This window comes from Strongylocentrotus purpuratus, unplaced genomic scaffold (genome assembly GCF_000002235.5).
Source record: "Strongylocentrotus purpuratus isolate Spur 01 unplaced genomic scaffold, Spur_5.0 spur5_scaffold_11, whole genome shotgun sequence".
Taxonomy (NCBI): Eukaryota; Metazoa; Echinodermata; class Echinoidea; order Camarodonta; family Strongylocentrotidae; genus Strongylocentrotus; species Strongylocentrotus purpuratus.
Window position 1 is genome coordinate 2447419 of NW_022145596.1, and position 72089 is coordinate 2519507.

Here is a 72089-nt window from a genome sequence, read left to right on the forward strand (position 1 = left end):
TCGAGAACGGTACAACGAATCGTCTTCTTTCTCTAATGATTTAATGAAACGTAAAAGCTTCCGCGCTTCGCGCGGGAGGGGGGGGGGGGGGGGGACTGAAATCAGACGAGGATTAAGAGTCGAGAACGGTTCAACGAATCGTCTTCTTTCTCTAATGATTTAATGAAATGTAAAAGCTTCCGCGCTTCGCGCGGGAGGGGGGGGGGAGTGAATTCAAACGAGGATTAAGAGTCGAGAACGGTACAACGAATCGTCTCCTTTCTCTAATGATTTAATGAAATGTAAAAGCTTCCGCGCTTTGCGCGGGAGGGGGGGGGGGGGGGACTGAATTCAGACCAGGATTATTTTCGAGAACAGTACAACGAATCGTCTTCTTTCTCTAATAATTTAATGAAACTTCAAAGCTTCGGCGATTTGCGGAGGAGGGAGGGGGAAATCGCCCCTCCCTGCCCCCTCCCCCCCCCCATTACGCCAATGCTGATCACCATTAAGTACCAATATTTGGCTCGCATAATTTCAAATTTGGGTCCCCCCCCCTAAGAAATCCTGGATCTGCGCCTGTCCTAGGCTTTCCAGAAAGGATTGTCTATTTGGTCATAGATAAATGTTTTTTTTAAAGTTAATTCTCCATTAAGAGAAACTAAGGAATATGACTTACAATGCGCTTCCTCCCCCAATGACACATTTGTGTTGATGTTCCTCTGGTAGTACCATTATACATCATATTCTAAGTGATGGGACTCAAAATAAAGAGTTCGCGTCCGGGAAATAAGCCTCCGAAGCGGGAAATATGCCAACCCTGTCTTATAAACTGTTCCATGACACATGCTCCGCCGACATTTACTCCGCAAAACGCGACAATTGCTCCGCGACATTTGCTCCGCGACAGTTGCTCTGCCGACAGTTGCTCCGCCGACATTTGCTCCGCCGACATTTGCTCCGCCGACAATTGCTCCGCCGACATTTTGCTCCGCCGACAATTGCTCCGCCGACAATTGCTCCGGTGACAAATGCTCCTCGAACGACAGTTGCTCCGCCGACAATTGCTCCGCCGACAATTGCTCCGCAACACGCGACAATTGCTCCGCCGACATTTGCTCCGCTAAAAAAGTGCCCCGTAAAATACAAAGGCTACTACGACAATAATTGTTGCTCCTCCCCAAAAGTACCCCGCAAAAGACAATGCTCCGCCGACAATTAAATTGCTCTCTGATCCAAAAGTGCGGCCTCGTGGAAGACATGAATGCTCCTCTGGCAATTAGTGTAATAAATGCTCAACCGTTTTTTGCTATTCCCCATAATGTTTGATTTAAAAAAACCATAAGTTTTAGCTCCTTATGCAAGTTCTCCGGCGAAAGATAATTACTCCGCTCACAATCTGTTTCATTTATTACTCATTAGCCGATCCAAAGCTCAAGGCTATCTCTCTCTCTCTCTCTCTCTCTTGCTCTTCCTTTTCCTTTTTATACCCTTTTCTTGTCTTCTTAGCTCTTTTCTTTCCTCTCGTGCTTTTAGTCTTCTTTCATTTTCATCACTTCTTCTTTTCTTCCCCTCTCGAGTTCTATTTCTCTCGTGAAATTGTAACGTAATGTAGTACATGTAGTACATTCTTGTTTAGAATAGTATTTTCAATAATATCCAGTCCGTTTTCTATAGGTTTCTTTCCTTCAGTTAAGTGTATGTAGCTTTACATTATATATATATATATATATATATATATATATATATATATATATATATATATATATATATATATTAGTGTGTAAAACACCCCGTCTCATTCGAGTACTTTGTTTTCACTGACTTTAAGGGACTCACGGAACCACCGGAAGAAGAACAATTGGCTTATCGTGAAGAACTGACATCAAACTGCAACAAAATGATTTGTATAAATGGGAATAAGCAGAAAGGCTGCTATCTAATTTTCCCGTCTGAAAGGGTTCTCTTCTTTACGTATAAGTGCCCTTCAAAGCTTATTTTGATCCCTCCCCTGTTGCATTCTAGAACTTCCACGATGACCTAATACATTGTATCAGGGGCGTCGCTAGACCTTTTTCAGTGGTGGGGGGGGGGGGTGGTGTAGAGGCCAACGATTACCGACAAAATTAAGTGTCTCTATATCTACAAATAACCCTATAAACCCGGGGCCGAAGGCTAAATTGTTTTTCCTATTGACTATCTATAGTACTTGCGTATGTGCAAATGATCAATTTCCTCGACGACATAAATATACCAATTATTTTGTCAACTTAGTCAACATCATAGCTATATATTTTAATGCAGGCGCGGAGCTAGGATCTTATTTTAGGGAGGGGCGGTAGTGAGCAAGCGAAGCGCGCTCGTTAGGGGGTGTCGGTGTTAGGCCTCCCGCGCGAAGCGCGGAAGCTTAGACGTTTCCCTAAATTATTAGGAAAAGAAGACGATTTATTGTACCGTTCTCGACCCGTCTAAATGAAGTCTTCCCCTCCCGCGCGAAGCGCGGAAATTTTGGCGTTTCATCAAAATATAAAGAAAGGAAGACAATTCGTCGTATCGTTGTTGACTCTTAATCCTTGTTTGAATTTAGTTTCCCTGAAAATGTTAAATCTCTGATTTCTTTAGCTGGAATTATAGGAAAGTGAATACTTCGAGAAAATACAAGTATTGTAGTTGTAGTCACTCTCGAAGTCGTCACAGCGGATACAAAGTCACAGTTCGTAGGGGAAAAAAAATTGTCGGCCGACCGACAATATACATCTCACCGACTTCAAACTTCTGCATTGATATAGTACACGAGGATCGAGCAAAAATACAGCTGACCCGACACAGCAATATATTTACCCGTGTCTTTTTTGCTTCCTTGACGAGACGACTCCACCCAACGACCCCCTTTCTGTTACCCCCACTCCTGCTTTCTCAGGCTCTTACCTTCCCCCTCCTCTCTTTCACACCCCCCCGTTTCTTTTGTTTCCCTTTTCTCTTTTTTCCTTTTTTCCCTTTTCTTTCTTTTCTTTCTTTTCATTTCTTTCCTCTCCTCCCTTTTTTTCCTTCTCTTTCTTTCTTCTCTTTTCTTTCCTTTCTTTTCCTTTCTTTCCTTTCTTTTCCTTATTTTCTTTTCTTTTTCTTTTCTTTTTTCTTTTCTTTCCCTTGCCCTCTCTTTTTTCCCTCTCCCTTTTCTCTTTTTTCCGACGGCAGCGCAATTTTACCGATAATATCCTGAGAGGTGGGGGGGGTGTCGCACCCCCACACCCCCCCCCCTTTGGCGACGCCCCTGTAATGCTTTACTTGCAGATGGTTTACCTAGTAAGATGCATGTGCTTGCTTGCATTGAGGTCATTTCAGGTCTTACATATTGATGAGCTAACTAGGAGGTATGCGCGTATTGGGGAATGTGGCTTGCTGCTCTACTTTAAAAAAAAAAACTCCCCACGACATGGAATGAGTGTTCAGTGTACATCATATGGGACGTACAGTGATAGATGGAAAGTTATTTCAGTATATTCGAAATGACTTCGAGGTAACTCCTTTTTCCTTCCACATCCTTATCCTTTATTCTTTCTCTTGCGTTTAGAAACATTGTATGAAGCGCATTATAAATGTAATGTATTATCAGGTGGGCTGTTTATAATACAGATCACCTTATGCTTTCGTTAGAATATTTTTCTTATTTCTAACCACTTTTTGTTAGCACGATAACTTGAAAATGGCTCAATCAAATGCCTTGAAATTTCACACATATATTATGTATAGGCATGAGGAAAGAGCACAATAAGGTTTTCAACCTTGACCTTGATTGATTACGTCATCCAGGCGCAATTTTGTGAAAATCAAAATATGATCATATCTTCATAACGAAAAGACATTTCTCATTCATATTTACCAGGATCAAGGTCAATATCAGTCCGGTCAATTTCACGTCAAAAACGCGAGCGTACGCCATTATTGGCAAAAGCATTTCATAAAGTATCGCGCGCGTTTTCGTTTGTCACGGCCGAACGCAAAATAATTCATCCTAGATTCTTTTTTGACACAGTATTCCTCATGTTTTCCCGAACAATTTGATACCATGTTTATCTCTTTATGACCATTAATAAGGGAATGAGCGTCCGTTCAAGATAAACGTCCGTGCGCGCGTGCTCATGTAATACATAGCATATATGGGCAACAACATGCCTACACAAAACCCTTATGACTCTTTGGGATGGACGGAAACCCTCAATTTTTTTTCATATTCGGATAGAGTATGAGTCGGAGATGTGATTCCATGTCTCATTTGGCCATTAAGTATATCGTGTCATCATCATATTGACCTTGGAACTCAAAATACGAATTTGCATATTATGACGTCAGCATATTTATGGAAAATTGATTGTATCTCTGTAAATATTGATTGATTCTCTTCTTAATGTTGATATCTTGTAGTTGAGGCAATTGTCTACAAGTTAACTCCATATTATTTTTTATTTTGATGACATCATCATAGTGAAAATTGTGATTAAAGGTAACTTGACAGATTTTCTTAATTTGCGTGTTAAGCCTGTAGTAGGTGCCAATTTAGTTCAAATCATGGATCTACATGACATTAATCTTTGAGCACTATCTAGCTCATTTGTGCTCTATGTTCTCCTAAATTTTGGTATGTTATAGCTGAGACTATGGGCTATAAAAGTTGTGTCTTTTGTTTTTTGATCAGATGGTGGGATCATGTCGAAATTTTTCAATTGAAAGTTAAATTCGCAAATTTTGTAGAACATTGTAGGAATTATGCATATGTCATGTTTGTCCTATTTGTGAAATATAAACGTTAGCAGTTTTCTAGTATTAAAATTAAACAAGGAAACCCCTTTACTTTCTATACTTTACTGTCAGACACTATTGAGTGACTGACCAATCTTTTTTCCTCTGGTAATAAAATACATTATATGAGCTTAAAGGGTACATGAGCATTTGTCCACATCAATAACCCACTTCTTGTAATGGCCCAAAATAATCCGATTGAATCTATGCGCAGCACAATCTAGGTAAACATGACGGGTAGAGCATTTCATGGAAGAAGATGAAATTGTGAAAATGCATTCTTCGTTATGTCAATTAGGGTCAAAGGTGTAACTGCTTATTGTATGGGGTCAATTGTCATATATCGTCTCAATCTATCTTCCATAGATCCATAAGGGTCAATATACTACACAGTTGAAATTTTTCATATGGGTAGACCTTAAAGGTATTACAAAGTTTTGGTATGGGGTCATGAATTTGGTTCAAATTAACATATTGGAAGCATATGCGTTCCTACAATTACATTGATCGTTGTCGCGGTTGAAATCGAGTCTAAAGTTATGAAATTATAAATAATAAACTCTTTATGTTGTATAGCGCCCTCTCAAGGTCAAGATATTAATTTAGCTATGGAACAATGTATCTTGACTAAAATCGACCGATTAGCTATTCCCGTTTGGAAATTATATACCCCAACTACATATTCTGAGATCTTCATGGTCGCAGCTACGATTGTATGGCCATAGGCGCTATTTGAAATTTATCAAAATTTACCGGGAGCACCGGTAAATATTTATATTCAATTTTTCTCGAAAACAGAAGTTTTTTAGGGGCTAATTTTTTTTGGGCTTATAATACATCCACAGGGGCATGCAAATATATCAAAATTGTAAAGGTTCACTATCCACCCAATTTTCAAAATTTCCCAAAACTTTGTATTACCTTTAAAGGTAAAGACCAGTTATGGTCATGCGATTGCATTGTGAAAGAAACGTTGTGGAATCGATCAGAAAAGGTTGATCATCTAGCATATAAGTATTGGTGTGTACTGCAAGGTTTTGGAATCATCAAAATGATACGAAATTTGGCCCAGTCTTCGTAAAGTTACAAGCACTGTACACAGAAAGATGTATATGGGACTATACGCACACGTGCGCGACACGTGCGTTTATCTCTCACAGACCATGTAGATAAACTAATTTACAAAACATATCAATTAGTAGGCGGTTTCCCGGCAAAATTGTTAACATCATGTATTAGTCAAAACATATTCTTTCACATGATTGGTAATAAGAGCTTCCATTTCATTTTTTGAAATTGGGGCGTTTCTAATACTGGTTTTTAACTTTAATAGGAAGAGCATTTTAGAAGATAATATAAAATCGTGAAAATACATTCTTCATTATTTAAAACATTAGCATACATATAACCTAAATTGTCAAAGTAACAAATTCAAGTTATTATTATTCCCATTCATTATTCTGCCATTAATTTGTTCGCAGGATATCTCATGAATGAATAAAGCCATTATCATGAAACTTGCCATGATGATTAATATTAGCATAACTTAGAATTGTGACACTTTTCAGTAACTCAAAATCATCGTGACGTCATCCAGGCGCTATTTTGTGTAAATCAACTTTTAATCATATCTTCATAACGAGTCATCAAAACTGAACCATATTTAAAACACATGAACTTCAGGTCAAGGTTCGACATAACATCTCATCAAAATCCGCGCGCGTCTGAATTTTAAAATGCTCAAATTCACTTTTTAATCAAAACAGAGTATGTTCTAGGCCATTAAAGAATTTCGAAGATTACGCACGCGCGTTTTTGCGTGTTACGCCATTACACAACAAAGAAATGCAATTTGTTGTTCTTTCATGATATTTCATAACGGAATGCGCGTCCGTTTAAGATAAATTGCCGTGCGCACGAGTACATGTAATACATAGCATATACAGGCAAAAACATGATTACACAAAATCCATCACAGCTCTTTGGGATGCACCTAGACCCCCCGATTGTTTTTTTATTTTGATTATATGAGTCGGAGATATGATTTCATTTCTCATTTGGCCATTAAGTACATTTTAACGTCATCATAATGGCCTTGGAAGACAAAATACGAATTTGCATATTATGACGTCAACATATTTACAGAAAATGATTGTATCTCTGCAAATATTGATCAATTTTCTTCTAAATTTTGATACGTTGTAGCTGAGACAATTCTTCACAAGATTATTACCAATATTTATTCATTTTGATGACGTCATTAGATTGTTTGCTTAATATGCGTCTTATGCCTATGGGAGGTGAATGATACTACATTCCAGTCTAGACTTGTTCATTATGTTGCGTATGTAGTGCGTCGAAATATCAGTTCAATGATGGTAGGCTCTGCAATCAGGCGAAAATTTGAGCTTGTTTAGTAAATTAATCATATAACAATTGTCTATCGAATACCTGAAGGGGGCGCTATACCACTTTTAATCATTGTCATCGTCATTTAAAACAAATAAATCATCATCATCAATATCTTTATTATCGTATTTATGAATATTATCATTAGATCATGATCGGCACACTTTCATGATACAAAAATAGCATACGTATCACCTAATTCGTCAAAGTGACGAATTAAAGTCTAGTTATAATTGTTAATCATATCATTATCTGTATTATCAGCATATTCTACAATGGCAGTAGTATAGTATAGTCATGTAGAAGTAGGCCTAGTAGTAGAGGTATCATTCTGATCCTTATTATCCTGATTATCTTTTGCAATTAGATAGACGATAAACTCACGACAATTTACAATTGCCATGAATCATTGTCTTTAAGTTTACCATTAAATGCATCTGGTTCGAATTTTGCTCAGGTATTTGGTACTGGATGATTTAAATGGTAGAAATTAACTTGTGTCCTATTCATTCTAGTCTTATTCATTTGCATTATGTTTTATTCATTCAAGTTCTAATGTTTCTGACTGTTTTCAAGACAATATCTTTTGTGTCGATCATAGTTCTATGTAGCTTGATATCTCACGGTAATTTTGAGAGAAAAGCAATGCAAGCAATGATTTCTGAATCGTAGCGACAATCGCGTTCGCCTTTGCTGTTCTTCAATAATATTTGACAAGCAGTATTAATTTATTTTTCAAGGACTCATGATAAATTCGTTTAACAGTTGATTACCCTCGGTTGATTCTTTTGTTCGGATTATTTGGTGGGGAAAATAGAAGTGAATGTATTATTATTCTTATTTGTTCATCGTCTCTACGATGCTCTTTGAATCAAAAACAGCTTTTAGTGTTAGCCTTCCTTTAAAGAAATTTCAATTGTTGTTAAGAAATTTTTGGTTGCACTCTGTAGATTATGATGATGTATTTGATCTTTTTTCCATTACAAAATCAAACACATGATGAAAATCTACTTGCTGCATGCCAATAAGTTCTTGACAACAATAACAAAATGTGAGCTAGTGCTATTCGGTGTGGCGTACACATGGCAATCACATGGTAGATAAAATTATAATCATCAGTACTGGGTCAAATAAATTAAAGAGAACTGAATTTGAACCCGGGCCATAGGCTATCCCCTCTCGTTCCCTCTCCCTCTCTCTCCCTCTTCGTCGCCTTACTTTTCCCTCTTTTACCTCTCTGTGCATTTGTATGCCTCGATAATACAGAAAATAAACAATAAGATTCTTCCTCTTCCCCTCCTTCTTCCTAGTACATGTAGTAGGAGTAGTATTAGAAGCAGTATCACAATAATAATGACAACAATGATTATTATGGTTGGTGGTGTTACTAATGTTATTTTTGTAATTATTATGTTTGTTATTGTGATTATTATCCTTATCATGATTATTATCGTTAAGATAAGTTATTATTGTAATTATTATAATCGTTATTGTTGTTATTATTATGATGAATATGAACATGATGATTTTGATGACGATTAGTATAAGTATATAGTATTATTATAATTGTTATCATATCATTATTATCATCTGTATTATCAGCATAATCTACAATGGCAGTAGTGTAGTATAGTACATGTAGAATTAGGCCTTATAGTAGAGGTATCATTCTGATCATTATTATTCTGATTATCTTTTGCAATACGTCTAGACGATAAACTCATGACAATTGACAATTGTCATGAATCATTGTCTTTAAGTTTACCATTAAATGCATCTGGTTCGAATTTTGCTCAGGTATTTGGTACTGGATGATTTAAATGGTAGAAATTAACTTGTGTCCTATTCATTCTAGTCTTATTCATTTGCATTATTTTTTATTCATTCAAGTTCTAATGTTTCTGACTGTTTTCAAGACAATATCTTTTGTGTCGATCATAGTTCTATGTAGCTTGATATCTCACGGTAACTTTGAGAGAAAAGCAATGCAAGCAATGATTTCTGAATTGTAGCGACAATCACGTTCGCCTTTGCTGTTCTTCAATAATATTTGACAAGCAGTATTAATTTATTTTTCAAGGACTCATGATAAATTCGTTTAACAGTTGATTACCCTCGGTTGATTCTTTTGTTCGGATTATTTGGTGGGGAAAATAGAAGTGAATGTATTATTATTCTTATTTGTTCATCGTCTCTACGATGCTCTTTAAATCAAAAACAGCTTTTGGTGTTAGCCTTCCTGAAAGAAATTTCAATTGTTGTTAAGAAATTTTTGGTTGCACTCTGTAGATTATGATGATGTGTTTGATCTTTTTTCCAGTACAAAATCAAACACATGATGAAAATCTACTTGCTGTATGTCAATAAGTTCTTGACAACAATAACAAAATGTGAGCTAGTGCTATTCGATGTGGCGTACACATGGCAATCACATGGTAGATAAAATTATGATCATCAGTACTTGGTCAAATAAATTAAAGAGAACTGAATTTGAACCCGGGCCATAGGCTATCCCCTCTCGTTCCCTCTCCCTCTCTCTCCCTCTTCGTCGCCTTACTTTTCCCTCTTTTACCTCCCTGTGCATTTGTATGCCTCGATAATACAGAAAATAAACAATAAGATTCTTCCTCTTCCCCTCCTTCTTCCTAGTACATGTAGTAGGAGTAGTATTTCGCATTTCGTCCCCCCCCCCCTGGTCATGAAAAGAAATCGCCGCCCCTGCACCTCACTCACTCACGCGGTAAACCGGTTCAAATATACTTCTTCTTTTTTTAAATTAAACAAATAAAATATTGCGAATGAAATAATAAAATAAAGACTGATCCCAAATGAAACAAACAAATAACTATTCTGAACACCGTAACGAACCGAACCCACAAGCTGACATGAGCTTTGATGACGTCATATCTCATAATCATTCGGTCGCAAACCAATCACAGACCAGTCGGTTTTTACAGCCTGCGCCGGGCATTTATAGGCAGATGTTATAAACTATTCATAAACAGGTGGCATTATTTTAATTTGTTCTCGACGATTTTTAGGCGGATTGCGATCAAGGTATACTGACTGTGATCAACAAGGAGATCGTTTAGCAGATCGACGACGCCCATGTTCACTTCAAAATGGTTTTCATAAGTAATCTACGGAGACGTAGGAAAGGGGGAAGTTTGTGTATCGTCGTAGCCGAAATCAGCTTCGCCTTTTTGTTGTGGTATCTGAATACTATCAAATTCCAAGGCATAGTTCGTTCTGTCAGATCAGAATATTCCCATGAGCACACGTTCGATGATGGTAAGTGCTTTAAGTGTTACGTACTGTTAAGACCAGTTATGGTCATGCGATTGCATTGTGAAAGAAACATTGTGGAATCGATCAGAAAAGGTTGATCATCTAGCATCTAGCATCTGCAAGGTTCTGGAATCATCAAAATGAAAAGAAATTTGGCCCAGTCTTCGTAAAGTTACAAGCACTATACACAGAAAGATATGGGACTACCCTATATCTCTCACAAACCATGAGAGAAACAAATTTACCAGATATATGAATTAGTAGGCGGTTTTCCGGCAAATTTTTTATTATCATGTATTAGTCAAAACATATTCTTTCATGATTGGTAATGAGAGCTTCCATTTTATTTTTTGAAATTGGGGCGTTTCCAATACTGGTCTTTACCTTTAGTGTATTCCATCATAAAGTCATTACTAAAAGACAGGAATGGTTTATAACTTAAGTGACGTCTTTTAGTCGCCTCAAAATAGTTGATAACACATCCTACAAGGCGTATAATATTGTCTTTCATATGAACGCAGTTGATAGAAAATAAGGAATTAATGTTTGAATGACATTCTAGATATTCTGAATTATTTCAAAGCGATTCAGATCAAATTTAACACAGCAAATCAATTATTTAAGCATATTAAAACAATTAATGGTGATAATACCGTTCCAATTTAATATTACAACTCTACTACTTCATTACGTCTATTCGTTTTGATGCTGACATATAGTGCGTATTTAAACAAAGTGTACTCAACTTTGGTAGCTCCTAATTAAAAATTCATAACCAATATGACTTTGATATTGATTTCGTGATGAAGAGTAATTTATTTTCTGTCCAATGATACCCTACTTACAATATTTTTACCACGGGTGAATGAGCAATATGGTCTTTTTTTCTTTTTTCACTAACGAAAAATTGAGAGGGGGGGGGGGGGGTTAACACCTCATCCCCCCCCCTGCGTACGCGCCTGGGTAGAACCATAATGTTTGTCCTACCTAGCAACAATTCGATTTGATTAAATTACGAAAAACTGTCTATTGTATTTGAAATCTATTGTCTCCAATATTGTCAAAACAATAATGAAAGGTTGGTTTAAATATATAGTTGAGTTCTGGTCATGCGATTTCATTGTAAAAGAAGCGGTGTGGAATCGATCAGAACAAGTTGATTATTATGTAGCATATAAGTATTGTTGTGTAATGCAAGGTTCTGTAGTCATCAAAATGATAAGAAATTCGACTCATTCTTGGTAAATTAACAAGCAATGTACACTGAAAGATGTATATGAGACTTATGTAGCATACAAATCTGGCCTTGTTTCTAAGCTGTTACTTGTCATGTTTAAGAGCCATGCTTTTCAGGGAACATTTTTTCTCTGATGTTCTTCCATACCTGCATGATAAGAATGATAACGCTCACAAATTATTGTTTACCTCTCCCCAGAACTCAACCTTCTCTTTAAGTCCTGTACTTGACACGGAAACTTTAACAAAATAATCTCAATGGGGCCATCAATATAGTTTTTGATCTCTCACCATGCCTGTTGTCTTCGTAGTTTTACTATTATATCATTATCATCTCAACAAATCTTTTTATTTTGATGTACATAACAATCATCATCATTAACATTGTTATATTCGCCTTGTAGTTCGACTGGCCGACGCCGGCGGTACCCCGGAAGGTTTGAATGTAACGGTTGACCAGCAAGCCCCTCATCATCGACGTCGGGTACAGCTAATGAAACCGTTATCCACTCAAGCCATAGAAGATGCTAGGTATGTACGAGCCACATGTATCATCAAGCTCAGAACCTCTTTTTGTACGGATAAGCCACCAAACATTTCAAATTGTTCAACGGTTTAAAAAGAAATGATATCGTGGACAGGCGTATTAAATAGCATAATCATCATGTCGGCAAATTATCATTTTTTTGAAGATGTCATATGAGGTTCCATAGTGGCATACTTATCATACAAAAGATATTATCAACACTTTTTAGTTGTTGGTTTATGTCATGATAAAAGTACAATTATTATATCAAACAAAACGGGTAAATAATTTGTTCGTCTTTTATAAAAAGTTCAAACAATTTAATTTTACAATTGTATTGTGCACATACGACTCAGTCGGGATGAAGCTAACTTAATAGTTTGCGACTTTGGAATCTTTTAGATGAAACTTACAATAAAATATCTTAGAGGTCATCACTCTCTGACTCTACTTCTATTTCTACACTTTCTGGGGAAAACAACAGGTATATAATTTATAGTTAAATTGCTCATTCTAATCTAAAATGACTAAAATCTTGATATTCACCATTAGCAATTTAACTATAAATTATAATTGATAATCAATGTTGGTGTTTTGGAGGGTTAGTGTATCAATAGTCGTGCATATACACGGACCATGAACTCGTGGACTATGTTCATTGAATGATTATACAACATACATTAAACTTTCCGACATATTATTCCCCTATTTCCTGATGCATTGCCGAACATGGCACTTGTATGGATTGAAATTAGCAGGTTTACTATTGCCAAGTTGCACGTAATATAAGACCATGTTAAAATTTGATTTATAAATACATTTGAGTTAATGAGTTTCAAGTCCATATACGCACCTGACACTGGTTGCTAATTTAGTGAGAAAAACAGTTGTGTAAATGCTTATATTTTTGTTGTAAAGAAATTTTTGGCTTGCACCCAGTAGATAATAATAATAATAATAGCTAGTTCTTATATAGCGCTTTTCAGGACCGAAGGCCCTCTCAAAGCGCTTTACATATATATATATTATTACCCCGGTCATCGGATTCAGGCTTACCAGCACACAATGTGATAAAGATCACAGGCTCGATCTTCCAATTGAAAACAAGTCAGAAAAATATATACCGTGTATGATATAATTTTTCAAAGATGACTTAATTTGATAGGATATATAACTGATAGCGAGGGTTACGATTATGCAGCACACTTACCATGACCATCAAAAGCTGGAAGTGCACATTTTATGAGGTGATAACAATTGACCGATATTTATTTATTGTCAGAATTGTGTGCTCTTGTGCAATAAAAGTGAGGCAAAAGGGTTCTTCGTTTCTAAATGATTGTGAAGTTTGTCTTACCTAAAATGCGCTGTAATACACTGTGGCCCGAAAAGTTGGGATGATATCAACTCGTTCTTTCCTCTTTTTATGAAAATGATTGTGAGAATGTGATTTATTATTAATAGATAAAGCTTATATTATCTCAGAACTTTATTTATAAAAATATGAACTTTATCTATCAAGCATAAATCACATTAGGGATATCATAAAAAAGGAAATTTTTAATTCCAGCTTTGTGGGCAACAGTATACATACTAAAAGTAAACTTTTTATATTTCCATACCCACAATTTTTTTCGACGAGGGGGGGGGGGGTGGGGGTGGGGGAGTGATTAAAAAAAACTCCTGCGATGTTAAGATGTGTTTCTTTTTTTAAATATATAGTTTAGTGATAGTTTTCTTCAAAATGTCTATAAACCAACCTACCCAAAACTTATTTTTAATTTTTAGTGAATGCTCAAATGAACCATAATTTTCTATACTGACATTGAATTAAATTTGAATAAGTAGGATATTCACGTAAGATCATGTTTGTATTGTAAAGGGTGGGGTTGACAGGCAAATCAGAACCGTTCCAATTTTTTGGGGGAGGGAGGGGGGGGGGGTTAATGGGCTCATGTTAAGCCAATTTATATACAAAATTCCAGTACGGAATGTAGTTGATTTTTAATATTGTTTTCCACCATGCAGGCGCAAGATATTGAAATACTTGAATACGAGTACAACATTTAGGATATTTCGTCGTGACATCGACCCCGAAAATTATAAGTTCGGCACCAACTTATCCACGATCATGGAGCACAACCAAACAGAAGTGCTGCCCTCACCGGTGGGTCACCGATGCGCTGTGGTAGGCAACTCAGGCATCCTTCTATCGAGCCTCTGTGGGCGTGAGATCGACGACCACGACTTCGTTTTCCGATTGAACCTTGCCCCGGTGGACGGTGAGTTCTCCAGAGATGTCGGATCCAAAGTCGACCTCATCACCTTAAATCGGATGGAGCTTCTCGCGCTGGAGACACTCTCGAAAGACTTGAATACAACGGTGCAAGGATGGATGTACATTAATAGATTGAATGGTACTGTCACTGATAGCAGTATCGTCTGGTATCCTTTAGGTTTTCCAGAGAAATTGAGTCAAATAGCTGTTTCCTTCAGAGATACTCTACAACTCCAACCTGCCTGGGCGTACACCCCCGAATCCTTAATGTACCTCGCATCGAAGTAAGAAACAGTTCTCAATTTAGCATAATGTACACGTGCATGACGTCACTATGTTGCTCTTTGACGCATCGTGTCAGAGCATGAACCTGTTCATGGTCAGAGTGATAGCGTACATAAAACTAGAATTTTTCAAACATAGCGCCGAATTTCTGACGTGTAGTCTAATTTCCGTGTAGGGTTTGATTTTAACCCGATCGATTCGAAGCCTCGTGTGCAACCGGAATAAGAGTGCTCATTTTGCATGTCCTGTGCATGTTTTAAAAGTATCTAGTATAGTATAATTAGTAGTATTTATGTTCCCGTTCCATTAAAAAATACAAATTATGTAACCAATATGAATTATATACTTAACTAGCCACTCGTGCTCTTCAGTGTGCTCTCTTAAAAAAGATTTTAAAAAGTCTTAAAAAAGATCATACATGTGACACAATCGCAAATATTTTCGAAAAAAAAATCAACTCTGAAGGGCAACTTCAATCCCGCCCCCCCCCCACTCAGTGTTATTTAGGGTACGCGTATGCTTGTTCCCTGTTTTTGAAAGCACCCCCTATCTGAGGACTGCCAACATTTCCGAAACCCCCTTTCGCGGGCTTTTCACGGGCTTTTCCTGCCTTGGAGACTCCCCTAAATTCGGAAAAATGCTCAATGTACCCCCCCTTAATTCGGAATAATTTCTCAGGAGTCCAAAGAGATGAGAGAGAAAAAGAAAAAACACCCCTTTTTAAAGAAATCTCCGGTGAAAAGTCAAATACACCCCCTTTTTTTACAATTCTCGGACCGGACTTTGTCGCACGAAAAATACCCCTTTACCGGACATTTTGGTAACACGTATGCGGTCATTCCTACCCCGGAGTGGAGGGGGGGGGGGGGGGGGCCGGGACTTCAATACCTTGTTGTCAAATCAAATCATTGATGACTTCTCAATATGTTTTTTTCTTCTTTAAACTTGTGTTGGTAGAGTATGGAACATGCCAGTGCCTTCGACGGGTCTATCTGTGATGACTGCAGCTCTACTACACTGTGATGAGGTCACCATGTATGGATTTTTCCCGTTCCCGGAGGATTCCCGGGGACGCACCTTGCGATACCATTACTACGAGCCAGATACGGGGCCGTTGAAAGGAAATCATTCCTTCGGCCTTCACAATATGCCAAAAGAATTCTCGCTTTTACAAAAGTTAGCAGAAGATGGCGCACTCCGCTTAGTCACGGAGCGCTGTTACGATAAAATATTTGACGTCACCTGATTTTTTATTTTTTTCATTTTTTTCTGCGAGTTATATTTTCAAATCGATTTATATCCCCAAAGTTTAGAGTCACGAAATAAGAGAACAAAATACAATTACTTACTGACCTTTTCATAGTCGATAATAATTATACAGCACCGTATTTGGTTTATATTCCTAGTTGAAAATCACTTGGTCAATCTTTCAAGGAAGGGCATCAACCAAAAAAAACTTGGGGTGGCGTCTTCAAAGGGTTTGCACAAAGTGGAAAGTTACCATTTAGAGACGCTGACTGGTATACACACCTAAAATAATCGAACAGTATCAAAAGTCATCTTAAACGTTTTACAGTTTTCTGTCTGTAGCCTTCCTCCTGGTTGGGTGTATGGTATGGTAATTCATTTGCGTGCGAGCGAAGCAGGTGAGCAAAATAATTTAAGAACTGTTCTAATCTGCTTATGATGAAAGATAATCGAAATGGGGAATGCATTAAAGTACCTCTCCCGTCTCTCTCTCTCTCTCTCTCTCTCTCTTTCTCTCTCTTCTTTGCTACCAACTGCCACTCTACCTATAAAGTAGGCCTATACTGTCTTTCAAATTAATGCAAGTGAAAAAATGTCTTTCATGTATAGTTATTTTTTGATAATGTCATATACTTGCTCAGCCTTTAGAAATGTCTTCTACATTATTTTGTAGGATTTAAAAAAAAATGTATTCTCGTTTTTATTACTTAATCTAGTGATATGCTAAATCTGTACTTTTAGCATAGTATCGTTCTTAACTGTATTTAACTTATAGAAAGAGTCAATTTGAAGAGAAATATGTTTTAATTAAAATGGTGACTAAATAATGAAGAAAACAATGATAACAAGCAAATTTTGCACTTGCACTAAATACAAATGAAGAAACGAATCAGGGTGTTATAACACACAATAGTTTCCCCAATTCATACTTTGTTTGTCGGTGTTTGTAATGATAAAAATAAATGTAGTACAAAAGCTTTTAAGCTATTTTCACGTGGTTTTACTCTTTTATTCTATCGTTTGAGTTTTGGTTCGTCTCTGTGCAAGCTCCATTAGCATATTTTACGTTAGATCTTATGATTTAAAATATATATCAATATTTTAGAATATACTGCTAAATCATGTATAATATGATTGTAAAATAATGAAATTATGTTGATGACAGCTTTAAAGAGTAGGTTTCTGCTTATCAATTTTCTTATATAAAACGTATACATGTCAAAGTAGAGATAGAGATTAAAGCTAACCTTGAGCTCTGGTATGGGAATCGTATTTTGAGAGAAAGTTGCTCTGATTTATTCTGGATTGTTTATCCTGCAGTAGATTGGTTTTTTGAACCAGTAAAATAAAAACAAACGCACAAAAACGTACTGGGCATCATCTTCGATAAAAACCACATCTCTCATTTGCACAGCACAGTGACATGGTGTCGGGCCTACTTACCCGGATTTTCTTATCTTTCTATGCTCATTACTCAGCCACTATACATTTCGACCAAACTTGTTCAGCACATGTCATTTATTTGTAATCTTGAACATTCAGTGTATACGTTGGATTCTGAGAGAATTTATTTTCTATATTTACCATCAGAACTCATTTTTATTTTTAAGAGAGATGAGTGGTATAAGAGGAGCATAAAGAGAGAGAGGGAGATAGATAGAGGGAGAGAGAGAGAGTGAGAGAGTGAGAGAGAGAGAGAAAGAGAGAGAGAGAGAGAGAGAAAGAGAGAGAGAGGGGTAAAGGCGATCGAAGGGGGGAGGGGTGGAAGGAGGTGGAGAGAGTGAGAGGGGTGGGAGGGAGGGGGGGAGAAGGGGGTGGTGGAGCAACAGGGCAACAATAAAAGAGACCCCCGCACATCAACTTGATTAACATTCATCACTGTATCATTTTATTACAATGTACACAATATACAAATATTCATTATGACAAAATAAGCAATTAAATAGCTGCATTTACATTGGAAACGTCTAAAATCACGCCACGAAAGTTCATTAATCTCCCTTGAACAAAACATTTCCTCATGAGAGGTACATTAAAAAACAACGATGGATACAAAATCTTTGAAAAATCATTCAAACATTACACCATGGCATACTCTATCCTATAACATTTTGCTGACAGTATTTGCACTACAAGGGTATTTTTTTCTAAGTTTCTACTTTAGAGGAAAATAATTCCAATGTCTTTAATGTCATGTTGATTCACGTGATCAGGCGTAGCTGTTTTGAACTTATACTTTTTTTAATTGTATATACAACTATTTCAACATAACAACGATAATAACTACACAACTATCTCAATTCGGCACATGATCACAATAAATCTACGGCAAGCACAATTAGAAATATATTACTCTACGATTCAGTCCATGTTCCATCCGATAGATAAGTTAAGTAATACTGGTATGAATATTTTATGTTCGAAATAAAAAATGATCTCCAGTACAACAAGGCACTTAGGTTGGGCGAAACAAACTCACAAACCCCGCGTCTATCGTACTGACTCTATGTAAGCTTATTAACTATTTTTTCTTTTTATTTGCAGCCAAAGATGCTACATAATGATGGGTCCGCGTCCAAATTTTTTCTTTCTTGCATGTGTACATTATTTTGAAACAGAAATGAGAATAAGCAATAATAACGCGAAATATGTAGTAGCCTAGCAGATATTGTATAAAGGGCATACCGAGTTTCATAAAAGGAAAACATAACTCATAATACCGATTATGCTAGATAAAGAATAAGCGACAGTATTGGCAGTCGTTCATAGAGTAGATATAAATATGTTAGATAAGAATATTGACAAAAATGAAAAGTAACAAAAATGCTTATACATCCATAAATACTAAGCTAAAAAAAGATAACATAGGCGAACAATTCAGATAAGTGAAAAACAAAACAAAACGACCAGACGAACGGGTGAGAATGCACAAATTAGCGAATGATATTTCCTGGTGTGAGATTTCATTCGAACGCTATTTTTGATATGTACAATTGGAGTGAGATAATTATACTCCTTCAAAAGTACTTATGGGACTATATCCAAAGCATAATTTATTGAGAGACTAGCTGCAATGGCTGTAATTGATTTACCCCATCTACGACGGAGAAAAGCCAATGTAAAACCGAGAATTTATTAGATTTTTCTGTTGGAGCTATGCTAACATTTTGAAGGGAATGAAATCGAACATAAACTAATTGCTGTAACATTCCTACGACGATAAGGCAGACATACTGACGTACAATCACAGTTCAATTCAATTCTGAACAATGCCCTTGAACTCAATCAGACAAATTTGATACCGTGTTTCTTGTTCGAATTGTGGCTTTGTGGCTTTGTGGAAGCTTCTAGCATTTTTGATCAAAATGGCGGACTTCGCTTAATATTAAGATTCTTGTTTTAAAACAAAATTATATTTGATATTGATTGTTTGGGTGTGCAAACTCATCGTCATTCATAATTTGATTCGTTGTATTTGTTTATATCATCGAATCATTCGCACGTTTAAGATTGTCAGGTGCAATTCATTTTGAATTGGCTTCCCTGTCACCAAGGAAACAATTCTAAAAAGAACACTAGAAAAAGTGCAATGATTGTCAAACTACGCAGAAGAAAATATATAAAAAGCAGCATTTTCATTGCCATCATAACATTGATTATCAAATGGTCGCAAGAAACATGTTGATGGTGGCAGTGAAAGGGTAAATCTGAAACAAAGCTACCAATACACTCATGTTGATACGACATATAACTTTTACATTTTGATATAATTTCAAGTGAACACGGCACCGTTTCATCGGGTATACGAATTAAACGATAGATTCACATTTCTATTGTGTTAATCCTCATGTTGTCGTGATGAAAGCCAACAGACCCAGTCATATTTATACTTTCAATACACTAAATGGTTTTGTACTATTTTGTCTTCGAAATATACATAGTTATCAACGCCATGTTCACTTGGAATTTAGATGCGAAAATGATAATAAAATTTCAAACAATTAAGAACAGAAACAATTAAGAACAGGAACATTATTATTGATTAAACCTCGAATGGCTATATTTCTCATTTCTCATCTTACAGTTAAATATTGAAAGAAAAAGATGAAGAATTGATTAGACAGCGTGAAATATTACATTTCAGCCCATAGACTGTTCTCAACGTTATTGCTGTAAACACGATTTATAAAAATCACTCATTGCTTCAAAGTGTCCAATTGGAGAGATAATTTGATTATCTAAGAATACAATGGGATTTTTCAATGTATATTTACAGCACGGTTACAATTAATATCTGACTACAATAGTATTCTCTACATATAACACACTGGGCGGTGCGACTAAGTCACAACTACGAATAGAACACTTAGCCAATAAATACGCTTCTACTAGTCAAACTGATCCTTTATAGAGTTATAGTCCAGCAGTTTTTTGTCAAAGCATAGTAAGAAAAAATGCGACACTTGCATGTCAAATTTACAAATACAAGTAGAAGAATGAAAGCTAATGGTCGTGTTTAATTTACTGATTTTGTCCCCATGGCATGACTGGTAAATTTGTTGTGGCCCCATGTCTTAGGTTAGGAAAAGTGATGGTACCTTCAAAGTTAGTTCCATGCATCATGTCACAAGAAAGAGACAACTCTGATTATTTCTAGTGTTTTTGAAACTTGCTCATCAACAAACATTAGAGCACAGGGATGTGTTCATTTTGTTTTATCTTTCGCATATAACATCGCATTTCAGTCAAAGTTTTGTTCGATAGACTAAATCCTAGGAACTGCGGATTCTACTTTTGTTTGTAAACCTAAAATAAAGAACATTTCTACGCAGAGCAAAGGCACGAATGCGGTCAAAACCCCTTGCATAAATATAAAAATCTATTTCATCATCAAAACATCATACATTCACAACATCTTTATTCTTTACAGTATTTACTTCATAAATAATAGATATTTACAATTTCGTTGGCATGAAAATAAGTAATATTTGCACATAATCATGGGGAACGTCACATAAAATGGAGGGAAAGTATCGTTACGTGATCATGATCACATGATGTTCTCATAAAGAGTCAGTGAAGACGACGTTGGGCTTCATACCCAGACCGCGTGTTATACCCAATCCGTGTACATCCTATCGCCGTCTGCCGATACTCCCGCTGATCGATCTCCTCCGCATTTCTCGAGGACAGCCTCGACCTCGTCAGGCGAGTAACGAACTGGTTTCATTTCGCTGCTCGCGGCCGACGAACCCGAGTACGTGTCTGCGCTATCCTCGCTCGAAATATGACTGTCACCACTAGAGTTCCTACTGTTATTACTCCTACTATTCTGTATGCCATTCAGTTGGCCGCCGTTCGGGGTGCTACCGTTTGGTGTGGTACCGTTCATACTGTTTCTATGCAATGGGTTTACACCGTTTATATGTCCTCTGTTGAGGTCGTTACGATATCTGACGTCGCCGTTTCTATCGACGTCGTTGTTATTTTTGTATTTGTCTGGAGAATGCTTTGTAACGACAAGGCTAGGAGCATCTTGCGAACTTCTTCTTTCGAAGGGATGTTCTCTGATCGGAGTTAATGGCATTGCGTTCCCATTTCGTTCGTCTTCTACAATGACTGCAGGGTTATTACCATAGTAACCGTTGAGGTCTCTCGTTGCAGGCGGTTGCTGCCCCAGTCCAGCGGTGGTCGAACCGTTGGGGATAGGTTTGGGCTTCGGGGTAACCTTAGAGACGTTACCGAAGGCGATGGCAGGGTTGGGTGGTTTGGGGCTTGTTGCTGGAGGACGGTCCGCGTTGGAGTGATAGCTGCGGTAGCTACCGCCTGATGACCGGTTATCGTCGTGCTTGGAGAAATGAACAGTCTTTGACTTGCTGATAGATGCTGGGTTGGGCATCCAGCACTCGTCTGAGTGACCTAGGGTCAAACATTCAGGTGTACAGTGAGGGCTGGCCATGTAGCTATGACGGTGGCCTCCGGACGGAGCTACAACAAGAAGACACAAGGAAGGGGGAAAAAAAAGATTAATAAGAAGCTTCATTAACAACACTAAATTAATCTAAGATTTTTAAGCAAACCATAATGACAATTCTTGAGAAAGAAAAGTACATTAAGAAATATGACAGATCATATTTATGGTTTACACTTTATGGTTGGATAAATCATAAACATAAAGCACCCTGCAATTGCAAGTCACATTGTCTGTTAGTACAGCCGACAAGTCGAGAGGCATACAGGTTTTCAGGCCATAGGATTACTGTAGTATTCATTTTGTTTTACGAACTCTTTGCCAATGCAAGCAAAAAACAGATCGAGTCCCACTAAAAAATGCGAATTTTACAAGACCTAAGCGTGTAGTTTTTTCCATTGCTAATTTATGGCTATAATATTGATAGGTCTATGCTGTGTATCAACATCAAATCACTTACTTAAATGTGAATTGTACGAGAGATTTCAATTCCTTACTTTGGCTTTCGTTGATATCTCCTGCAACATTAAAACATGCAACCTTTCGAATCTTAAGAGGCTTATGCATCAAGTTCTTACTTTGGGTATTGTTGATATTTTGTGCTGCCAGTGCTGCGATACGCGGGTAAGAAGCTGATCGCCTTGAGCTACCATCAGCTGAAGATAGATTGGTTCTATAACCACTTTCCCGCTCAATCTCTGGCTCTCCACCATGTCCACTGTCGTAGCTACTCCCGCTTCCACCTTCCGAGTTACGATCCTCGCTGTCTCGACGCAGCTTACGAAGGAGACGCTGGACCTACCAATGAAATCAGATGAAAATAATCAGAGACGATTAAAGCTGTAAAATGGTGGAACGAAGAAGAAAAAACACACAATATTCACAATGGACATACATGTATAATGATAATTATCTTTTACTCATGTTCAAAGGGAGGCGCGATGGCTCAGTGGTAGAGCAGTGGTCTCGTAACCGAAAGGTCCTAGATTCGAAATCAAGTCGATGCATTAATCCTCATTACCAAGTCCCTCGAAGAGGACTTAAAACTGTCTGTCCGCTGGTTGCTTACTTACAGGCGTACTAATGGGAATGTGGTAAATGAGAATGTGTTCTTTTTGCAAAAATATGTTGGCACATTATATCAGGATTTTATGAATGTCCGATATCACGCATGTTGTCTGCGAATGTGGGGGGGGGGGGGGCAGTAAGCATGGTAAGTGTAAGATGTAAAGTGCCAAAGGCGAGGATCCTTACATGCGTTTATTAGCAAAGACAAAAGACACAATATTAATTACGTATATAGGTTTCCCATGACTTTTTGACACATACCCAATTCATAATGAAATACTTGTAATAACTATTTCTTTTGTTAGTCTCGAATTGAAAGTTAAACCACGATTTGACCACGCGCCTGTAATTTACATAGTTGAGATGCCAGGTTAAAGGTGACACGAGCTTGGGTCGGAAATCAATCGATTTCCTTTTGTACATCTCCAACTTCTGGAAGAATCTTACGTGGAGGATGGAACAAAGACGATAAAATCGCTATCACACATGCTCCATCGGATCATCTTTTGTTTCGTTACTTCTTCCACTTCTGCCTTACATCAAAAGTTCTCTTTATGACTTAAGTTTTCTTTAAGAATCCGACGCTTGTTCTCGATGCAACCTGTGTATTGTTCGAATCTTGTACCACAAGTATGCCTGAATACAAGGACAGGAAAGGCTATTTGTTTGTATCGATTTATGCATCGACAGTCGCGTCCATCTTTAATTCAAATTGTGTTCTACTTTGTAACAAATTGGACTGTATGTTTTTAAATATTTGGGCCATCTGCTTTACAGATGAATGGAGTAACTGTCTGCTTTGTTAAGGTATGACAGGTGTTTTTAAGAAGGGCGGTATTGGTTGTTGATCTTAATGCAAACATCGATTCCTTTACACTATAGACTTCAGTTGTATAAATCATTTAGATATGAATAAGAAATGGTTTAATATACAGAGTAATAATCGTCGTAAAGGGCCTATCTATAATGAAAATGTAACTTTGTATACTGCAACGAAGTTCAAAAGCAATAAAGACATGACTGAATATGAAGAGAAAACTTGCAATCATTGTAATAGTTTGAGAGTATAATAGTTTTTAGTATAACATTGCTTGTGCATTATACTCCAAATTGTGCAATAATCATAATGAGTATACCACAATCTACAGAAACATTTTAGAGTATATATATTTTGTGAGTATATGCTATACAGAACAAACTATAATAGTTTATAAGTAAGGGGTGTTTGTCGTGTGTTAGACTCACCTACACCACTACTCTGCCTTTCTAACCATTTTCTTCCTTCTCCATCTCTCCATCTCCTCAATCACAATCCATATCATTTTATCGAAACAACAATGGCTATTTCAACTTATGGAACATGAACCTACATAATATCCACAACTGAAACTCATTTATCTTACCAAACAGTGAATTTGAAACTTAACTCTCCACTTCATGAATGTCTGTCACTTTTCATTTGTATCATAACATGTGTACAAGTCATGCAGACTGAACAAACAGGTAGATGAAATCCTTTTTTTGTTCAGTGATTCATAGAATTTCATATTTTTCAACCCCGTGTTTAGAATTCATTTGTAAGTCGTACGTGGTTTTCAGCAAGTTTCTGAACCACCTTTCTTTTGCAGAGAAAATGATGTAAGTACGCTATAATCTCTGACGTTTTGGGGCCACCGTACCGGAGGGTGATGCATTATGCTTTTAACAGCGAACCATTCAAAGTTGAGAGGTCTGTACATGCCTACTGAATGACGGGAAAAGAAAGTAAGATGGACATGGAAATTGTAGTGAATGGCTTTGTCGGGTATCAAACCTTACTGGTGAGAGCATGCCTGATGAGTATCTGGGGCCTAATTTGCATTAATGCCGAGATATTCGGTTGGAAATGGTCAAAACTACCCGAGGGTTGTATGGAGTGAACATGACAAAACCCTGAGATACCTATCACTCCGCAGACTCGAGCAAAGATTACAAAATCCGCATCTCAATTGCTGATCAATGAAGAATATCTATAAATGTGAAGGGCTTGCAATGTTGTGTATTCACTTTTCTTCGATTTTGAGAATTCTTATGGATGATTGACGGACAAAAGAAATGTTTTATTACATTGAACTGATTTTGTTAATACAAAAATAAATATATATCTGTTTGACCATTTCCAAGTAAAAGAGGGTTTTACAGTTAATTCATTTGAATGAAGAAGGAACAAAGTATTGGAAAAAAACTAACGTGAGCCTAATCCTTAATCCTTGTTTTTGAACGCACACCTAAAATAGCTCAACAATGATATACATTTTTCTGCAAAGATTCTCTCCTTTGGTTATTTTGGATTGACCATTAAATATGTTTTTAAAATATCATATTCATTATCGTTCTAAAGGTTATCAGTTATTATAACATATTGTTAAACCATCGTTTTGACCAGAACGAACGCGATGAAGATAAAAAGGTTACTGTTGTATTTACTGATTGCCGAATGGTTCGAGTTTTCTCTTTTAACATTTCAATTGCTTCCCACTCGTCACTCGAGTATCGGCAGAGTAGACAGTAAACATCAATCTCGAAATTCTTTTGGAACAATTTAACCATTAAAAGGTGCGGGGTCTATTCGTATTAATTGCACGTTTTAGCTGGAGTGTTTGTACAAGACCAATTCTCTTCTCCAAACTTTCCCCGTCCTCATCATCCATTCCTCTCTTTATCTCGCCATCTTCCTTCTCTAACTAAGAAGAAACTGTTTGAGGTTCGGATTGTCTCCCTGTATATGTTTGACTGTAACTGACGGAACTCTCAGTGTGTTTAGCCCGCCGTGTTGGGGTTTTAAAGAAGTTCAATTGACGCAGGACAATAGAAAGACAATTTTGTTTTGTTTGCATGTTAACTGTAGCGATTGTGTGATAAATGAATGCACAAACAGAGAGCGTGAGGTTCTTAAGCAACGCGGAGTCTCGATTACACGCTTTTGATGATACTTTCCTTTAATATCAACTGATTTAGACCGATTGAGAATGGCAAATTGACTTATTTTAAGGTTAAAAAATTCGTAATTTGGGGATGATTGATTCAGGTGTTACATAGACAGGTGTGGATTTGATTATCAATTACCTGTTATAAATCTCATGAACTCGAAAACAGTGTAGAAGTGTAGATAACGTCATAAAAATAAGGACTACAATGTTCTGAATGAGATGTAAGGTGACGAGACAAGATCTACCAAATATTTAAAGCATGCTAAATATAAAACATGTATACTTGTTCAGTCGGGCTATTTTGGTGTTGGTTTTTTTTCTGAGGATACAGATAACTGGTATCACGGTACCTCTAAAATTCATTAAGATTTGAAAAAAAACTTTGTAAAATTATGACAATGTCGTATGACTATAAATTTATGTTAAATAATTTGAAACACCTTCCAAACATACACCTCTTTTTTCTTCATCTCCTTATGTTTCGTTAGTTACAATGCACAGAGAAATAGATAGTTTGGACGTTCATTCAGAAATTCACACAGTGACCAAAATTAATAGGTCGACAATCATTTCAGATATAAAACGAACAAGAGGTATAATTAGCTACACGCCAAAGAATATTATCACAATGCGGAATATATGATTTAATTATAGGGTACATTGCCTCTCCACTGCCTTACCTAACGAAGCAAAACTACACGCGACACAAAACGGATATTAATCAATAAATCACATTTTCGACCTTTTATTACAATCGTCCAAAAGTGTTGTTTATTAGATGTTCAAGGCCCTTCCAATTGACACGCGTGGGCCACTCACTACAATATTCTTCTTACTATCAAAAGCGCGCCAAACATGCGTTGTTTGGCGCGCTTTTGCCTAAATGGACACAAATTACAGAACGAACAAACCTTGGGTCGTGATAAACGGCAATTTGCTCTTGTTCATTTAGGCTAATTTTCTGACAAGGTTGAAAAAAATCCCCATCGTGTAAGTCCTGCTTCAAAGTAGACGTTAATCCCCAGGCACGACATTATTATTTTCAATATCAGACCATAAAGCTAAAGTGCACTGACTTAATTCTCAAAGATTATTTCCCATAGTGTATCCTGCTATCTCTCTTGTTAGCGAAATATAAAAGTGATTTTTATATGACATACTAATTTCATCTTTTAGTGAGGATAGTAGTTGCTAATTTGATTACCGGCGGCCTATAACGTGTCGTGAATGAGATATTTGCTCAAAATAAAATAGTGGAGGTGTAACGATGGCGTTGTCCTGGAACTTTATACTACACAGGGACAAATTCGAATGGCGGCAGCTCTATTAGAATTCTACTATGAACAACGCTCTATATTGTTCAATGATGTAAAAGGATGCAACGTAATTCATTCATGTTCCAGTATGCTGTTAAATCACTTTTGTTAAAGAAAAGACCCTAATTTATGCAGATTTATACATAGCCTAATCAGCACGATGCAGAGAAAATAATTAATACTTTCAATGGTGAGTGCGAATCACCCTGTGTGCATACAACAGGATGATTTCAAACATAATATATGGTTGTATGGTTGCAATTGTTTTCAAGCCACAGTTCAAATTCTATATTTAAAGTGGTGATCTTGCAGACAATCGAAAATTCAACCTGTTTTATTGCCCTTTCACTTCGAGATTGGCGGGAAATCAAATCCGAGAAACTAATCAGCTTTCAAGGCAGACCACTACAGTCAAAGTATGGCGCATAATAATTTACTGTGAAAATGCTTTATTATTGATCGCATAAAACAATAGTAGATAATAAACCACTGCCAGACCAACAGACGTTGTGGTTTTCGAATAATTGATCCAAAGGCAACATAGGATTAGGCTGTATCTTGACCAACGGCTGAATTTGACCATTACCGTCATCATGGACATGATCGATGTTTGTTAAAAAACCCGGCAAGAGTCATGATTTTTGTTTGTTAGTTCAAATTATCATTCGTTTATAATTTCACCACGGTAAAACTCACTTAAGCTCAAACGGCTGTTATTCTAAAAGTCTGTGGACAGAAATGACCTTAATTGTCAAGAAAATAGGCAATTTAAGATCAACTACATAATTTTTAAAAGTTTTATACTATATTTAAATTAAAAATGTTTTATTGGGCTGCATAATGATTTTGATTATCATTTTGAAGGTGACTATTTTACATTAGCATCTAAATGTGGGCGAAGAAGGGACGTATAACATTTCTGGCTTTAAATTTAAAGTCATATTGAATCATCAGAATCTAAGAAATCCCGATTCCACTGCTGTAAAATCGAATACTACATCGAAAAATGACGCATGCTAAAATGGCGCCATTGCTTTTTCTTTGTATATCTTTGTTTCCACACACCCATAGAATTCTACGTCACATAGTCATGCACCATCTCCACGCGAGTCATATATTGATTAGAACACCTCACAATGACACCCCCTATAACCATGGACCTACCACGAACCCCTCAATGTATCCGGACTATATTAAAGGATGTCAGTAGCGGGAGAAATTATTCTTGGAAATATACAAAGTTGAAAGCTTTGGGCCATTTAGATGGAAGATGAAACCCCTCCCATTACAGTCTCCAAAAAAGTAACATTTACTTGGTTACATCGACGTAAGCCCTAATTAAATGCATATCAGATTTCATCTGTTGTTATCCATGAACATATATTATTTTACAGAGGAAAAGAATTAAATATTCATAACACAAAAGTGTTTTGAAATCATATTACTTTTCATGTCTGTTTATGAATATATTAAAAAAAACATGATCTTTGGATAACCTAACGAGTGGGAACAGATCGAAAATGTATATTTTAAATTTACGAGATCCTACATTTCGCTTTAATAATTGCTCTTTGTAGGAAGGCCTTCCAATCCTCTCTGTACATCTGCTTGCATAGCTTAAAAACACTATTACAAAACGTGTGCCATATCGATATGTGATTACGTAATCTCTTCTCTAGTATTGATCACAATCGATCGCCTGCATCTAACAGCGCACCATCACTATTCTACAACTCGCATCTCGATGCACAGTTTCACCCCAACAGAACTACCGCCGCTTAGAGTAATTTGCATATATTGGTCCAACAAGGTCTTTTCGTTTGAAATCAATATTTTCCTCGTCCCCTTCGTTAAAAGTTGTTTGTTGTCCCGTTCTCTTTATCCCTGCCAAGTTTTAACAGATTGTAAAAGGGAATTAAGACTGCCTTGTGACATAAAGCAAAACAAAGAGATGTTGTTTTGTTCATGCCTATTTCAGAAGAAGAAGCGGATTGGTAGGATTTCTATTATTTTGTTCTGGGGTTTAGCATGGTTACCATTTAACGCGCGTGTGCCTGACACGCGACATTTGAATCTTAAAATCGACTTAATAGTGACTTTCCTTAGATTCCAATTTATCAATATTTAAAGAACAATTATACTAAAAACTTTTAAAATGTATTTAATGTTTAAAGAATACGTTATTGCTTGGGACATCTCCTTGCTTCTCTTTGCAATGATGAATAGAATATATATGATAACGTTTTATGAATGGTATTGAAGGGAGCGGCAACTTATGTCAAACTATATGACTCAATTATGGAATTGAAGATTTAAGATTTGTGCTATATTTTCCTCCTTTTGCCTTGCGGAACTTTTAAATATAAAAACTCATATTCATTCAGGCACAATGTTGAGGGATCTCGTAAATCAATGATTGGGTTGTATTTGCCGAGGGGTTAATTATATTAAGCGAAATGTACTTAACTTGACAATCCACTTAAAATGGGATTGGAGCCGAGTAGCCCTTTAGGGGTCACTTATCTTTTTCTGGATATTAACCTCAAAATATTTACTCGTCGAAAGCGATACAGGCTGTCTATTGCCAGGGATGTTCAATTTCTTTGATTAATACACTTGTAGCAATGCTATTATGTCAACCTAACATAAACACATCAACCATGCTTATCATATTTATTTCTATGTTATAGAAAGCTTGATCAAAACAAAGTAAAATATAAAATTGTGTGTAAAAAAAAAAAGGGACTCTCTTTGTCATCACCCATTGCCGCCATTGTGTTTCTAGCAATTTACTATTTTTTTTTAAAGCAGTATGTATGGAGATTGAGCATAACGAAGTAACAACAAAAACCCATGAGTTATATTTCAAGCAGTTATCAAGCAGAAGATGGAATAAGTGCTTTCCAAATTTTTTGAAAGAGTCTGTATAGTTGGAACTGGTTGAAACTGGATGGAACTGGGAAGGAGGGGAAATACTGTGTGTATCACATTTTTATCAATGGTTTATTTCAATCATTAAGAAATAAATATTGGATTGATAATTACCTCTGCGTCGGGGTCTGGTGTCCTTCTGGCTGATGTGATTGATGCAATGCTTTCTGAATGAAGATCAGAGTTACTACCAAACGTGGTCATCTGCCTGTTACCCAGCCTCAAGTCCACGTTAGCTACTCCCGTGATCCCTGGCGGCATCGTGCCAAGGTTCGTCGTCGATCCGGGGTTCGACGACCCCATCGAGTCCCTATCTCTATCCTGCTGAGCCCGCCACTTTCGTATGTTCTTCGACGGTATGTTGGATGAGCTCGATGCCGTCGATGTGAGTCCTGAATCTGTGTCTGATGTCTTGCCGCTGTTGTCAGCGGGTTTGGCTGCTTGTCGTGTCGCGAAGAGTTCTTCTCCTGAGGGTACGATGTACTTGCCTTGTTCACGGTTCTTTGTTCGGCATCGTGCAGCGACCAGGAGAAAGACAATGACGAGGATGACGGCGCAACCAGCTAGCGATATGATGACGATCATTGGCCAGTCGTTTAGTATGCCGCGACTACTGGCTGCATTGTTTCCTAAGTTTAGGTAATAGTCAATCGTGAGGTTAAACAAAGCGGTAAAGTTTGCAGGTGGAAGGGATCTCTTGAAACCTTCGTTAGAAATCACGACGCGAAGAACGGCTGTGGACGAAGCAGAAGGGTTGCCACCATCGGTAGCGCGTATAGTAATGTCATGCACGCCTTCCCACTTTGGCTCAAGATCTTGGGCTGTCACGACCTGTCCGTTGGCTTGAATACCGAATGCACCGTAAGCGTTCCCATGACTAATTGAATACGATACGGCAGCATTTTCATCTTTGTCTTCATCTTCACTCTCAACCGTCATAATGTGAAGACCGGGATCCGCAGAGACTGGAATGAATCGAATGTCATTGTTTGCCGATGGCACAGTGAATTCTGGACTATGGTCGTTCCCATCATTCACAGTCACGACCACTGTGGCAGTAGCCGTTTTGGGGGACAATCCGTCGTCGACTGCGCGTACTGTAAAGTGATAAAGCTCTTGAATCTCCCGATCAAGTTCAGCTGTTGAGTAGATCCTTCCGCTATCTTCATCAATCCTGAACACAGCATCAGTCAAGATACTGTACCTCAGTCGACCATTATCTCCTTCATCAGCATCTGTAGCTATGGCTCGACCGACGATAGTACCAATTGGTTTATTTTCATCTATTCTCATCTCGATTAAGTCCCCGCCAAACGTGGGGCCGTTGTCGTTCATATCCAGAACCCTAACTGTCAAAGGTACATCTGAACATCCCTGTGGTTGTCCACGGTCACAGGCCCTGATCATGAGGTCAATGGACTCCCCGTCTTCTCTATCAAGACTTACATTAGCAGTGAGGACTCCATTGAATGGATGGATCCCAAAGGAACCATCTTTATCATCTAGGAGGCTGTATACAACTTCGCCATTCTCTAACTCGTCTTTGTCGATAGCCTGTACGGTAGCCACGCGGTGACCCGGCTCGTTGTTTTCACTAATCGTAGCGTGATAAACGGACGACGAGAATATGGGAGAATTGTCGTTCTCGTCATCAACGAACACTGCAAACCGTCTCCGTGACGAGAGCACAGGGGATCCTCGATCTTCAGCGAGAATGGTGATGTTGTAAAAATCAATGTCTTCGCGATCCAATACGCCTGCTGTCTTGAGGAAATACTGGCCTTCTCTGAATGATTCTAAGTAAAAGTGTCCAAAGTCATCTTCTAATGTCAATATAGCTTGGCCATTGACTCCGGTATCCATATCAGTGACACGAACATACGCAACGTCTACATCTTCAGGGGAGTTTTCTGCAATGTGTTTGAATCTTCCGCCATCTCCGAGAGCTGATATGGTCAAGCGAGGCTTGTTGTCATTGACATCAATGAGGTTGACAGTCACGGTCGTGAAATCCGGAAGTGGATTTGGAACGTTATTTGTTGCACGGATGGATACCTGATGGGAACTTTCATCCTCGAAATCGAGATCACTCTTGACCGATAGCCAACCTGATTCCGAGTCAATCTCAAACAGCTCAATGATCTTGGCCGATACGCTACCGCCAAAGTCATAGATAATTTGGCCGTTCGTACCGGTGTCCGGGTCTGAAGCACGAACCTGGATGATATGCTGTCCAACACCAATGTTCTCAGCGACAGAGACCTGGTAGGAGGTCCTATCAAAAACAGGTGAATGGTCATCTGAATCGAGCACGGTCACGTTTAGTGTAGTGACCCCTGACAGGACAGGATCGCCACCGTCATCAGCATAGAGGGTCATCACGTAGTTGTCTTTGTTCTCCCGATCAAGACTCCCTATGACTTCCAACTGGATGATGATCAGACCTCCAGGGAACTCGTTCTGGACAAGCCCAAATGTTTCAGCGTATTCATCAGACAGGCGGTATCCCTGAATGGCATTCTCACCGATGTCTTCGTCGCTGGCCGTAGACAATGGGAACCTCGTCCCGGGAACGACGGATTCTGGGATTGACATGTTGGTGAGGTCATCGCGAAATTCCGGTGCGTGGTCATTGATGTCGTTGATGGTCACTTTGACAGTTATCACCTCCCTGGTTCCCAATTCGATGGCATTGACTTCGATCTCACAGAGAGCTGATGAGCCGGGACAAAGTTCCTCACGATCCAGGTCTAGGACTGTTGTAAGCTCTCCTGTAAATGGATATCAAAATGATGTAGTTTTAGGTTAGAAATTAAAAGCCTAAATTATGTTCCTTTGAATAATGGGTAGCGTGCCCTTTCATCTCAACTTCCCAAGATTGTAATAAATATACAATTTACATAGTAATGAATAAACAGGGATACTTTGTTGGAACCTATAAATAAATGTTTCATAATAGTTTTCTTTCGTTCTTTGATATTAAGTACATGAATGGTAACAGTCAATAAGTAGCCAGTGATGGCCATGTGGCAGATTTACAAATACACATTTAAGAACCTAACAAAGATTTGCAGACACAAGAATAAAAAGGAGATTCGAACAATAAAAGTGATAGATAATTGAATGTGATAAACAAGAAAAAGAGTAAATCATATGAAAAACAAATAAACAACAACATTACTGTTTGACATAATGACACAATGAAATAACGACATACCAGTTTGCGAGTCTAGCGAGACATATGCTGTCTCGTTGGGCACGCCTAACATGGAGAACTCGGTATTAGCATCTATAGTTATCGCGAGGTCGTCAGCTACGTTCCCGATGACGGTTCCGGGCCCGACCCCCTCGTCAATGTCGTAGAATATGTCCCTCGCTGAGACGACGGACATCCAAAGAAAGAACGTTTCGATCAAAAGAGGCGCGAGGATCCGTAGTGGCGTCATGTTGAAGTGTGAAGTTAGCAGACGACTTTCTCATGCAGGAGCACACTTAGCAATGCTTAAAACTGCATACAAGCAGACGACGGAAGACAGTATGATGTGATACGTTGTTCCAAAGTTCATAATATCGACCCTTTATTCCTCCTCCAGTTGTTCTTACGCTGTCAGAGGTTGACATCTGAAAGACAAAAAGAAAGGTTTACAAGTTAACTGCTTTATTCCCAGGTTTCACTTTCGAGTATTCCCTTGCTGCTGTGTTAAAACAATTGACTATCTGGAGAAGTTCTGCAGTCTCTCAAATCTAATCATACAGAGTATACATACCTATCAATTAACATCTAGCGCTCCCGATTCACCTACAAAATTAATGGTTCAATTCTGTTAAGCAGCGTGAAACGGAACAACAGAAGCACCACCAAAATAAGGATATCTGTCCATTATGACTCATTTATCAATGTTTTGCTTGAAGTAAATCAACAACAGTTTTCAGGAAGACATCTCTTAAAATGATGACCGAATACAAACAAGATGTTTAGTTTTCGATCCGATTAACCGATTAGAGGTTTTTAAAGAGTTGAGTCATCATAGGCGGGTTGTCCCGAGATCGAGACTTGGTCAGTATTTGATTCCATTCTTTCCACAATCCTTTACTTAGCAACCACGGAATGCATGTCCACTAATAAAGTAATCAGTTTCAAACAAGATAAGGAGATACTTGACCCTTTCAAACAAATAGCCTTCATCTCGAGTACAAAGAATGCCATTTGTTTACATACATGTCTGTTGTTCTTTCGGTCAGATTTAGTCAATAAGATATGGAAGTTAATGATATATGACGTTTTATTGACTTCTGTAATTTCCATAGTTTGTTTGAAACAAGCAACGTGTTTACTTTGTTACAGGGGTCAAGTGAGGTTGCGTCAAAGTTCATACATCAGATATTTGAAAGTGGCCGTCAAGAAATGTTATAAACTTGATTAATAAAACCATTATGTTGAATTCAACAATCAGTGTTAGAAGCTGAAATTAATTTAAAAACAAAAACAAACAAAAAATTGTTGAGATTAAAGGAGGACTGGGGGAGAGATAAAGCAGAGCGGGGTAGCCTAGAGAAAGAAAGAGATAAAGAAAGAAAGAAGGTGAGTGATAGAGCATGTAGTAGGTCCATGGATAGAGACAGAGAGAAAGGGAGGGGGATAGAGAGAGACAGAGAGAGACAGAGAGAGAGAGAGTGAGAAAGAGAAAGAGAAAGAGCAAGAGGGTGGAGAGAAAGAGTGAGAGAAAAAGAAAGAGAAAAGGGGAGTGATAGAGCGTGTAGTAGGTCCATGGATAGAGACAGAGAGAAAGGGAGAGAGAGAGAGACTTGTATTGTATTGTATTGTATTTATTTTCCGTCATTTAAAAAAAATACATCAACATAATTATATATATATATTTACAATCATAAAGACACACTTATAAAAAAAGAAAGACGGAGGGATGGCCCTACTCAGCGTTGTTAGCATAACAATGCTGGTTTACAGAGGGGTCCCTATAGAAATAGAAAACATGAAAATAGTTATTACAAAAGTAAGGAAAACTTACAGCAAAATAAGAACTTACAATAATAATTACAAATTCGAGTAAAACAAGAAACATGAGAGAAATATTTACGATATTTATACAAGAGAGAAAGCTAGACAAGTAAATTATTTATTTATTTAAAAAAAAAAAAAAAAAAAAAAAAAAAAAAAAAAAAAAAGATACAGCTACAAGAAGTCTGGAATACTATTGTTTAAATACTTTTTGAATGTTTGAACAGTTTGAAGTAATTTAGTGGTAGGAGGAAGAGTATTATATTGAATTGAGCTTCTGTATTGGGTAGTTCTGCGACAATATTCAGTTCTAGGTTTAGGGAGAACAAAGTTACCGGAATTGCGGAGGGAATAAATATGAGAAGGGGGTTGAAACATTTCATTCATACTGGGAGATAACATATTATGGACTGATTTATAGACAAATACATTAAGATTTTTCTTACGCCTGGATTCGAGAGATGACCATTTTAAAAGTGAATGAATTTGTGCGTTAGAAATGTGTTCATATGGATTAACTTTCATTATTATTCTGCCCGCGCGATTTTGGAGAGTTTGCAGTTTCTTAATATATTTTTTATCACATGAATCGATTAAAATGTCTGCATAGTCAAAAAGGGGTAAAATAATTGCTTTATATATCAAGTTCAAATTCGTCTCATTAATAAAATAACGTAGTCTAGCCAAATATTTTACTAGGTTTCCAACCCTCTTACATAATTTATCTATATGGACATCCCACTTAAGTTTGCTGTCGATAATAAACCCGAGATATTTTACACTGTCAGTCTGTTGTATTGCAATATTATTTATATATACATTTAATTTATTACATTTACTTAACATATGTCTAGAGCCTATGAGTAAGGATACAGTCTTATCAAAATTCAGTGTTAACTTATTATTGCACATCCATTTATAAATATATGACAAGTCATGATTTAGTTTATTTTGAACACTTTCCACATTAAAATCTGAAAAATAAAGAACAGTATCGTCAGCGTAAAGTTGAATGGAACAATAATGTGTATATTGAGTTAAATCGTTAACGAAAATAATGAAAAGCAAAGGCCCCAAAATGGAACCCTGCGGTACACCAAAAGAAATGGGTAAATGAGATGAAAGAGTTGAACCAAAATAAGTGGAAATAAACCTGTTATGTAAATAATCATTAAACCATGGCAAACATTCTTCAGCTATACTTCTGATATGAGAGCTAATGAGTTTAATCTCCATATGGTGGAGAGCAAGAGTGAGAGATATACAATCATAGAGAAAATGAAATAGAGAGAGGGATGGGGCAAATAAGAGATTGGAAAGGAAAGGGAGGGAGAGAGAGAGGGGGATATTTGAATATTCAATATACCTTATGATAAATAGCGGCACTAATCATCCTTGATTCTCTGTGATCTCATAGTGTATTACTTTTCTGCGTGATGAAGTAGAAAGTATACCAAGCATATAATATGCTATGGTCGGTGATCTGAGAATTATTGTATTATTTACAGATCGGATATTTTTATTTTAACACCAAACCTGAAATAGAGATGCAAAGAAACCTGGGAAACTGACAGGCGTCTCGGTCAGAATATCCAAATCACCATGACCAGATATCCAGACAAGAATGGGATCAGAACCAATCCGATTTCATGGTACGAATTCCTCTCGGCTTTGGAAGCAAAATGAAGAAACTTGTTGACTGTTTATTAAAGGCTTCCCGCCTACAGGTCTTTAACAATGCCAGATTCGAGAACAATAAAAGGTGTTAAGTAGGAGTTAAAGACCATTTCTTTACCGAGGGGGAAGCTGCGGTAATTACCAAACAAAGAAAGTGGGTAGAATGTGAGAAAAAAAGTATACTGCTGCGTTGAGAGACCAAGTTTATACGACGACGTCGCATGAAAATGCTCAAAATTCAAAACACGAACCTCCTCGGGGCAGATGATAGGTAATTTTCAACTACCAATTTGTCACTAGCTTTCTTTCTGAATTTGAAAGGCAAAGGTGGATCCTTAGGAACTCATCTTTTGGAATTCTAGGTCAAGCCAATTATTCCACAGGTATAGTAATGTTTAAGGTTCTTTTGAATTATGATCGAGTTAATGCAATTAGCCTTTACTTAATTCATTTATAAAGTAATATCGCGCAATCAACACGATGAGATCAAAACTGACGCCAATTTCTTTGTCACTCAACATTCAATCTCTCACATCTCGAAACGACTATCCTCTCTCGTTTTCCATCACAATAAATATCATTTTCGGGGCCCCCATTTAATGTAGCTGGCTCCATCAAATATTCATGCCCATGAGGGAGGGTGAAAAGCAACTCCAGTCAAATTCATCAACGGCGGTTGGTCTTTGCCGGAGAAAACCTTTTATCTAGCTTTTTTTCTTCATCAGTAGCAGATGCTACTTCCTATATGTCGATGAAGTAAGCTTGGCTTTTTGGGTTTTCTTTAAGTACGCAATGATTGCGTTCTCATTCAAAAAATAATACACAAAAGGCATTGCCTTATCTTATTGTTATTATGATTATGTGCTCTATTGTCATTTTAATGTGTATATGGTATAATTATGATATCACATCACATTCATCATCTCAAATAAGCATTATGATCATGTAAGTAATTAATTGAATTAACGACCATCAATCAAACAGACATAAATATCATTGTATTTATCAGAACATCACGCTCCAAACTTGAACCTTCGTGTATAATGGTACAGTACTACATCAGGTTAACAAACAGATTACTAATCCGTATTATAAAAATAACGACAAAGCTCACTTCCAATCCTTATTGATTTTGTTGTCCTGGGTTTTTAGGTCATTCTTTCATTTCATAACTCGGACAGAAATGTCAAAACATGCTACAGTTGAAAAACCATGACCAAAAATGAAATATCCAAATTGCAAGTGACACAACAACAATGCACCTTAAATTGCATATCCATATCATTCAGTGCATGTAGTCTCGGTACATACATGAAGGCAAAGTGAATTCAATATAGTATGCATTCTGATCATGCCTCAGTGATATAACAACCACGTCTCCTACTTAATTTCAAATGTCATTGACTAGTGCTATGCCCTTTTCTACGGACTGTCAAGGATTTATCAAGTTTTATTACCAAGTGCAAAGACAAATCTTCTCGAGGAATCCTGCTCGGCGTGTCGCCGTCAGCGCTATATCCAGGGGTAAAGAATTACCCTAACTGGGAGTCAATAAGGAGTTAAGCAGAGGAATAGTGGGCGGTAGAAGCAATATCATGATTAAAGTGGGGATAGATAAACCCAGAAGGAGTTACATGGGGGTGCCTAGCTGGCCATTTAGCATATACAGCACTTGCTGGTATGGATTCCAAAATATTTCCTCGAAGATTTTATAAGCCCTACACATTTCCAGCACCTCTCACCGGTGTCTATATTAATGTATCTGATAAATTCTGATCCCTAATTTCATTTATGTCCTGTGACATTTATAACTGTGAATGAATTCCACCCCTTTTTTGGTGCAACTCCTGACACCTCACTGTATACCCCTATTACATGTACAATATATCAGGGAATTGATCTTCATAAGATACAGAGGTAAACACTATATCCCGCTGCTCTCAGCCACCGTTTCATAGCCTGAGCTGCGGCGCTATGACCTGGTTCGATTTATTCAATTTTCGTTTAGAGTGGGAACTCATTGCTCTCACATGGTGGTCAATTATCTTCATAATTCTTCCACAAATGTACCTTTGTTGATCAAATATGCGGCCTAGGATGAATATTGCACTGGAAACATCCTGGTAACTTTCTTAGCTAAAGTGTCTTTTCCAAAACTTAGCAGTGTGCGTTCGAAATATAATTTTGAACTTCAAATCACTAACAAGTGTAAAACTATCGAATAGGTCCATTTCATGAAGAGAAGATTAATTTCTAAAGACAATTACATGTACATGTAAGAGATCTCAGCCTGTATGTTGACCGACTACCGAGAGTAAATTATTGTAGATAGACGAACAAAGCTACACAGCGAAGGATGGTTCGGTGATGCGGTACTGTGCTCATACCTCCTCTTCTCCTACCCCCCCCCCTTCAGAATTAAAAATTGGGAATTAAAGCAAAAAAGCACATTAAAACAATCAACACATCCGGTGAATAGGCGACTGAAATTTCGACACCATCATCCTTGGTTGCTATTATGCACAGTGCAGACAGACCAGACCTGTACTATGGCAATTAAGGGGTGAGGTTTGTATCCCCATATAGCGTAATCCATGTATAGTACCTTTTATTTGATTAGTATTGAACGCACTTAATTAGTACACTTCTACTGACATCAATACGTAATATGCAGAGTCATGAATACGCATTCGCAATCAACAAACGCAATGGCCCGTTACGCATTGACAATGGGCATAATTCAAAATGTATAGAGATAAACTATACACTATAAACATGATAATGAAAATCAGAGAAGTATCATTGTTTTTTTAATATCACACGAAACAAAAGGTGATGCTCCTATTTCACTTTCTTATGGAAAATTCATTGTCTACAAGAAGGTTTCATAAGCGTTCACTCATTTGCATGCATAATGTCGAAAAACATTAGATATTATGCTCTTCGGGAATGAAGTTTTGAACAAAATAACAACGAGTGATAATATTCACTTATAAACTATATAAAAGAAATGGAATAGAAGGAGAACTATAGGCCTATAAAAGACCTGAGTGAAAGACCATGATAGCAAGCGTTTCCTGCTCATGCCCTGGGTATTATATATCGCGCCCTTATTGCCTTCGTGATAGTAATATCAGTTATAGAGAAGACAAGGCCAAAGTACTTTCTATGCCCTCCACCAAGTCATACGGAACATGGTATTTTATTAGAACATTTTATTTGCCAACTCATTTCATTCTTTCTCTGGTCCCCGGTGCTCAGAAGACCGCCACAATTAGGCTATTCCGCCCAGGAGTTTCGGCTTATTGGATGTTTGTGATGAGAATGACGCGTTGCATTGATCAGCAATTTAAAACTCACCATTGGTAAACAGTGATCAAACATGTTAAAATGTTGTGCAAAGCGATAAAATGGAAATTACAAGATGGGGACAGATTCATCTAGTATTCTCTCTTCGCAACGGAATAATCTACAATCTCGCGAAGACGGTAAAGAAAAGCCAAACATTTGAAGGTTTTCATTTAAACACCTCCCGGGTGGTGAAGCCTGCATGGTGTGATTATGAAAAACAGTTTCTTAAAAGTGATTCGAATTCTATTTATCACTTATCGTACACAAAGGTGACTCTTCTTTGATGCCATTCACACAATACTTGTAGTGCGATAAGTAAATGTTTCATAAAGGATGTGTGATTGAGGTAAAAAGGAAAACACTTATTGTCCGGCAAAATCAATGTTTGGGTGAGGGGAATTCAAAGCTTTCTTGACCTAAACATGTTTTGTAGTCCATAATGGTAATCAGATAGTGAGCGGTTGGCGAAGGATTATTACAAAATTACTAAATTGCAATACCTAGTGGCTCTATATTTGGTTGTCCATGCTGACAAAGAGTTAAAAATCCCTTTTAGGGTTTATAAGTGGGTATTTATCAAAATATCTTACAGTTAATCAGGCTCATGATTGCGCCCATTGCTTGAGCATAAAAGAGAGGCAAACCACAAATTTTTATTCGGTTATTCCGCAGACAAGGGGCTAACGCGGGCAGCCCAAGTCGGCCGAGGGGTGTTTTGAATTGATTTTCCTACCAGATACGTAACAAAATACGGCTTTAATGAAACGGGGGAAGCCGAATCCATTCTGTAATATCATAGGGTTGTATAGCCCCTCTCACTCTCTATTACTACCATGTACTATGGCATGATATGCTTTCAATATACCCAGCCACTAAGGCAAGGTCAAAGTCTTCTACTGACACACTAAGATAATGAGTTAGAATTTGAACCTTAAAACTGACCCAATAGCCATGGCAGTCCCCTTTTAGGTGCAATCTTGGAGCATTTCTGACACTTTTGTGCAATATACAGTAAACTTTTACATTGCAACCGAAGTTCGAAAATGTTTAATATCGCGCACCTTAATGGTCTAAGAGATATTCGAATCTACCCTGTTGGGTCTGGTGTTGCCCTAACTGTTGTTGTAATCTGAAAATTACAACTTTGCCACTACATTGACATGCTATCCAGTTTTCCCAAAGTTAAATGGCGAAATAAGATGTTTTACATCTGCCTCTGCAAAGAAAAGCAGTCGCACATGTCTCTAGGACTGCTATTCAAAATGAAACATTTTTCCAAAACTTATGATAAATTTGAATTTAGCTTCATTTTAATCACTGATTGATCGTGATTAAAAGTACTGTGAAAGATAAAAAGAAATCTAAATTAAAAGAGAGCTGTGCTCAAGTCACATCTTTAAAATATGAAAGAGAAAGAATATACATGATCCCTGAAATCCATGCGTGACTACAACTTACGAAACTTACCCTCCAGCCAACATCAACAACAATTTCCAGGCCTACGATTTCTTTGATAAAATATGAAATGATGAAAATGAAAAATTGTTTTCTAGCACATGAACTTGATGGATCACAGAAATACTATGTCAAGATATCTTAAAATGGAGACTTAGAAAAACAGAAACAACACGACTTTGAAATACATCTACACTTTAGTACGCCCATTTTCTGTAGAGTCCATGATTGTACCCTTATTTTTTTTGTTTTTTTTGTTCGCTTTTTCTCTAGATTTTCCCATTTTATTTGTCCGTTTGGGAAGATTAAACGTATCATGGCAATTGTTGTTCGTCAATTTATCCCTTCTAAAGTTTCAGCGTCGATTTTGACACATGTTGGCATGTCTTCTCCGACTCGGTTGTATCGCGTTTCTTCGCAATAGTCCCACCTCATTGAAATTAAGTTTTGACAGTCGAGAACTTGACCGATTGATTGAATGATTGATCATGCATGCAGCTTGGTGACAATACGACATACCACGTCACGGATAATAGAATATTACTCTCACGACAGCCAGAGAAAAGAAAGGCAAAAAGGATGGAAACCCTAGCCAAGAAACTTAGCTTGAAACTGATATTGGGTTGCGCTCTGACTTTGACTTCGAGTTCACCAAGGGTTAAGAAGTATGAACTTTTTATCCTTTCCTCTTTTGGAGGTGGGGGTAAATATCTTTGGGTTAGGAGTAATAAGATTATTTCATTCCAGCAAGAAAAGGGGGCGTCTGGTCTACCTCTCTGGTCCGACAAGATATTTTAAGTATGATTTTTTTTTTTTTGGTCTGTAAGTCACGAAGAGAAGGATAATATTTCGTCGAAGATTATTGTGTACCAGATGTTGACAATGGAATTGATATGTAACTGAGAAGTTTAAATCCTTACGACACTCGTCTAGCCAATTATAGCTAGTCCAATAATTTTCGAGGGGTGGGGGAGGGGGGTTGGTGGTGGCCCCCTAGAGAGCATCATACCATGCCAATTTTCGCTTGTTTTGCTGATGAATTCAATTGAAGAGCTGATGAGTTAAATTTCTCTAATATGACCCATGTGGGGGACTAACTGTTATGGAATCATTGAAAATACATTAAATATATTTTAAATAAGGATGTGTTAAGTGATGTTTCAGTGTATCCGAAGTCTATATATTGTAGGATACCAACTAGAACTAGCTACAAACATGAAGAGACTTTTAATTTATACAAGTGAACACAAGTGTGACAAAGGACATCGATACGACTGCAATTGCTGCAGTGAGAAACTTTCGTGTAGTTAATGAAGTTAAGAAGAGGATGAGAGAGATAGAGAGAAAGAGAGGGAGAGAGGGAGAGAGAGGGATAGAGAGGGAGAGAGAAAAAGAGAGAAAGAGAGAAAGAGAGAGAGAGGAAGAGAGAGAGAGAGGCAGAGAGAGAGAGAGAGAGAGAGAGAGGGAGAGAGAGAAAGAGAAAGCGAAGAAGATAAGTGCAAACAAGACAAGAGGAACTGTGGTCCATCTCCCATGCATCCATTGAAGATTGGTGTAAACCATTATTACCATTTTTCGGATTTTAATGAATAAAAGAACATGTTTACTTTCTCACAGTAATGAGCTGCTCATTAATTATATCCAAAGAGATAAATAACTGGGAAAGTGAGTACTTTGCGGCACCTGTTCCTTAAACATTAATCCCCGTTTTAAAAGTTAGGACATGGTACATAATGATCAAGACAAAGGTATTACTGATGGAACTTCATTAACACTCAGATGGTACGCCATGTAACTACAACAGCTCCCGCTAAGCTACATAATACTTAAATCCGTATTGACAAGTAGAAGTATCGATTTTGAGTCTGAAAGCCTCTACAGGAGCTTACAAACCGCAATGGATGATGATGCTAAAGGGAGAGACAAAAACGAACAAAAGCGCCGTGGATGTTGTCCAACCAACCCGTGCGCGCTCCATGTGTGTCCGCCGTAGGCCGCACGGCGTGGTTCGATTTACAAGAAAAACATGGCATTCTGTTACCTTTCAAATTTCATTCACTTTTACACCTTTATAGGAAATTCTACCAGAGAAAAGGTGGATGACTTGTCAGACAAGAATTTGAAGAAATACTTCATCTTTTTTAGACTGAACGAAAAATGGAGTTCAAGTTGTTTTAAAACACACGTCGCGCAAAAATTGACATACGTCTGAACTAAGTCTTTGAGGCAGTCGAGGCGAGATGTTTGTGACGTGCGAAGGACTAAGCTTTGAAAACAGGCGCAAATCTACCCCTCTAACCAGTTCCTATCCGGTCACTGAAAGTAACAACATTTAAAGATTTCCACACCTCTTAAGTCAAAACGTGGAAGAACAACAAAATGAAAATCCAGCAAAACACATTAACCATTTCATGCACGATTTAATAAACGAGAAGACCCGCACATGCTCGGTAGAGAGATCTAATGACTGCCATATATCGGAGTCATTTTCAACGATAAGGCCGTATAAACATCACAAATCATTCTTGCAGAGCGAGAGATAAGTGCAGATGATCCTCTCAATTCGTAACTATAAAAATGCTATCTCTCAAACGACAGTTGATAAACATTATCTGACGTATGGGGGTTATTACCGACAATTTATTGCCTTGAGAAGTACGCTGATTGGCATACAGCACCCGACTTTATATCTCTCTTTAAACATGTCAGATTCTATTAATGTACAGACATCGTTCTTCAAAACCACTCCGGTATTCTTTGAGTTGAAGTAATAGCCGGAAAACCATTAACTGATAATAGGTTTCAACCTTAATCTTATGGTTATTCGGACTGCAGTATTAACGCAGGGGAAATACATGATGACGTCGTGAGTCGATGATAAATACAAATATATTTAAGAAGTTCTTCGATTTAATAATTGGCCAATTTCTTCCATTGATAAAACCTCAAAATTAAAACGACCCACTATTAGAATCATTCACAACAGATGATTTTACTTCTGACATTCAATGGAAGTATTCCAATCAACTACATCCTTATGAAGCGCGGTACTTCTATAGCAAAGATCACTTTGTTGAAGTATTAATTGTACTACAGTGAGCTCAAGTCGGCGAAGCCTTAATGAAAACTTAAATATTGCTTTTTAAACTGATTAAAATTTAGATTCTTTTAGCGTGATGACAAACAGTATCCTAGAAAGAATAAAAAGAACAAATAATTGAAATAACATTCAACAAAAAAGCACGATATCCAAGATCACCCTTCTCTGTTGATGCACTAAACCATCAATTTTCAAACCTGCATTGGTGTTTTTATAATATGGGATTAAGAATGTTGAAAGAAACTGCTGGCACGACTGCCTGAGCGCCATTTTGTACACATACAGCTAGATTCATATTGGCATTTAAACCATGGAGAATGAGTGAATAGAAATGGTTTTAGAAATAGCAATATGGTTTACAAATGATCTGATTTTATTGTGATAGCTGGAAGCTATCATGTCATAATCCTCTACCGAGTTGACGCCTGTAGGTCAAGAATTTGTCAGAATCTACCGCTGAAATCTCATTCCATAAAAATGATTCCGCGCACTCTTCTCGACGAGCTTGATTAATCCTGGGCTTATTAATAATAACTGCATCTCGCTTGATCGCGAGAGGGGCACAACACTCGTGGGCAATAAGGATGAAACAATCTTTTGAAAGGGACTCTTTGGATTTCTAGATTGACTTGTAGAAGGATAGAGTGCAGGTGCTCGTGCTCCTACCCGCCGGCTAGCATCCAGGAATCCAGGGTTCAAATAATGAGAGAAAATGTCCAAATGATATCATGTTCATCAGTGTGCCTTCATACTCTGAATGCTTTTTCTTAGTTTCTTTTCCTCCTTGTCAGTCTGAAACTACAATTTACCATGTTTCATATAATTATAACCTACTTTGCTATTTTTCACTCCCCTCCACCGGTCCACACTCTCCCCCCCCCCTCTCTCTCTCTCTCTTTCTCTCTATCTATGCATACATTTATGAACAGATTACTATTGTATGTCTACGAGCTATATAGAAGCATACTTTTTACATCCTAATGGAGACACCCAGAAGGACGCAAATATGTCTGCCAGTGTGCGCGGCGCCACGGGTCACTTTGTTATATCTTACGTAGATCTGCCTTTCTGACAGATAACTATGGTGATCATGGAAAAGAAAAAAGGGTTACAGATCAAAATCAATATCATCGTCTTCATGAGCTATTGTAATTCACGTTTCATCACAATCATCATCATACCAGTTTGTTTCTAAGCTTTAATTTGTAATTAATCAACGTCGAGCATGCATTGGATATTAGCACGCAGCATCAACCTCATCAATGCCCTCTACCAATAATTAATATCTGAATCACGCTTTATCGGAGTTCCATTATTCATTGATAGTCATTGGTGTTATTTTGATTCCTACCCTTGGCATTTCGTAAAATGTAATCATTAATGTCTATAAAAAAAAGATTGCTAAGTATATAACACATCAATTTCGAGGTCCGCGAACAGTCACAATCGTCGCTAGACCGCAGGGTGATGAAATGTTACAAAAAAGAACAACATCAATGAAATCTGAGGAATAACATGGTCCAAATTTGTTCGCCAAAATTGAAACAACCACCCGACTCCTTAAAAACGTATAAAAATGAATTCAGATCCCCGCGTGGTTTCCAACTATTCGATACGGGACCCTGCTGTTCATCTCACCCGACGCACTCGGGGACCAACGCTGGGCATTCTACGGTCAGCGGGGAGTGGAGTACAGCGACTTTTAAGTGAAACTTTGTTATCACAAGGGACACCAGGGATGTAGGTAATTTTGTTCGTCTACAAACTGCTAATGACTAGGTAAATGGAAGGCTATTACCTGGTAATGAAAAGAAAAATGCACCTACAGAGAGAAATGCTGGGCAAACCCTGACATAAAGTTAAAGTTTGAAGGACAAGTCAGTCACCTTGATAATGGGGCTGTAACGTAGGTCCTCCCACCTCTCTGGTCATACCGAGAGGTATAAAAGGTGATGAGAAAATAAATATACACTGTACTAGAATAAAATTATATCAAAAGAGATGAAACTTACATCCAATGATGCTCGGAGATAAAAACGCATCCATCCACAAAATAAGATAGTTAGTGATATTCAGTGCGAAGAAAACAATCCATTTGTTTCACCGATCCGAGTTAACTCTTATTAATCCTTAAGATTTATTTCCATCTCGTAAGAGTAAAGATGATGTGGATGAGTTCAACTTATATTCCTAAAGGTAGATGATGATGCAGGTTACGGGATGAAGAGAGCAAGCACTTGGTTCAGGGTTTATATCAGACGATGGTCCTTGTGCTATTGATGCATGGATGGATCGCACTCATTCACCTCTCTCCTCGCTCCTTCTCTCTCTCTCTGTCCATACACCCACCCTCTCTTTCTCAATGAATAATGGACGAGTCCATTGTTCAAAACCAGGGTGCCGCGTGTGACTCATTCACCTTACCCGAGTGGACGGGACAAATTGTAAAAACTATTAAACGTCCTTAATCCTTCATTAATGGCGTTCTAAACAATTAACTCCAACCAAGTTCATTTCCACACCATCTATACAAAGAAAATCACACAAGCTTTGTCGGCTCGTCAAATCTTCTGTATTTTTACAGCTATCTTGAAAATCCTTTTTGTTGCCATTTGATGTCCCTCTGTGTTCCTGGAGGCCCATTGTCACCTCTGAGGTGTAAATTGGGCTCGGGTTGAAGAGTCCCCTTTTAGCGACAGGGGTAAAAGGTGCATCTTACAAAGTCTGATATTGATCCATTTCGGACACTCACACAATTCGGACCAAAACAAACATCACCCAAGAGCAAAGTTAAAGAAGATGTTCTCTGTCATTCTCGACAGCGATGACTAAATGTTCATAAAAATCATTTGATGGGTGGGATTAAGAGATTTATTCTGATAACCGTCTCCACGAGTCAAAATCTAGTCAAACAATGACTCAGTTTAATATAAAAGTTGGGGTCAGAGGTCAGAGGTCACGTCAAGACGAACCTAAGGCCTACAAGATCGCTCTCGTTTTCTTATCTTTTTACGAAGGAAAGAAATTATAGGAACTCATAAGAACACATCTATATCAGCGTTAAAGGAAACATTATTCAAGCTGTGTGGAAATCATTTTGGAATACACTGCGATTGGAGAGATATCTGAAGATTGATTTTGTTAGAAAAAACTCACACAATGTATGCCCAGGCCGCCACGCCCACCCGAGACGCTTACGTACCCAAAGGTCCGAAACCCGTATTCGTACAAGCCCGCGATATTCCCGTCAGCAACAACAACAATATGCCTACAGGTGAGGAATTTTATTATGCCTTATCGAAGTCAGTTGCTAATGATGCCATTGTAGGAATACAAAGAATTGGATCCCTATGGAGAATTTACGTGGATACTCAAGAGGATAGGGTTAGGCTTATTACAAGTGGTCTACAAATGCGACAAACCGTACTTCCAGTATATGACATTAACCCATTCACTAAAATGAATAACGAAGAACTAACAAGAGTCACGATTAAGGATATCCCCTTATCAGTCGGGGATGATCTCTTGAAAGCTTCGCTTGAAAAGCTGAAATGCAAAGTAAAGGGACAAATCATCAGGCAGAAACTACGAGTGAATGGGCAACTTGTAAACTGTTTGAATGGTGATCGTGTATGTTACATAGAACCGCCATCGCAACCACTGCCGAGAATGCTAAACGTTGCCAATATCTTCCGGGGCAGAGCTTTTCACACAGGACAGCCCGAACAGGTCAAAAACTGTTCCAAATGCCTGGAAACTGGCCACCATACATCACAATGCACAAACGAAGTCAAATGTAGAATCTGCAAGAATTCCGGGCATAAGAGCACCAGTTGTCATACCGTCGCCGCTAACAACGAAAACACACCGGATGAGGCTCAGATCGACACCGCTGATCAACCACAACAAAGGGGAACCAAGTATCAACACATAACAGATCACGCTTCACAAAGCAACTCGGAAGAGCCAGGAATCCCCATGACGCAGCGTAGGGATGACGTAATCGTACGAACGAAGACTCCTCGCCAGCCGGACATATCGCAATATCTACGCCCGAAATCGACAACAACGTCCCCACCCAGAAACAGCCGCCGCGAAGACACTGATCACAATAGCGATGACTCGAGTACACTCTCTTCAGGTGAAAGTACCCAGGAAGAGCGGATAGTTACTCCACAAAAAACCACAACACCAAAGAAAATGCAAAAGAGGAAATCAGAAAGAAAGAAAGGGAACACAAGAAAGTGAGTAGACTGAAATTTGGATCAACAGACAAGTATTACGGAAATGAAAATCTCTAGCTGGTGAACGAAAACAAATTATGTCCTTTTTATCCCTCAATGTAAGGGGGATTAGGAATAAACTGAAACGAAACAAAATCTTTTCATGGATACATAAGCAAAAAATAGACGTAATAATGTTACAAGAAACTTTTTTGACTCACGGATTAGAAGCTATTATTAAGTTAGAATTAGATTACCACTGTTTCTTTAATCATGGCACAAATCACTCAAAAGGTGTGGCTATTTTTGTACGTAAATATTATTCTGAACAGATTGAACATTTTGTACACCTTGATGGTCGAGCACTTGCGATAAGATTGAAAGTTGGTGAAAACTCTTATTTTATTTTAAATGTTTACGCACCGACAAAATACAATGAAAAAGAAAGATTTTATAACAACTTATTAAAATGGTTAAAAAAGGTGAAACAAGTAAACGATTCATTAGTGTTAGGTGGAGATTGGAATTGTGTTCAAAATGCCCAGCTGGATACTCGGGGTATGTGTTATGCTTATAAAGAGATTCAGGGGTTTAAGAAATTGCTTAAACACTTTAATATGATTGATGTGTGGAGGAAAATGTTTCCTTTCAAAAAACAATACACTTGGCGACAATTGTCATTAAATATATTTTCTCGACTTGACTATTGGCTATTAACAGATTCAATGTGGTGTTGTGTGCAGACGACTGAAATTAAGCCTGCTCCAAAATGCGATCATTGTGCAATTACTCTAAAATTGGCAACTAATAGTCCCCGAAAGGGGTGTGGTTTATGGAAAATGAATAATTCATTGTTAAAAGATGATGACTATACAGTAAACATAAAACATTTGATTAGAAAATTTAAAATGGAAAACGCTTATATGAACCCGCAAATGAAATGGGACATGTGCAAAATAAAGATTAAAGAATACACAATCAGGTATTCGAAACAAAAGCATAAAGAAAAGAACGAAGCTTTTAACAAATTACAAACTGAATTTATGTCAATGAGCTGTAAGACTGATGAAAATCCGTCTAAAGAAAATAAGGAAGAACTAGAACGAACAAAAATTAAATTAGACCAATGGTTAACATATAAATGTAAAGGAGCTTTTGTCAGGTCCAGACAAAAGTGGATAGAACATGGTGAAAAATCAACGAAATATTTTTTTCAATGCGAAAAAAGAAACGGAAAAAGAAAAGAAATAAATTGTATTAAAAAGAATGGAAGGGTTGTTACAAACCAGGAAACTATTCTTAGTGAAATTGTTGAATATTATAAATGTTTGTACTCTAAAACAATCAATGGAGTTGAATCGTCTGATATTGATAATTATTTAGCTTCAACTATGCTTCCTGTATTAACGGAAGAAGAAGCAATGTCGTGTGAAGGAATACTTACCGAGGAAGAATGTCGAAATGCTATATTTTCTATGAAAAACAACAAGTCACCAGGTAGTGACGGTTTATCTGCTGAATTTTTAAAATGTTTTTGGGACGATGTTAAATCCCTTGTAATAAATAGTATAAATGAAGGTTTTAATCAAAAACAGTTGTCCGAAACTCAAAAGTTAGCTATACTAACTTTGCTGTACAAGAAAGGGGATAAACAATGCCTAGATAATTGGAGACCTATATCATTGCTTAACACAGATTATAAGATTGTAGCAAAGGTGTTATGTAAAAGATTAAAAAATGTCATAGATAAATTGATTTCTTTTGATCAATCAGGTTATTTAAAACAGCGTTCCGCTATGCAAAATCTACGTTTAGTTAAAGATATAATTGAATACTGTGAATCAAATAATTACTCAGGTATCCTTCTTTTTCTTGATTTTAGAAAAGCTTTTGATACGGTTACTCATGAGTTCTTATTTCAACTATTATATAAGTTAAAGTTCAAAGAATCCTTTATTACATGGATCAAAGTCATTTATGCAAATGCTGTAGGGAGTGTCATAAATAATGGTTGGGTCTCGCAAAAATTTGAAATAAAAAGGGGCATTAGGCAGGGCTGTCCGCTTTCTGCTCTATTATTTATTCTAGTTGTTGAAATTATGGCATTAAAAATAAAGCAAAATAATAATATAGATGGTATCACAGTCGTAACTACTGACACTGGTATTTCAAAAGAATTTAAGATATCCCAACTGGCAGATGACACTGTTCTCTTTTTAAACAACATTCAATCTGCCAACATATCTCTCGAAGAAGTAAAACATTTCGGACACTTCGCTGGGCCGAGCTTAAATGTGATGAAAACAAATGCTGTTACTATACAACAGCAACAAGCATTTATCGAAGGTATTAAATGGAACGATGAACCTGTCAAGTATTTGGGAATGTATCTAACAAGGGATAAAAAGGAGTCTGATCGATTGAACTGGTTTGTGAAACTAGAAAAAGTAAAATCAATCTTGACTTTTTGGAAAATGAGAAACTTAACTTACTATGGTAAAGTTGTAATTCTTAAATCACTTGTAATCTCACAATTTGTGTATGTTGCTTCGGTATTACCTATCCCTCAGAAACTAGTTGTTGATTTGAATAAACTGATGTATAATTTTCTATGGAATTCAAAAAGAGAAAAAGTCAAGAGAACAGTCTTAATTAATGATATTGAAAAGGGAGGATTGGGCATGGTCGACTTAAACTCTAAATTTCAATCGCTACATTTATCATGGTTTAACAATTTCTTTGAAAATAATTATGATATACCGTGGAAGTTTATGTTTAGATACTGGATTGAAAAAATATGTCCGTTGTTAGTAATTTTGAAAACAAATTGTTCCAGTAAAGACATGTTAAAGTTATGCTTAAAACAAAAAATACCTAATTTTTATGTTAACTGTCTCGTAACTTGGAGCGAACTTAAATATATTCAATTTCCACAAGTTATGAATGTTGAAAATCAAGTATTGTGGTACAATAGTAATATTACACATGAGAGCAAACCTCTCTTTTTTAAAGAATGGTTTAGAAAAGGCATTATAACAATGAATGACATTGTAGAAAATGGACGTTTTCGGCCAAGAGAACATATTTGTAGAGTGCTTGGCTCAAACTCTTTGCTAGTTGATTTTATGTATACGAAGCTTAAAAATGCGATCCCAAAAATGTGGATCGAAAGAATTCAAGATGTTAATTACGCACATGACGATAAAACAAATTCACAATTCGAAGGCGACTTATACGAAATAAGAACACTTGATTTTATAAGACTATCTTCAATGAAATCTAGCCATTTCTATAGCCTATTGTGTGACTTTAAGAAAAGAGAACCAGCTGTATTAACATTTTGGGAAGGTAAACTGAACCTTGTCATTGATTTTGATTGGAGAGATACATTAAAATTTAAGTTTAAGACATTGAAAAACAATAAAATAAAACAACTCAACTTTAAGACATTTCATAGGATTTTACCCTTTAGATACAATCTGTGCAAATGGAAAATTGTAAATGAAAACCTTTGCATTTTTTGTAAAACAGCAGAATCTTTCGTTCATGTTCTTTTAGAGTGCCCGAGCGTAAAGCTTTTCTGGAAACGTATTGTGGAATTGATTGAATTGAACTTTAAAGAAAAAATTATATTAAACGAAGAATTATTAATTGCTGGTTTTGATTTCAAACATGCAAATGGAGCAGATATAAATACAATCGTTGCATATGCTCAATACGCAATCTATTTGATGTATATGTTAAATTATTTTCAAGGTAAACCATACAACAGCTTTTTCATATGGCATGTTTTTAAATACGAGTTACTCTTGGATAACATCTCGGATGTTGTTTCAGGGGCTCTCGGGACATAGTATTTTTTTTTGGAGAGTTTTTTGAGAGCTTTTGAAATAGCATCTGGGAACTAAGGAAAATCTTCGGGGATATTTTATATCACTGAAGATTTTCTCTTAATAGTTTAAGAAAATACTTAAAGTGAATGTAAAATTTTGTTATGATGTAATGATTTGTGTGTTGGTTATTTTTGTAAATGAATAAAGTACCTCTGACAAGAGGAAAATAAAAAAAAAAAAATAAAAGTTGGGGTCTTTCCTCGATTTTTTTTTGGGGGGTATCCTTCTAAAATCTTGAGTACCATTTATCAACGGAGATGATACATCAAATCATAAATTGTGAAGAATTCTCTGTTTTGATATTCCTATGTTGAATAATATAACAGGTGCAATTATATCACATTCAAGTGATTACTGTTGAAGAAATGCTTGCGCGTTTAAGATATGACCAGAGAGATTTAACACTTTAAGGACCTGTCGCATATTTTGTCGAGTCCCAAGCACCCATATAATTATGTGTGTACTAATTGTATTGTAGTTGTTGTTGGTTGCGTGTAATTTTCAGCAAGAATCAGTTTGTTATAAATCTCTTATAACCTCATAATTATTGATTACATCCACACAATCAACTATTAATAACGACTTCTAGCCAGTTCCTTTGACCATCGTCTTTAAAATAAAAGGATGAGGTCATGCAGACGATGAAAAACAATCTTGCTATCTAACGATCAAAACAATCGATCAAGGTTGTATGTGGTTGAATCTTCGATGACTTTGTTTAATCCCGAAATGACAAATAACTTGATGGAGAAATCCAATAAGTGAATAAAGCTTGAAATCGATTTTTAAACTTTGAATGGTTCAGATTTTTGTTTACTCGAATGTTATATTTCGACTTGGCCGCTTTCAATAAGTTCGGTTGTGGCGATCGATACGCCGCAATCAATTCAAATGATTTTGAATCATTCAATACACAAAGTGAAACAAATAATGTCATTAATACTGAGGTCTCCGTCTGAGGAATAAGAAAAATTAATAACGAAATCCTAAATAAGCACATGTTGGTGTCTCAAATTGTTGCCATCATCACTATCGCGACATGGAAAGACCGAACTAGAGAAACAAAGCGAATATTTAAGGCAATGTCAGAACATTATAATAGGGATGATGAATATAATGAACTGTGAGCACATTGTTTCCACACAGTATATAGGCTACGTGTTTTTACGCACTGTGACACAGTGAGAACACATAAACAACCATTGTACATGTATGAATACAGAGTAGAATTGAAACACTACCAGGATGTCACATTATTCACAGTTATTGTATTACCACGATTACCATGCACACTGCTTCCACACTGTTCAATTCGTGACACAGTGTTATACACTGTGGGTACATACAGAATCGCAATGGTAAGTATCAGTGTGTCAATTTGTGACACAGTGTTACACACTGTGGGTACATATAGAATCGCAGTGGTAAATCAGTGTGTCAATTTGTGACAAAATGTTACACACTTTGGACACAATGCTAGTCACTGTGGTCGGCATCAGGGTGTGACCACTGCCATAATTTGGAACACTTTTTTCGTTTACCGAAGGTGCATTTCACACTAATTACCACTTGTTCACACTGTGCAACTGTGGGACATCATTTCATTTCCGATAATATATAGTGTAAAACCTTAAATATAGAATAATAACAATAACACTTACAAAAATATGTTTGCATACAATAATTGAACATCTACGATAACAACACACACAAAACAGAGAATCCTACACAAATGTGAAATTAACTGATGTTTATAGATAGGATAAACAATTCGTAAGGTGAATTCTAATTGAAATGCCTTCAATAATTAATTTAAAAAACTAGTTAATTGCTGCAGGCGCCAAACAAGCCATGGTATATGACATTGTATAAGATGTTTCGCATGAGTCAAGACATAGTGTTTGAAAAGCTAGGAAGAGACCACACTCATGGCATACCTTTAGTGTCCCGAGATTTTCACAATTAAGCACTTCTGCACAGATTGACTCAAGTGTTTTTATGGAAAAGTAAAATGGTCTTTCTTTAAATCAAAATCAAGTGTGCGTATTGTCTTTCAAATTATGTATGTTTGTAAACAGCTGGTTATCGGACAATCGTTCATTAAAGATTTTCTCTCTTTCTTCTTAAGATCTTGTTTCTTCCAGAGTCCATGAGTCAATCGCTGTGGTTGAGCAGTGTGAAAACATTGGTTCAATACAACTCTTTACATGCGCACTTGAACGGACCATGCTGCAAGATGGTTCCAAAGAAAGCAAACACGTGGGACTAAAAGGAATTTGCACAGCTTAAGAACCTCATGTTTGCGCTGGAATACATTAAGGATTTTTCTCCCCTGGCATAGGTCAGAATGAGGTAACCTCTTTTTGTCATCTCGTTTGCTAAGGATACTTCACAATGTCTATATTTGACACGACTTTGGCCTTGACTGACAAGATCTTCACTATTATATTCATCTCAAAACAGTTTGCACTTGTCTTAGTGTCCAGCCTTTGTCAGCAAGTACAACGCCATACATTTTGATTTTCAAGCTCTGCGCGATGTTGTTGGAACAATTAGCTTAAAGTGGTCTTTTATTTTTAAAAGGGGTAGGAGTGTCTTTGGGGTTAGAGAACACAAAGGTGTGTTAAAAGTTAATTGCTTTCTTAACTTTTTTAATTTGAGCATCTATTTCTTTTGCCATGTCATGTTGCATGCTGAAGATGCTGGTACTAAACGATCTTAGAGGAATCAAATGACGGATTCAATGAAAATTAGATTAAGCTTTGGATTGACCATGATTGTGATAGGCGCCAAATAAAGTTTGAAATAATTACTATAATAGTTGGTCTTCATAAGATTAGGCGTCGTGTGAAGATGTGCTGGTAAGAAAGAAACTATATTAGATGATTTATTATGCAAATTCATATAAGTCATTCCAAAGTATGCCATAAGAATAGAGAGAGAAAAAAACAAGAGTCTCAGCGATATAAGGGGTCGAGGGAGGGAGAAAGAAACAGAGAGGTGGAGTCCAGGAAGAGGGAAAGAGAGAGAGAGAGAGAGAGAGAGCGAGAGAGAAATAGAGAGAGAGTGGGGCATCGGGGTGCGTATGGGTAACATAAATGTATATTTACGGAACAAGCAATACACCAATCGGAGAAATATTACAACAACATAAATGCCTCCACATGAATAGGCTGCCAATTTTCATATGAAAATTCGAATTATATTTTTTTAAGAAGAAAGTCTTTGAAAACGGTCATCATTTCTTACCTGGGAAACATCAACCAAGACTTATACTATCCATCGTTTTCTAAAATGATCATAGTGGCCGAATTAATATGTACGAGTCTTACATGTAAATGCCTTTATCAATATCACACTACAACAATCATAGCATTTGAAAAATACTGTCTAGAAGTATATCATTTCACACCATAGAATGATGATGGGACAATTCATATTTTAACTTTGTATCAAGGACAAAGTATCATGAAAAAAGAAGAAGGTATAGGCTTTAATTTAGCGCCGCTGATATGCAGCCTCACCCGTCAACGAGTGTAATGATATCAGTTAGTCTCAAGTGTTATGGCAAGAGGTTTGGTGCTGTAGTTTTACAACAAAAATTCATTTCAGTTTTGTTCTGTACAAAGTCAAGTCATATGACAGTCCTCTTAATATGTCTAGTGATGTTAAAATGTTTTTGTTGTTGATTATTATAGTCACAACGAGCGCGTTTAAAACAGGGCGTAAACACGGGACCCCTCGTATAGTGGTCTGTTTCTGTCAGGTGTTAGATCACAGCTGACAATCAGGCATACACTGGCACTGAGAAAACCTGGTCTCTCTCAATCTAATAAAGCTGTCCAGGTACATGTGACCGGTAATCCCTGCCCGTCATTGCTCCTTAGTCCCACCTTGTCATCGTGGCATACCACAGAAGCGCGCGCTGTGCGGATTGGCGGCAGTGCTCGTCATGGCGACACAAGACAGCTAGCTAGGGGGATCAGTCAGATATAAACGAAGGATTTGAAGAGAGGGGATGGACTCCTGGAGGTCACTTAATAGATTTACAAAAAGAAATGTCCGACATTTCTGTCTGGAAGGAAAATATTGATGCCCCTTTCATATCCTAACATTATAGCCCTAGATCTACTGTTTTGTATTGCCCACTTGCATGTTGCTTTACATGAATGTATTAAAGAACAGCTTTGATATCCGGTTATAATTATGGTAAGAACCAATAACTCCCCTTTTTTAAATACATATGAATCTGAATTTCAAACAGACCTACGGTGTTCGTGCATGGCCTCTGTAAACTTATTCAGGCCTAAAATTAAGCAGGTCTATGTACCAAGACAAAGATTTAAAAAAAATCAATAGAAACCTTTAAGATTAGCATATTTTTGCTAAAAGAGCAATTTTGGTTTCTGTCTCGTACTTATGTACACAAAAAACATACAAAATCCCCCCCCCCCCAAATACAAACTTTGGCCCTAAATTACAGGTCAAATTATATTCTATTAGCTTGATTAGGCGCGATCATGATATTTTGAATAGAGAAATGCATCCAATCTATCTAATAAAAAACAGATACTATCAAGTCAATTTACAGAAATAAAAATTAATTTTAAACTTCAGTCTCGCACGTACGGCTCGAGGATGGTTTTATGTGAATAGGGTCTGTATGTCTGTTAGTAGCTTGCTGAATGGAGATTTTCCTTCAAACCTCATATAAATAAGCAATCATGATCCACTGCTCTGCTCCCTACATCTCCCAAAATCTCCCCCACTCACTTGGCAAACGATTTAATTTCTCTTTTAAAGCACCAAATCAATCTCACTCTAAAAGTAAAGGGGAAATTTGGCGGGTGGATTTTTAAATCGGAGTAGAAACTAAGTCAGAAGAGGCTGGATGCTCATGAATGAGAATATTTTGGGATGATTATATGTTTTAACAACTATACATATTTCCATTTAATATGATCGTAAACATTTTCGAAAAATCAACTCGATGGCATTTTCAATACCCTATTGTATGTCCCATAGGAATTATGTTCAGATTACGTAATACGCCGTTGCCATTTTCGCACATTTCAATTGGTGACACAAAGCCATTGAAAATGCGTTAGGTTGATTTTTCGAAAGTAGTCGCTACCGTGTTATTGTAAGATGGTAAATCAAGTCATATAGCCGATGAAAAATGTATTATGAATACATATTCCAACATATCAAACTAAATTTTCGATACTGATTTTTATTTTTCTTCAGTATTAGCTTTCTTACAGAAGAACAGGCTTATAAATTATGCAGGTTACAGGTGTGTGTGATTTCTTTTTTGAATTTTTTTACATACTATGACGTCACTGGTCGGTCACATTTATCAAGTGAGTCGTTGCCTATAAGACAGTGTCAGTTACACCGTACATGAACATCCCTACCTCACCTGACCCTATTCTCATTTCACGAGGTATCCTGTCATGCCAACGATCCTTGAATAGATACGTTTCCAATCATTGGATGGCTCAACACAGACTTGGGATAGTTTATACTTTGATCACTCGGCACAAGCTCATAACGTATCCTTGTCAGCTCCTTGCTTTCATGAAGGGCATAGTAAGACTTAAACAAGTTTGGAGGGTTTTAGGAATTGATTAGTTCTGGTAGATCTTTTGTTTCTATCTTCTCCTCCATACTAGGCACTATATTGTTCCTTTCATCTCCGCAAATAGTTAACATACTGAACGTCACACAAGATTTAATTAAAACACAAACAGAACCTTGTTTGATGAACATTAATAACATTACTAGTTTATCCAGTAGAGATCACTTCTGTTAGAATGTCAGTTTCACCTCCTCATCTTCAAGAGCCCCCTCCCCCACTTTCAAGAAATAAATACATCCAGCTAGGATTTTTCGAAACCTTCTTTATTTCTTAAACATCAATTTCGCAGATCAATGAAGGGTTACTATTTAGTAAATCTCGCCAAAACTCTCGCCCATAGTCGTCTTACACCTTTTTTTCTTTCCTTTATTTTTCGTTTTGCTTGTGGTGATATGGCCTTACCTTAATCACCCTTACCATCTACGCCTCTCTCATCCTCAAGATGCCAGAGGTAAGAAACAAGTTTCCAGTCAATACCATCTTCCAACATCAGTTCTTTCATCCCGGTAGCGTTATCATAACTCTGACTTCCTACCCGTATCGGGTTCACCCCTATCATCGCTTGTTTATTCTACAAGAAAAAACACATCTTCGATTTATAATTATTGACCCAGTTGTTTTCATTGGCGAAATTGCTTTCTACTTTTGGTTTGAGAAAGAAAGAAAGATTGTTTATCCGAATCAAATTGTTTATTTGCTTGAGATTTCGGTACTCTGTGACGTATTTCATGGGACAATTTCATGATGTAAGCAGATGAAAATAAGAAAAGAGAAAAGAAACTTGTTTCCCTTTTCGAAATACATTATTGACTTAAGATTTCTGCATTGAGAATATATTCTTCTAGAATGATTGAAATATCAATCCATTCCAAAACATAAAGATTATTCTTGAGTACAATGCAAACAAGAAGCAGGGGACGACGAACTATCTCTGTAATACTTGAATTCGAATCGACGTGCATTCAGCACGTACACAATTTTCAAGATAAGTAAACATTTTATAATTACGACGGGTCTTTAAAAATATTCTCCGTTTGCCAATCCTTCGGGCTGATGTTACTTCTAATACTTCAACAGGTTAGTTAATTTTGCAAATCTATAGCTTTGGTTATTGTAACTATTCAAATCTTAATGCTTTTAAATCACGCTTGCAATGCTAACAATTCCAGATATCATTGAGAGTACAATCAATTTGATTTATTTTCTTCAAGAGTTTCCAATTAAGCTAGATGAATGCATGATTTATTAACACTAATAACTCGTCAGCTCCTCTGAATTCCATCTAAATATCTACATAATAGCAAAGATCTGAGTAAAGATGCGATTAGAAGGCCACAAGTCCAACTAATTGCAATTGTGCATATTTAACCCCAAAGTAATAGTATAGTTCAGACGATCAACTATTATAGCTATTGCTTCTATCATTGACAAAAGCCTGCATGAAAAATGACTCTACAAATTTGGAGTTATATTTAGTAGGACACAATCGATTATATATTCTCTTGGTCCACTCGCGACACGTCTTGATCGTATAGATTACTATTCAAGATTTCCTATAAAAACACTATTCATCTCAACACACTATTATCAATATTGAATCTTTACGCTTTCACAATGAGCGCAAACGTTTCCGAACTATTGTGCCGCTACGAAAAGAAAGGAAGGGGTAAAGTATTAAAGGCTGATACCTCGGGGTAAAGATTTCCACCTTTCACGCCCATGGCCGCCTCGTCTATAGCTGGAAATATTTAATTGTCAAATCGTCAAGAAATGTCAGGGTTAGATTGCTTTTGCATTTTTATCAGAAGTGACCCTAAAGCGGAGTTTAAAGACCCGAAAATAGAGTCAGCTTCTTCTTACAAAGCGCACCAAAATGGCGACTGCGCGCTTGTACTCAACAGGCTATATCAAAGCTTTGTCCTGTATACCTTAAAGCTATTGTGCTAAACCATGGACCTGTTAATGAACTCATAGAAGATACAGTGTAGAGGTAAACTGCACTTCTATAGTGCATAAATTAAAATCAATATGACTTATAATTGCGATTGCTAATATGAGGTCATCGCAGTTCATGAATATATGACAAAATTGCAGGTATTAACAATGATAATTATGTAGGCCAATATGATCATCGTCAATAACTATTGTTAATTAAGTTCATATTGTCCTGCTGCAAGTTATATTACTATTCATTCTCAAATGAATGTTAACGCAATAAAAGTCATGATGACTTTTAATTGATTTGAAATGTGCATGTGTTGCTCCACACTAGTTTTTATCGGAATATATACATACGTTACATTATAAATTTCATCTAGGTTTTGAATAAATATGTATAATCCCTTTGACTTTTACCTCTAGTTTCATATTCTAATGTAAAGTTTATCACCAAGGTGGTATGGCAGACACAAATACATTCCTTAGTGTTTGCACCAACATCTGATTATATTCACTCTCCTTATAGAGTCCTTACAATGATCAATGACCAATTCTGTCGTTTGAATAAAGTATTCAATGAAACACGAAATTCATGAAACACGAATATTCAGAATAAATCATGTACTGATACCACTGGCTTCATTCTGGTGTCATTTTATGACTGGTTTCCGACTTGTATCAACCAAGCAACCGTTTCTGAGTGGTATCCCACCATAAAACAACATACTAAATTGTCCATTTGGATACAGCCTATACGCAATCTACGAATCCTCGTTCCATTATAACGGATTAACGTTGGCCTTTCGCTTCCCATCTCATTATTATAATGCACGGCAATTTCATATAATACTTTTTTTTCTACCAGTACAATGCCAATCATTATTCTATACGGAATTAAGAGTACAAAATAAACAGCTGAAATAGAGTACTAGATGAAGACAAACTAGATTTAAGGGATATGGTCGAATAACGGAAAGAAGAAGAAGAACAAAATTAAGGAGAGGGGAAATAAATTGAAACAAAGGAGGAAAGAGAAAACACAAGAAAGTAGAGAAAATGAGAGGGGGGGTGACAAAAGTGGAAGAGTTTACAATCCATTCACTGGATAAGGTTACAATCATATTGAAGAACACAACCAAATTGAGTTCCAAGCTAGCACATGTTCAATCCTGTTCCGATTAAATGGCATCATCGTAAAGGAAATGGAATAGAAAGTGGAAGACAAGGGGTACATCAAGTAGGATGAAGATTCGGACAAAGGTCAATGCCAAAGTTCAGGTGTTGAACTAGTTTACGCCAATTTGTCACGTGACCCTTTTACTGTAATGCATGTATGCTTGCGAATGACCATGGTATGGGATGGTCCTGTTAGGGGTATTGCATTTTCGTAAAAAAAACTGATATCAGGTGTGCAGCTTGAACAAATGAAACTGTTTAAAAGCCAGTTTGCATTTTTTTTCTCCCGCTCTGTGACTTGCCGGTGTTGTGATTTTTCTGTTATTGTTTTTGGTTTAGGTTGGGATGTTTCTTATTTCTTCCAAAATGTGTTTTGCATAATTGCTGATATGCGATAGCTTTGTAAAATGAAATCCATCTTACACTGTCTTGGAGTGATCCATACGTCCAAGGTTATACGAAATGAATAACTTGTGACTGTAACTACAAGAACATGTCGGTATTTACGGTGACTGGATGAAAATACAAACTAGAGGAGGAGTTTCGCTCCGCACCGCTGCAAAGATGTGTTTCATGTTTTGCTTATGTCATTTTCTTCCTGACGCAACATGTAAAGCATTCGCATGTTTTGGTTTCGTTTTTGTCTTCATTCTGAATATATTTAAATGCTTAAATAATAATTGTTTAGTTTTAGGCTCTAGCACATTTTGGTTTTCAGCGGAAAGTAGTCGCGGTAGTCTCTTTAAATTTGACGAAAGATATATCAACAAAAATTGAAGATGTCACCACCAAGAGTTCACGTATATGAAAAGGATATTTTGTTATGGGACACTGACGTCAATGCACCATAAACTAGTAATCATTTCAAATGCACTTTGATTGATCTAGTATATAAAAAAAAAGATATAGAAATGTTAATTTTTCTTAAACATGAAAATATCTTCAATGAAATCCGATACAAAGAACACACTAGAGTTTGGAACTTGGAAGCTAAGATTATTTCATATTTCATGCAATTATGCAGTATTGTTCACTTTGCTTTCTACGACAATATCAATATCATTATTTGGAAATCAGACGATATACACTTTGTTGGAATACGGCCTTTTGGAAATACCATTGTGACGTCAGCTACCATACCTTAAAAAAATGAAATCGAGATATGAAAATTGGGGATTGACCTTTTAAAATAATGACATCAAGAGGTTCTAGAATGTCTGATTCTTCTTGGGAAAGCAAAGGTCTATGACAAAATGAGAACGTGAACATGCCTGGTTTGAATGTCTAGAAAAGTATTTGGGGAAATGTCGTAACATTTATCATAAATAAGATGCAAAATGCAAAGAAAGAAACGTGAATTGTTTAAATAATTTAGTAGCGCAAAAAATGTAATTGAAAGTTGAAACCAGTCGTTTCACAACTGATATCAAAGCAGTGAGTAAAATGTGGAGCAGATGTTGAAGCAACGGAAAGGGATCAGTCATTTTTTAAAGGAGAAAATAACGTTCATTTCATATGAAATTTGTACTTGACGGAACATACAGTGAAAGTGGGCGAATGGAAAATACCAAGAACAAAGAAGTACTCAACGACCAGTGATGTAGATGGAAGATTAGAATATTCAAGATAAAAGAGGGAATATGCATGCACGCGTGAGGGGGGAAACATGGAATGAAATAAGGGTTCGTGTCTTGGTTCGTGGATGGGTAGGGTGGTAGGGTGATGTTGATGCATCAGATAGGATGCAACTTTGGTCATAAGATGTATCGGTGCATTTAATACACACCGTGCATGCCCGCTGGTACCCTATTCGCTTTCTCTCCCCTTCTCTTCGTCTTAAACACTCTTTCTTTCTTCTGTCTTTCTTGCACTGTCTTTCTTTCTCTTTCTGTCAGCCCCTCACCCCTCTCTCACTCCCATCTTTCTCTAAACTGTAATATTAAATTCTTCTTACATATCCCCACCACAGTAATTTCCTTCGGCACTTCTCTCTCTCTCTCTCTCTCTCTCTCTCTCTCTTTTCCCAATTTGTCTCTTGGTGTCTCCTTCAACCTTATTCCTACTTTACTCTCTTTCTCTCTCTCTCTCTCTCTCTCTCTCTCTCTCACCCTCTCCCTCTGTCTTCCTTACTCCTACCCTTCCACCTGCTCTCTCCCTCTGTCTCATCGGAAATAAGATGCTAAGCAGGAGTTATGCAGGGACACACTTGGTAATGAACTGATGAAAGCTATGCTGCCAACGCAGAGCAGTCTAGAATGAATTGGGGCAGGCATATGGGACTTCTCATCTATCTGAACACAGGACACTGAAAACAGGATAACAAAAATTAACAATGAAAAATATCCTGCTGTTGAATTATACTGTTTAGGCTTTATATTAATTTTATGTTATTATTGTCTCACTTTCTCCCTTTCTGTTTTACAATCAAAATGTATATTCTACTAAGCACCCGTTTTGGTTGCGTATTTATTTTTATTTTTTTAATTTACATTGATCAATGTTATAATTGTACAAGAAAACGAACAAACGAATTACCTTCCCTGGCTATCAAAATCAAACAAAAATTAAAATACATCATAAAATAGATTGAATTTCATTATACCAGTCTACCCCAGCTCTAATTAATAAAAAAAAAGTAATATGTCAGCTGGGCTAGCTATATAACAAACACTAAATAATATCATTCATTATTCTATGACCTCCGAAATGAAATTCTGTATCCAATTTCTCCCGGACAAAATAAAAAAAACTATGACCCTAATTGAAATTCCATTGTTGAAACTCACACCCATATTCCGTCTCGGCTTGGTTTGCATTTCGTGATAACGCAACTTTCAGTCAGTCCCACACACTCGATTCAAATGTGGGTTTGACAGAATGCTGGACACGTCTATCACAACCTGGCATTTTAAGTCCATTCATGAACAAAGTACACATGGACTTGTCTCGCTTGGTGAGACTTGTGGACAAGGGGGTCTTACTGTTTGCTCGAGGTCTTTTCTCTGAAGAAAAGCGGTTCAAAAAGGTCACTTCTTATATTCAATTGGGAACGTTACCGAAATAAATGTGTTTTCTTCGTTGTTTGTAGCTACTTTTTACAGAAACACGAAGCGCAAACAAAATGCTATGATGACAAATGCGTCGTCCGTGCGACCTCAGAGTGGACGCGTATCGTAAAAAAAAAGAATCAAACAACGAAACTAGGGAGGTTGATTAACGAAATTCTGGCGTTGTTTGCTTGAATTAAAACCATAAAAAGGTTACAAAGAGCAATGTTTTGAACCTCATGGACACGATCTTCTTGGAACGGTCAGAGAATGTCAACATAGGGAGTCCAGTCATAGAACATCAAACATTGTCTGTGGGTTTAATGAGAGGTGATGAATTAATATGATAAGATGACGGTCATTAACATGTGGGGGTAATGAACCCTAAGGTTAATCATCGCTCTCATTAGAGTGACGTCATAAAGCTGATAATCACCTGTGATATTATAAACTCTTTATAGAGTTGGCTATAAACCCTAAACCCTGAATGAAATTTGTTTTTTATTTCCATTTGCTGTTTATTTATGTTTTCATTGCATTTATTGTTTTGAACTTATCTCATGATTCATTTAAGTAACTTTAAACAAAAGTAAAAATCCATTTAAAATCGTATATCAACTTTGGAAATGCAAAGAAAAGAACTATCAGTCACGAAATGTGATTGAGCATAAAAGTGGTAAAGTATTTCTTTCCGTTGTGTTACAAGTCTAACGTATACAACTTGAGAACTGGTGTTCCAACGAATTATTTTCTTTTCTTAATTTTTTAAATTGTAAGTTATCACACTGACTTTTGGGTGTAGGTATTTGCAGCGACTGTGTGTGAATTTAACCGGTTTTTAATACATAGATCATATTGAGAATATAAGTAAATAAAAAATGTGTTTATAGTTTATTCAAGATCTCGCCTTCTGACACAAACAAGGTCCACATTGTCAAGTCTAAAACGTTGTCGTATAACTAAGATTGTATTCCATTTTGTATCAATTACACCATACCATGAACAATGATAAAAAGCAGACTTTGTCTGGATTAGGATACTTCTTTTTCTTGCAATCCGATGCATATCCCCTTCATCCCTCAAAGCAGTATACCAGCAAGGATCTCGGCGGTACCGGAGTTAGGGGCAAGGGCGGGGTCGAACCTACCAAAGGGCGTGTGCTCCGGGGTATGATTGGTCCAGGTAGATCACCGATTCCTCTCTCTGGGGTTTGTCAAAGTTGCAACTAACAAAATAACACGACCAAGATATACCCCTCTCACGTGACACGGATGAAAATAAACAGTGCCAGGTTTCACGGTCGAGTGTATTTTTTTGCCTCTGGTATTTATGAAGCAGAATATTGTCATAGTTAGTATGATTCATAGATTAGAAGACAATCATTTTCTATGTTCAGTAACGGAGATATACTGCACTGAACTATGAAATATTCGAAAATTGAAGAACGACAACAAACAACAACAAAAACAATAGCACAACAGCACAATTTCCCATTTAAATTGAACCGCTATCAGCAATATCACCATTATCACGACCATCATGAATATTATTTTCATCGTAACTAAATGTCGTTTGAATTAATCTCATCATAATTTATCTAGTTTCTTCCTATTTGGTAAATAATGTCTTTGATACAACTTACAAGAGCCATTACATGAACCGACCAATCAGCAAAATTGTACTACTAATTAGCTAAGAAATTATACTTGTTTTAATAGTAGTGCTGGGATGTATTTCAGGAAGTATCCCTTCAATTTCCCTCAGGAAACGAGGGATAATATAGTTGACCAGCCCCTCCCTCCTAAAAAAAAAGAACAGAAAAACACTTCCTCGATTGACTCATAGAATCCTAACTGACAGGAGTGTGATGTAGAACGGACCAGACGAATTTAAGCTCTCGGAGGACAAGAGGATTGTCATATTTGAAGGTTGACGTGGACCAAGATTAATATCTCTTTTGTTAGACTGAATGCAGGCTTGTGGTTTAACTCATAAGCTAGGATTGTTTATGATATTTGAAATGAATTTTAATATATTCTGCTTGTCAGAACACTTTTTTCGGTTAGAACACTCTGCACTCTTAAAAATACTGGGTAAAATAAGCCATGGAGATCCACCCAGCTTTGGGCATTTTTCTTTTTAGCCAACTTGATTGATATTAATCCCATTTGAAGTAATTTTTATTATTATTCTATATTTTGACCCTAATTGGAAAAGTATTTGATACCCTCACCCCCTCCCCTCCCCTCTAGCCTAGGTATGCCTCTCGGTAGGAAAGTCACACCACCAACACCACCAACACCACCATCCATTTCAAGAAAGTCCTCCCACCACCCACAACCCCCACCACCACCAATTGAACGAAACAGCCTCCTAGAGACATGTAGAGGGTATTTTTTCCATGTCAACCTCAGTTTCATAACGACTAATTCACCTTGACAACATCATAGAACAATATCACACGAAACATTGTTAAGGTCCTGAAAACATGAACCAATCTTAGATCGAAAGTCAATATCATGACGGATTGGCCAATTTAAAAATACAGTCAACCCCGTGGAGTTAAAGTCACAATGTTGGTTTGGTCTAGAAATTATGGTTGAGATCCTTTACAAAAGTCAGAGTGATTTAAATTTACTTGTGATAGAGATGGAATTAGCATGTTGATATCATGATTATCATTCATATTAGTTTGACAAGATATAATCTGCCACTACTTTGATGTATCGCAAATTGTTGCACCACATTGCTTATATCAAAACATCCTCATAATATTTATGTTGGAATCTGTTTCCCTTTCTTATATTTAGCACCTTTACATAAGTTAACTATTTCATTTAATTTGAATACAGAAATAATTATTTCAGACAACAATTCTGAAAATCTTTTAATGTAATTTTTGCCTTGTAAATACATTAGCCATTAACAAAAGATGAATCGAATTGAATTGAATTTTCAAGTGATAAGACTTCTGAAGGGCTAACTTGGGGTTTTCTCATTTTTTGTCTTCATTTGGTCTCTTTCTTGTTTTTTTATGTTGTTTTTTTTCAAATATTATTAAAAATTGATAATGTAGTCCTATGCATGAACTTTATGCTTAATATAACAAATTTCTCTACTCACAATACTTACCATCAAGCAACCCAATCCTGATGCAATGCTTTGATTTCTTCAAGCAACTTTATTATTACATTTTAATGAACGCACTTTCAAACAAAAATCGTTTTATTTATTATCATTCACGTCAGTAACATTTCATAAACAGAAGGACGATGGAATGAAATCTATTAATAAACATTACCTAACTGGTCCAATATAGACATCACTCAATACCCTATCCAGATTACGAGACAACTACCTTCACCCACATATGATTTCACATTTTGAGCTATCACATTTTCTCAACAATTCCATCACGATTCAACTGAAATATTTGATTAGGATGTGACAAATTGGTGACAAATTGGCCAATTTGCAATGTTTTTAAAATTGTCTTCATTTGAACTTACCAATGGATCGCAGACGACATCCCTCCACGCGGGAAACACAAGACAATCACAAACTTTGAGTAAAACCAGGAAGCGGGAAATTCTCTTCCAATTCTCCGCCTGAGGTGGGAATGACACAATTACAATGACAAATTGGTCAATTTAGCTCAGAAAAAGAATGCAAAGACATGAGAGGAAGTTCAATGTTATGTATTAAGCGATCAATCCGTGAAATAATGAGTAAGAAAGGAGCGATTTGGTGTCGAATACGTGACATGATCAACTGTAATATTGAGGTGCATGTAGATATGTAGCTCGAGGCCTGTTACTTCATAAGTCTGATTTTCAAATTTGATTAGGGTTTGGTTTGAACTTTACCTGGCACTGGCGTAGCAAGTTAGAATGAAGCCAAGGATAGAGAGAGGGAGAGGGGGAGACCAACATGAATGATTACGGAGCAGCATGTGAGCTACAGAGGCATCGTTGGACTAAAAAGTACAAAAATAATGGTCTTCACACAATCATGTCAGATATATCTTCTTATCTGCTCACAATAGTAAACACTAAACGTTAGATTTTTCAAATTTGTCAGCAACCTTAAGATTGATCCAGTTATTTCTTTTTGTCCAACCAACAATTACAGAGGAGGCGCGATAGCTCAGTCGGTAGAGCAATGGACTCGTACTCCGATGACCCGAGTTCAAAACCCAAGGCGATGCGCTAGTGCCCTTTGGTAAGGCATTAATCCTCACTACCAGGTCCCTCGGAGAGGACCTAAAGCCGCCGGCCATCTGGTTGCTTACTTATAAGCATTTATGCTTTCTTAGCAGTCAGGTAAAAAAAAAACCACCACCACCACCACCACAAAAAGCCCCAACCCCCCCCCCCCAAAAAAAAAAAAAAAATAGTCGTGTTTGCTATTTAACAATTTAAAAAAAATGTAGGCCTATTAATTTGCAGAATCAAGAAACCATAATCGTATGGATCTTTGAGTGAATAACTATCCTAATTACATTTTTATGAATGTGTTTATTTCAAAGGACTTTTAAAAAATCCATATAAATTAGTAATGGGACCTAAACCTCGAGACCTATTTGAGTTCGAACCTCGGACCTCCCGGTGCTTAGACCATTGACACAATCCCTGGGCTATCAAGTTTACTTCGATCGTTCGATCTACCATGCAGCTTATGCCGAACTGGCTTATAATCTTTTATGCTAAACGACGATATCATTCAAACATAATTCATTTAAATGTATCTGAATTTTAAAACAAAAAAATACTACGGTGTCAGTTTCTCATCCTTCCATCATTATAATTGCATATATAAACTCCGTCGATAAACTAAATGTATGCCTTGTAGGCAGAAGTAAGAAAGGAGATGTGTTCGATACTCAATGTTCGTACAACTCTCCGCCATGATAATAACAGCTGATGTAAAAAGGGAGAGAAAGCAGGACTGCGGGATACCACCCCATGTACCCATCTTTACTCTGTGTACACCCTCAAGAAATGAATTTAGGGAACATGAAATCTGACACAAGCCGATATCAGATCCATGCCCAGTTTCCAATCTGCTTACGAGTGAGAACCAGAGGCCATGGTTGAAATAAAAAGGATTTATTGCTTTGATAGTCATGTTTCAAATTACTTTTTTTCTTATTCACGGTCCACCCGGGAACATTCCGATTTATTTACAGCTACCACAGCGGCTTAATAGACCCTCACTGAGATGATTTTAATCCAAGACTTCTGCACTTACACGTAGATCTTTCATATGCTTTGTTTTATGCTTTGTAGGGTGCGCCTAGAAACTCCGTGTGAGCATGGTGAGAGCGAGTGATAAATGGGGATAAAGAAAGAGAGAGAGAGAGAGAGAGAGAAAGAAAGAGAAGGAGAGAGAATGAGAGAGAAAGAGAGAAAGAGAGAGAAGGAGAGATAGAGAGAGAGAGAGAGAGAGAGAAGGGGAGAGGGAGTGCGTGTGGATGTGCACGTAATCAGGGAGGTGTTTCACAAAGATCCTAAGTCGAACTTATCTCTAAGTTGGACTTAAAAGTTATGGAAAGCCATTAGCATCCTTGAAAATATTTTGTAAAAGTTATTTTAAAAGGCATAAAATGTTGATTCAAATCATTCGTATTTTCTATTATCATGGGAGATTTCATGTTCTTGACGTGGAATTTATGGAAAGTCTAAAATTATTGATTTTTCGCTTTTGAATATATTTTATTTTAAGGCTACAAGTGGCTCTCCATAACTTTTAAGTTCAACTTAGAGTTAAGTTCGACTTAGAATCTTTGTGAAACACCCCCCAGGTGTGGGTGTGTGTGCGTGTGTGTTGAGAGGGAGAGAGAGAGAGATTTCACACCGATTATCAACGGTGGCACACTCAATAATAATTTCATTAATTACAATTATCACAAAAATCATGATCATAGAACATTTTCCTCTGTTGTTTTCACAGCACAGAAATTCAGTCAAATTCTGCTTCAACCTAAGTTTTTTGCCTCCTTCTAAAAACAAAAATTCCAAAACAATACGAACACTGGATTTCTAAAGTAGTATTTCATCGAGGCACAAACGTTAATTCAAGAAAAGTGGAGCACCATTTTATTGAGCTCAGAAAACGTCCGCCATTCTACAATAATTGGAAAACGTTTGTGGCAGGCAATAAATGCAATATTGCATTTAGAGTTGAGGAGTGGACTATAAGTATAGAGGGCACATAAACAAAGGTGAATTGAAAGGAGGGGGCGGCAGGGAGTTTGACCCAGGGATTATAATTTGTATCGAGGATTGTGACATAATTTATTTACGATCATCCCCTGATATTCGAAAGATTGTATGGCAATGGACAAATTGGAATAAAATTGTTTACAATATCATTAAAATACACAGTAACTCACCTTTACGTTGTGTTGAATGTCGTGTTCTCACTGTCAATATTTTGTTTACGCTTGTGTGATTTAATCCTGATGGAGTATACTCTTTTTTTAGGGAATTTGATTTTAGAATGATGGACCATGGGACCTTACCGATGGACAGATGAAGGGAAAGAAAGATCGTATGTTTGGATAGGTGGACGAGAGTCGGTGAGGGGGAAGGTTTAAATTTATCTTTAAAAGAAAATGTGGATAAGAATAAAATGTTTTTGACTGAATGGCAAAAACGAAATAAATGAATGAATGAATGAAAAAAAAAATGAACAGATCGGAAACATATTTATTCAGCGCCCAAAATGAGGAAATACCATGCCTTATCGACCAATGTTAAAAAGAAATTACCTTTTTTTTAAAAATCGATTTCATCAAAAACAATTTCGTTATGGAACATGCAAGCATTCTTCAATCTTTCGTATGCACATTGGAATTCGATCTAAATTTAACAAAAAGTCATCCTATTTATCTTCTGTATCGAGGTTAACCCATGGTGAGCGGCTTGCAAGCCATACAATGTGCCCTTTTCTCCGTATTATTACTCACAATAAACACCGAAATAAACCCGCAGATATAAGCTTACAGTATCGTTTTAAAATGAGTGACTTTTAGACAGGCGACTTGATTGGAAAGTGACGACTTGATCGCGCACCTTGGGATAAGCTTGTAACATGATCATCGTAGGGGCAGCAACATGAAAAGATGCTAAGGAACTGGAAAGCGATTTAGTTTCTGCGGTTCCTGTCGGATTATGCTTTCATTTTTCGTTGTTATGATTTTCTAGTTTCGTTTCATTCTTTGTTCCGGTTAGATTAAAAAGTTCAGATTTCAGATTTGGTCAATATA

General features: G+C 37.0%; 2 protein-coding genes across 2 annotated transcripts; one reads left to right on the forward strand and one right to left on the reverse strand.

Moving 5' to 3' along the window:
* The first annotated feature begins 10159 nt into the window (after positions 1-10159).
* LOC582054 (ST8 alpha-N-acetyl-neuraminide alpha-2,8-sialyltransferase 11) lies at positions 10160-17025 on the forward strand. Its single transcript, XM_782027.5, has 4 exons — positions 10160-10476; positions 12114-12240; positions 14264-14797; positions 15756-17025. Exons 1-4 carry the CDS (start codon positions 10308-10310, stop codon positions 16042-16044), a joined length of 1119 nt encoding a protein of 372 aa, XP_787120.1. The 5' UTR covers positions 10160-10307; the 3' UTR covers positions 16045-17025.
* A 4064-nt stretch (positions 17026-21089) lies between these two features.
* On the reverse strand, positions 21090-47256 carry LOC582093 (protocadherin-11 X-linked). The gene is made up of 5 exons (XM_782064.4): positions 46914-47256; positions 33519-33922; positions 30416-33072; positions 22596-22815; positions 21090-22034 (listed from the first exon to the last, which is right to left on the reverse strand). Exons 2-5 carry the CDS (start codon positions 33745-33747, stop codon positions 21160-21162), a joined length of 3981 nt encoding a protein of 1326 aa, XP_787157.2. The 5' UTR covers positions 33748-33922; positions 46914-47256; the 3' UTR covers positions 21090-21159.
* Between the last annotated feature and the right edge of the window lie 24833 nt (positions 47257-72089).

Bases quoted from the DNA above. Each gene is read 5' to 3' on its own strand.
- LOC582054 (XM_782027.5), top strand. From the start codon at position 10,308: ATGGTTTTCATAAGTAATCTACGGAGACGTAGGAAAGGGGGAAGTTTG. The intron at 10,477-12,113 runs GTAAGTGCTTTA...TTCGCCTTGTAG, and splicing joins TGAGCACACGTTCGATGATG to TTCGACTGGCCGACGCCGGC. The intron at 12,241-14,263 runs GTATGTACGAGC...TCCACCATGCAG, and splicing joins CAAGCCATAGAAGATGCTAG to GCGCAAGATATTGAAATACT.
- LOC582093 (XM_782064.4), bottom strand. From the start codon at position 33,747: ATGACGCCACTACGGATCCTCGCGCCTCTTTTGATCGAAACGTTCTTT. The intron at 22,816-30,415 runs GTAATTATCAAT...TTTCATTGGTAG, and splicing joins CACCAGACCCCGACGCAGAG to GTCCAGCGTCTCCTTCGTAA. The intron at 22,035-22,595 runs GTAAGAACTTGA...TTCTTGTTGTAG, and splicing joins AAATATCAACAATACCCAAA to CTCCGTCCGGAGGCCACCGT.